A 72089-nucleotide genomic window follows, 5' to 3' on the forward strand; every position below is an offset into this window, starting at 1 on the left:
CCCGAGCGGCCTCCACCGTTGGATCCAGGTCGCGAGAATCGGAGTGTGCATCGGGCCCTTGATTTTGAACCGCCTCGGTCTCGTCGCCTGCGACGCCGCTGCCGTACGCTAACGACAGCAATGCCACGTGGCATTCCGCCACAGGGGAGCATTTAATAAGCCCCTTATCGAGGTGCAGGGCGCGTGCTTCGCCTTAATGACGGAGATTGGTGCAACTTCCGAGGAGATCAGAAGGAGGGTGACGTTGATTGGCGTTTTGGCTACCCCCTTTGATTCCGAGCGGATGGTAGCTGAAGGACGCCGTTCGGCTAAACTGATGGTCCAGTCAGTCGGACTAATCGTCTCCTTCGACTAGACTTGACGGGGAGGCAAGTGATCCGGCGGTAAGAACAGGGGACCCCCTTTTCGAGAAGTCAACGCCACGTGGAGGTCAAAAGGTTAAAAGGATTATCGGAGAAGGGTGGGCCGACCGGCCTACCAGAGAGGGTTGAACCGACCGGACGACCAGAAAAGGGTTGGACCAACCGGCCGACTGGAGTCTAACTGAAAGCAAAGGCACCCCAGCGGGAGTCGGGGTTCCGACGCTCATGTTGAACAAGGTCGTACGGCCGAGCGGGTGGCTCGCTCGGTCGAAGGCATAAAGTAGCAATACTGCTAATAGTCCACGGAGCACACTACTGGGATTCTCCCGAGTGGACCGACCGACTGAACATGATGGAACTGCCGACCGGCCGGATGCTCGGCATGAGGTAAGAAGAGACAAAAGGACAAGGGAACATCTTCTGACAGCGGACATGTTCGACGAGCAGGCCATACGCAGGATCTTATGACAGAGGGCTCCGCTGTCCCATCAGAGACGTGCTCGGACTGTAGCATTATGATGTCAGGTAAGTTTGTCTGACAAGCCCATGCTGAGGTATGGGCTGGGGACACGTACGCGCTTCGGTATGTGTGCGCGAGTCTCTTCGCAGCTCTATATAAAGAGCCTCACCCTTCATTGGAGGTACGCATTCTGACATATTCGGAGCCACGTCTTTGTTGTCCACTTACCTGACTTGAGCATCGGAGGGTCTTCGCCGGGAACCCCTTCCCGGCCTGACTTCTTTGCAGGTTCGCCGGAGGTCCGTACGACCGGTCGGAGATCTACGTCAGCAACTAGGAGAGCGCCACGTGCCCAGCGTCCGTTGATTCAGCTTTTGGACAGGATCAATATGATAGGAAGTTAACATGAGATTCTTTGCTTGTATGTTGTTTAGAGTTTAGGTTCATACTCTTTGAACTTTTGGCCATGATGGGATTAGGATCCTAGGAAAGTTTAAAAGTTGATTTAACATGCTCATGAGTTTCCTTATGATATGATATGAAGTTAACATGATATTCTCATGCTTGTATGTTGTTTAGAACTTAGTTTCATGCTCCTTACTGTTAGGATCCTTTGTACGGCTAGAGAGGGGGGGTGTGAATAGCCGACCCCAAATTCGTTCGATTCTTTCTACAATGTCGAGTTAGTCGCAGCGGAAATACAAGGAAGAAACTAAGGAGAAGAAAAACAAACCGATGTAACGAGGTTCGGAGATGAACTCCTACTCCTCGGCGTGTCCGTAAGGTGGACGAAGCCTACCAATCCGTCGGTGGATGAGTCCCCGGAGAACCGGCTAATATATATACTCCTTCTGGGTGGAGAAACCTCGCCACAATCTTTCTTGCAACAGCAAGAATGGAGTACAGAAAAACAGCAAGAAATACAAACAATATGAATGTAAAACACCTTGCTTGCCTTCAACTGGTTTCCGTTGACGAAGCAGCAACTTCACGGAAGAACAGCAGCAGCTGACCAGCCGGGGAAGCTCACACGAAGCTTCACGAATCAGAGAGCTCAGCAAAGCTCAAGTGCAGCAAGAATCAGAGGCAAGAATCAAGGAGAGGAAGGAGGAGGCTCGCAGCAGCAGCCTTTATAACCGCGAAGAAAGCGAAGAAAACACGAAGAAATCTAGCCGTTGCAACGGCTAGTGCCCGGATCGGTCCGTGGACCGATCAGTTACCACACAGAACATTCTTTGCTCTGGGTCCCCGATCGGTCCATGGACCGATCGGAAGAGGTGGATCGTCCACGCATCGATCCCTTTCCTTCTCGCGTTGCCACCGATCGGCCCACGCATCGATCAGATGGCCTCGACGGCCCGTGGACCGATCACCGCTTTTCGCTCGTTTACCGACGGTCACTGTATCGATCAAGAATCGAACAGAGCTTGTTGAGATCGATCGGTCACCGCACCGATCGAGAAAATATAGACACCGATCGGTCGGTGACCGATCCGAGCTTGGTTTTGCCCAAACCAAGTCCCAAGACTTCCAAACCAATATCCGTCAACCTTGACCTCTTGGTACTTCATCCCTAACATCCGGTCACCCTTGACCTGCTTCCTCGCCAAGTGTCCGTCAATCCTTTGACCTACTTGGACTTTCCAACACCGAAGTCCGATCATCCCCGATCCATCTGGATTTTCCTTGCTCGGCTTCACTCACCAGGACTTTCACCGGCTTCACTCACCAGATTTCCACATTGCCTAACATCCCGCTTAGGACTTTCCCTTGCCCGGCTTCACTCACCGGGACTTTCCACACCGCCTGGCTTCACTCACCAGACTTTCCACACCGCCTAACATCCCAGTTAGGACTTTCTCATTCACCTAGCTTCACTCACTAGGATTTTCACCGCTTCTCACCAGGATTTTCCACACCGCCTAACATCCCGCTTAGGACTTCCCATTCACCTAGCTTCACTCACTAGGATTTTCACCGGCTTCACTCACCAGGGATTTTCCCGAATGCCCGGCTTCACTCACCAGACTTTCACCTTCACCTAGCTTCACTCACTAGGATTTTCACCGGATTTACTCACCAGATTTCCCGGCTTCACTCACTGGGACTTTTCCCGTGCCAAACTCCCTGCTTGACCTTTTCCGTGCCAAGTCTCCATACTTGACTTTTCGCGTGCCAAGCTCCCTCCTTGGACTTTTCCGTGCCAAGTCCCCATACTTGGACTTTCGTGCCAAGCTCCCTGCTTGACTTTTCCGTGCCAAGTCTCCATACTTGACTTTTCCCGAATCAGGTCAACCAGTCAAGACCTGACTATTGCACCAATAATCTCCCAAACATCTATTCTTGTCCCACATCAAGAATAGAACTCTCTCACGAGTGTCAAACATCAACATGCAACACAACTAGGTCAACCTTGGCCTAAGGTTGCACCGACAATCTTCCCAAGTCAAACATCAAAATACAACTCGAGTCAAGTCAACTCGAGTCGGGTCAACCAGGTCAACCTTGACCTAAGGTTGCACCAACAATCTCCCCCTTTTTGATGTTTGACAAAACCATAATCAAGTTAGGTTAACCCGATAACCTAACTTAGGTTTTCCAACCATCTTCCAATGTCCAATGTTCTTTCCTTGAACATTCTCTAGACATTCTCCCCTTAGGTTAACCTGATAACCTAACTTGGGTTCTCTAATAATTCTCCCCCTTTTTGACACACATCAAAAAGTATTCCAATGTTCTTCCTCGAACATTCCTTGACAATCTTCCCCTAGCTTAGGTTAAACCGATAACCTAACTTGGGTTCTCCAATAATTCTCCAATGAACACTCTCCCCTTTTTGACACACATCAAAAAGAATAAGGAGGGTATCAAGGTCAAGAGTTTCTTCCTAATGAAAGTCCCATACCTTTCATTGAAACTCTTATTTTCCCCTTGATACTAAGCTCAACAGTCCACTTAGTGATAATCCCATATCACTAATCCTCAAGGAGTAAAAACTCCCCCTAAAAGTCAACTCCCCTTGACTAATAGTTAAAACTCCCCCTAAAGGCCAACTCCCCTTGACCATTGCACCAACAATGTCTTGGAGAGTTTCAAACCTTTAGAAATCTAAAACCCAACTTTCAGCCGAAATTTCAGACATGCAGTCGAATTTCAGCACATTGGCACGCTTATCAGACTCACCGGATCGGTCACCAGACCGATCCACAGACCTGGATCGGTCCAGTGACCGACCCAGCCCTGGATCGGTCCAGCGACCGATCCAGACACTGATCAGGGATTTCTTTTTTCCTCTCCGAAATTCAGAAACCCCTAATAAATTCCAGAAAATTGAAAATTGTGAAATTTTGAGGATACATTCCTCATATCATACACTACCATGGAAAATAATTTTCTATGAAAATAGTTTCCATTTTAAATCTTGATACAAAGTTCAAAAACTTTGAAATAGTTCAAGTTTTAACTCAACTTTGTATCATAATGTTCAATGATGAATGCTATCACTAGGAAAGCTTCATCAAGGTTTTTCAAATCAATTTTAAAATGCTTTTAAAACCATTTGAATTTAGGACCATAATCTTAGGGCTAAATGTACATGACTTGTACATAAGCTTTCCCTATGATCCTCCATTTCTTGAATTAGGGTCATCTAGGTACAAGAATTATGCACCTTGATCCTAACTCATAATCCTAATATCTCACACACATCTAAAGTATATCAAACCACATTCAAGTCAATTTGATGTGAGATATGGGTTAAGGTCAACTTAGGCTAAGTTCTCATGCATTTTCTAAACATCAATTTGATCTCAATATCAAAATGTGTTTTTCCTTAAATCAATTACATTGATTATAATGCAAGAGATGATGACATGGCATATAATGATATCATAAGTAAAAACATGTGCCAATGTCATGATGTCATGGCATAAAGTTTGAAAACTTAAATAAAGCATGACATATAAACTAGCCTAGCACTATCATGACATTTCAAATGATGATAAAACTAAACATGATGTCATGACATGTCATATGGCAAACAACCATGGTAAGTTAACACAAATAAAATACCTAGATTACCTATCTAAGTATCCTTAATCTCTTAGTTAACTTAAATTCTAATCCTAGATTGCCCATATATCCCTAAGAGAAACCAAAATCCCAATTATGGTATTTCTCTAGGTTTTCTCAAATTGTGCCACTTAAGATTAAAATGATATTTCCACCATTAGGCACATTTAGCTCTTCAAGGAGTAAATGATAATTCCATTTCATTTTCAAAAGTTCTCAAAACCTTGAAAATGCTCCTTGAGTGTCAATTTCCTCAAAGTTGGGTTAACTACCCTTCTTATTGGAGTTGACACTCTCTAACCCATTTATGGGGTAGAGAAGATGCTCCTAGGAACCCAATACCTATTTGAGCTCATTGGGTTCACTAAATATTCACTAGGGATAACTTCCCTAGCAACCCTCCTAATGACCCTCTTAGGCTTTAAAGCCTTGGTCATTTGGTTCTCATCAAGGTCAACTATAGGGGTGACTCCCCTTGTGACCTTGGTAATGGTCTTCCTAGCCCTAGGTTTTGTTCCATAATCAAATGGAACATTGTGGTAAGTGGGCTTGACCACTTGGGACTTAGGTTTGTGACCCAAACCTTTCTTGTCCTTGGACATTGGTTTTTGACTCTTAGAGCCTAGAGATGACTTCTCCAAATTCTTAAGAGTCTTTTCCAAAGTATCAAGTCTTGACTTCAAGACTTGATTATCCTTCTCTAATACCTCAATTTTTGATTTATCACTCTTCCTTGAGGTATTCCTAGGCATATGTCTAGTTGATTTAGGATTCCTACCTAGGTTATCCTTAGCCTTAGATGGGTTGATCCTAGGGTTAGCCTTCCTAGTGTTATCCTTATCTAGGCTCACATGTTTGGCACCTAAGCACATATATTGATTCCTAAGGTTAACATGCTTATCATTATTGACTAATGCAATAAAATTACTAGCATGTATCCTACTAGAATTGCACGAATGAGCCTTAAAAGTTACCTTAGGGTTTGCCTTAGCTCCCCCTATCGATGTGCCCGGTCTCTTGCCCTTGTGAGGTTGCCTCCCCCTCGGACAATGGCTCCTATAGTGTCCCCTTTGCTTGCATTGGAAGCACACGATGTGCTCCTTGCCCTTGCGTTTCGGGACTCCGGCTTCCTTGACCTTTGGCGCCGGTGGAGTCTTTCTTACCCTCTTTGGACACTTACTCTTGTAGTGCCCAAATTCCCTACACTCAAAACACATTATATGCAATTTACTTGAACTTAAAGTGTTTGAGTTACCTAGGATTGAGGATGAATGGATGTTCTCTTCTTCATCCCTCCCGGAGGTAGAAGCTTCTTCTTCGTGCTCCGATCTTGAAGAAGAACTCACTTCCTCTTCTTCCTTGGATGTTGAGTAGCCCTCAACTCCCAACTCGCTCCCTCCATGATGTGAGCTACTTGGCTCACTAGGCTCCTCTTCATGGCTTGAAGTGGAACTCTCCTCATGGTACTTGGCCAAGTTATCCCACAACTCCTTGGCATTGTTGTATTCACCTATCTTACGCAAAATATTAGTAGGTAATGAAAATTCAATTGTTTTAGTTACCTCATTGTTGATCGTTGATTGATGGACTTGTTCCTTTGTCCACTTGTTCTTCTCTAGAGGCTCTCCTTCTTTATCCATTGGAGGAGTAAACCCTTCTTGTACACAAAACCAATTCCACATATTAGTCCTAAGAAAATACATCATCCTTACCTTCCAATATGCGAAGTTGTCGTTGTAGAAGGGTGGAATGGTGATGTCTTCTCCGAATTGATCCATCTCTAGCGCTTGTGCTCCCACGGGTGTGAATCCGATGAAGAGCGACCTCGCTCTGATACCACTTGTTAGGATCCTTTGTACGGCTAGAGAGGGGGGGTGTGAATAGCCGACCCCAAATTCGTTCGATTCTTTCTACAATGTCGAGTTAGTCGCAGCGGAAATACAAGGAAGAAACTAAGGAGAAGAAAAACAAACCGATGTAACGAGGTTCGGAGATGAACTCCTACTCCTCGGCGTGTCCGTAAGGTGGACGAAGCCTACCAATCCGTCGGTGGATGAGTCCCCGGAGAACCGGCTAATATATATACTCCTTCTGGGTGGAGAAACCTCGCCACAATCTTTCTTGCAACAGCAAGAATGGAGTACAGAAAAACAGCAAGAAATACAAACAATATGAATGTAAAACACCTTGCTTGCCTTCAACTGGTTTCCGTTGACGAAGCAGCAACTTCACGGAAGAACAGCAGCAGCTGACCAGCCGGGGAAGCTCACACGAAGCTTCACGAATCAGAGAGCTCAGCAAAGCTCAAGTGCAGCAAGAATCAGAGGCAAGAATCAAGGAGAGGAAGGAGGAGGCTCGCAGCAGCAGCCCTCCTTTTATAACTGCCAAGAAAAGAGCCTAACATATCTGAAGCGGACCAGACAACCACTCCTGATCGGTCCGTGGACCGATCAGTTTCCACACAGAAATTCTTTCTATGTTCCGTCCCCGATCGGTCCATGGACCGATCAGAAGAGGATCGACCTTCCGATCCCTTCCTTTCCTTCTCGCGTTGCTGTCACCGATCGGTCCACGCATCGATCAGATGGCCTCGACGGTCGCGGACCGATCACCGCTTTTTCGTTTTACCGACGGTCACCGATCGACAAGAATCGAACAGAGCTTGTTGGATATCGATCGGTCACCGCACCGATCGAGAAAACATAGACACCGATCGGTCCGGTGACCGATCCAGAGCTTGTTTTTGCCCAAACCAAGTCCCAAGACTTCAAACCAATATCCGGTCAACCTTGACCTCTTGGTACTTCATCCCTAACATCCGGTCACTCCCTTGACTGCTAGAACTCCTCGCCAAGTGTCCGGTCAATCCTTTGACCTACTTGGACTTTCCAACACCGAAGTCCGATCATCCCCGATCCATCGGATTTTCCTTGCCCGCTTCACTCACGGGACTTTCACCGCTTCACTCACGATTTCCACATTGCCTAACATCCCGCTAGGACTTTTCCACTCCTCGGCTTCACTCACCGGGACTTTCCACACCGTGTTCACTCACCAGGACTTTCCACACCGCCTAACATCCCACTTAGGACTTTCTCATTCACCTAGCTTCACTCACTAGGATTTTCACCGGCTTCACTCAATTTTCCACCTGCCTAACATCCCGTTAGCACTTCCCATTCACCTAGCTTCACTCACTAGGATTTTCACCTGGCTTCACTCACCAGGATTTTCCCGAATGCCTGGCTTCACTCACCAGGACTTTCACCTTCACCTAGCTTCACTCACTAGGATTTTCACCTGGATTTACTCACCAGGATTTCCCGACTGCCTGGCTTCACTCACCAGGACTTTTCCCCGTGCCAAACTCCCTGTTTGGACTTTCCCCGTGCCAAGTCTCCATACTTGGACTTTTCGCGTGCCAAGCTCCCTGCTTGGACTTTTCCGTGCCAAGTCCCCATACTTGGACTTTTCCAGTGCCAAGCTCCCTGCTTGGACTTTTCCGTGCCAAGTCTCCATACTTGGACTTTTCCCGAATCAGGTCAACCAGGTCAACCTTGACCTACGGTTGCACCAATAATCTCCCAAACATCTATTCTTGTCCCACATCAAGAATAGAACTCTCTCACGAGTGTCAAACATCAACATGCAACACAACTAGGTCAACCTTGGCCTAAGGTTGCACCGACAATCTTCCCAAGTCAAACATCAAAATACAACTCGAGTCAAGTCAACTCGAGTCGGGTCAACCAGGTCAACCTTGACCTAAGGTTGCACCAACACTTACTATTCGGCCAGAACAAGATTTAAATACCTAGGAAGCTTGGAACCTAAACAAAACATACTCATGATGTTCCTTAGAGTATATGATATGAAATTGATTTAGGGTTCATATGTTTTGTGCCACTTGTAACCTAGGTTCATGCTTACAATGTTTCGGCCACAACTAGATTGAAAGACCTAGGAAGCTTAGAACCTAAATAAATATGCTCATGATGTTCTTTATGATAAATGCTATGAAATTGAGTTAAGGTTCATATGCTTTGATGTTGCTTGTACCTTAGGGCAATATCTTGAATGTTTCGGCCTCCCTATAGAATTTGGTGATTGAGATCCAATTATGAATCATTATGTGCCTCACATGATACGTTATGAATTAAGATATGATTTTTAATGATCTCATGCATGATTACATTTTTTTGCTATGATAGGTGGTGTGTTTATTTATGTATGCTTATGATCCATGCATGATAATGTTTCTTATGATGTGCTATGTACTCAAGTATGCATGCTTTATGATATGACTAGTATTATGGTCATTTATGTATGCTTATGATCCATGCATGATAATCTCTTATGATGTGCTATGTGCTCAAGTATGCATGTTTTATGATATGACAAGCAAAGACCTAAGAGTTGCTTCCCTTTTTTTGTTGGGATTAAGAGCACTCTTTATGATATGACAAGTGAAGGCCTAAGTGTTGCTTCCCCTTGGGGACTAAGAGCACTCTTCATGAAATGACAAGATATGATATGCTATGTTATGACATGTACCATGATATGCTATTTTAATTTGTATGTCTTGTACCAAGGGTGGGCGTCATAAGCGCCCCTAGGCCGACGGACTATGAACGAGTCTAGTAAAAAGGGATGAGCTCCTTAGTACGCCCCTAGGTCGACGGTCGTAGTACAGACCTAGTTCCTTAGTAGGTTCGGGGCTAGCTACCCTGTCCTAGGAATCGTGCGCATTTATGTATGTATGTGGTACAAGTCGGGCCCTCATGATGATATTATGTTCAAGTACTATATGATATGTTTTAAGACATCTTGCACATAACATGACCCATGTTTTAAAAGACATCTTGCATGATATTTCTTCATGATATGATATGCTCCTATGATTTATATGACATGATGCTCTTTTATTTATGATATGATGCCTCATGATATTTCTTTATGATATGATATGCTCTTATGATTCATATGACATGATGCTCTTATGAGTTATGATATGATATAGCATGATGTTCTTTATGAGATGATATGTTATGATGCTATGTTTACACGATATGATGTTAGATGATTATGGTTCCATTGTTATATGCTTATGATATGAAATACATGTTTGTGAGTAGGAAAGGATCTTACTAAGCATGTGTGCTTATAACTTACTTTCCTTGTACCGCAGATAAAGGCAAGGAATGGATGAACTAAGGGAGCCGCAGGAGAGGCAAAGAGATGTGTGTGGTGGTGGCTCGGCTAAGATAAATAAAAGACCTGCTTATGTTTATTTATGTTAATGTTTCGCATGACTTCATGATACTTATTTATGTTTATGATAGAATATGACATCGTGACTTCATTCAAAAAAAAACAAAAAAAAATATAAATGAATTCTTCCGCTGTGTTACTTTAGAAAAAGAAATATTAATATGCATGTATGTTCCCCTTGTAAGTAAAGTAACCCCACCCTACTAGCAGGAGGGGCGGGCGTTACATCTGCTATGGATCGCGGCAGAAAAGAACCCGCTTCTGCTAGGGCTCGCGGCAAGAGGGGACTCGCGGCGACAGGAGGGGGAGAAGTCGGGGGTGAACTTCGCACTGGCAGGAGCGGGAGAGGTCGGGGGTGAACTTCACAGCGGCAGAAGGGGGAGAGGTCGGGGGTGAATGCTGCGGCGGTAGGAGGAGACTCGCGAAGTCATGGCGGCTAGGGTTGCAGCGCGTTTTGTTTCCCCTCCTTAAGCAGCGAGTCACTTGTATTTGCCTTGGATGACGTGGCAGCACCACGACAACTTCACCGCACGCAGCCGCAGCAAACACGCCGCAACATACATCCTCTATATGTGTGTGTATATATATATATATATATAATTGAGTTTTTAAATTTGGACGGCAGATTAAACTTGGAAATAATATTGCTAGTTTAAAAAACCTTTTTAAGCTATAAGCTATTTATCAGTTTAAAATAATATTGCTAGTTTCTTTAATTAACAAACCATAAGCATAAAAAGGTAGTTTAAGCATCAGACAGCCCTAAAATGATGAAGTGAAAGTCCTTCCACAATGCAAAATCAGGAAAAGTCATAAACATGCCGTCGTCTCAAACTCATCTGTTAAAATTGGAGATAAATGTGCTGATTCCAGTAACCAATCAAACAGACACTCTTTTTGACTAAATCTCATCCATATGGAAATAACATATGATGAAAAAGATTATTCATTATCTCCACAAACCATTTCAAGCAATTTGTTAGTTTTGGAGTCCAGTTCAATCTTATCATCTTTAATCCTCTGAAGAAGTTTAGGGTTCTTCAAATTGGCTGCCAAATACGTCTGAAGGAGCTTTTCATATGCATTTAAATCAAGAAGTCCGAGCCTCCTCAAACACTCGCACAACCTCTCTGCCCCTTCAACATCCTTTGCATCTTCAAAGGCTTTCAGGAAAGTGTCCACTTGGTCTTGACTTAACTTCCACTCATTCCGTTTCATCCTTGAAATTGTTGTTTCTAACCACATGAGAGCAGAATCAATGTCATTGTTCTTCAAGTAGTAATCTAAGAACATATCACCAGTCTTGAAATCAGGAACAGCGCCCCTTTCCGAAGCTTTCTCCCAAACCCGCTGCGCTTGTTGAATCATATTGTTTCTCAAATACGAACCTATCATCACATTTGTCACCCACACATCAGAGTTCCCGCTAACAGATTCCCATTCTTCATATAAATCTTGCTGGCCATTGATATCATCAAGTTTGTCTAGGGACCGCAGCATAATGAGATAGCTAACATTGGTAGGTTTTCGAAAGACAGTTTTATAGGACTTCCATATTCTCTTCACCTCCTCTAAATTGTCAATCCTTGAATATAAGCTGATTAAAAAATGATAAGGCTCATGATCTCGACCACGTATAAGCTTTTCAAGCTTCTGAAGCGCACTCGCAGCTTTCGTCATTAGACCAGCTGAACAGTAAATGGAAGCTAAGGTACTGTATGCAGACCATCTCAACTTAATTTTTTTATCCTCCTCTGCTTCTTTTATAACTCGTTCTACTGATTCAATGTCATTCAATGAGGCATAGCAGTTCATCAGGATGGAGCATGTAATCGAATCTGGAACTACGTTATCTGACTTCATCTCTTGGTACTGGGTGAGAGCCTTCTCATGCTGGCCCAACCGCATATAAAGGGACATTAAGTTGAAATGGACCTGAGGATATGAGGTAATGTTCAGCATCTTCATTTCATTGTAAAGAGAAAAAGCTTTATCAGCATTCTTATTTTTCTCTGAGCAATAACTACTCAAAAGGGCTCCATATGTGTGCTTATTTTTGGCTTGTACAGGCAAGTCGGAAAAGTATTTCTCTGCTGCTTCGATACCCCTGACTTTAGCAATGAGGCCAAGCTGCATTGCATGATTGATGTAAGTCATTTTTGTATTTTTGTTGTTTACCATCCACTCCATGAGCTGTCAAAAAATTAAAACATGAATGAAATTAAAAATCCCATGAGGAAATTAAAACAAATGAATTACATGTAATGAGACCAAGAAACAGAAATTGAAATAGACAACACTAATCATGTAATTGATCTTTATCTTTGTGAAAAAATTAGTGCTTTTTGGTCACCAACACATGGCAATTTCATGCCAACCTACAAAAAACATACAAAATTATTTTAACACTCAAGCAAAGGACCAAAATCAAAAGTCACATTTTTTGTCACCAACAAGTGACATTTTCATACCAACTTACCAAACTTTACATTTAATTATACAAAATTACTTCTAAACATTTAGTAACGGGGAAAAACTAAGTAAGGAACAAACAACTAACAGGGCAGATTATCCACCAAGAAGTAATTAGGATGTCAAATTTATTAATCACACAGGTGAAATGTTCTACTGAACAAAGAAGGCTGGATCCCCTCAATAAGAATTTCAAATAAATTATAACTTCTCATGTCATTTTAGAGAGAATGTTTTTATTCTCCTGCACATATCTACTTTCTCTTGTTGTTTATTTAATATTTCAACCGCTCTTCATTGTAATCACTTGAAGATGAATTAGATTATCATAGATTAATATCGACCTCCAGCCCGTAGATCATATGTGACACATCTGTCATTCATCTGCAGGACTTCTATTCAAGGCCGGGTTACTTCCCTCCGAGCTCTCCGGGCCAGCTACATGACTTTATCCCTCCACGGAGGGCTTGTGTTTTGTTGAAACTTTTAGCATTTTGAGCATCAATCGAGTGACCCCTAAACTATGGTATCTACACCGCCTACATCAACACAAGTTTTCTTCCCTTCAATTTTCCAACTATAATATACCAACTCACGCCCTCATAAAGGAAAAAAGATGGGTCATTCTCTGTATAGTTTTCAGAATCAATGTTACATAAGCCAGTAATGGTGTTTAGGAACCCTAAACTTATACTGTACATAGCCTGGAGAAGTAAAAAAATAATCAAAACACACCATCCTTTACTCAGGTAAGAAGATGAGTGCATAAAGCTGAAAGGGAATGGCAAAAAAGGAGCTTTTATTACCTCAAGGGCGTGCGCGTGGCGCTGGTACCTGCGGAGTTCCTTAACGTACCTAGTCAGCTCATCCGCGCACACAGACCTCCCTTCCTTCACCCACTTATCCAGCGTCCTCGTCACACTCCCCTCTGGAGCTCTCCCCAGAGCCGACAGACGGCGGTACAGTACATTCGGATCCTTCTTTTCTTTAGTCCTGACCGCCGTAGCTCCAGCCGCGTCGGCTGTCAAAGATGTCGCAGCGGCCGCCGCACAGAATCTCATCTTGGTCGCCGCGGCCGACCAAAGCAAGTGTAGTCGGACGGAGCGCTTCGCCGTGATCATTTTTTCCAACTGGCGAGCTTCGATGATTGCAGGCGGCGACGCTGCTAGGGTTTTAAACACTGTTGAGAGGGTTTAGGTCTTCGCAGTCAACTCGGATCATATCAGATATCACCTTAGCAAATTTCCCAGACTGCACTTCTATTTTTCTTAATTTACAAATCTTTCCTGAAACTTTTCATTTGTGACATTTACATATAATTTTATTTATTTAGTAAAACATTACTAGAATGCTTATAGGAATAATTCAGATAGCTATCTAGATCCACGTGAGAGGGTTTATTTATTATAATTTTATTTATTTATTTTCACTGGTGAGAGGGTTTATTTGAAATATGGATCCACGTGAGTTCATCATAAAATGATCTATCTAGATCCGCAATCCGTATAATTCAGATAGCTTGGATCTACTTTTAAATAGATTATTTAAATTTTTTAGTAAGATGGATCAATCGCTCCAAAATTTAGAGTGTGAAATTTAAAATAATATTGCTAGTTTAAAAAACCTTTTTAAACTGTAAATTATTTATCAGTTCATCCCTATTACATTCACAAACTATATGATAGAAAACATTATCTTTTACAACTAATTTTTTTCTAAAATATATGCAATTAACTGTATGTAATTGATAAAAAACTATAGGTTTTAAAGTTATTTCAATAACCATATCAGATATGAAGGATTCACAACAACTGATGCCTTCAACAATTCAAATCAAATGATACATAATATGCATATTATGTCAAACCTGGAAATAAGGATTTTCAACCTCAAGACCAGCTGGTTCAGTTGATAAATACATAGGATAATGGCCGTAGTGATTTAGGGTCAAAATTCGATAGAGAATTTCATCATCTTTATGGGCCTCCGTCCATGTACTTGTCAATTTTGATTCATGCTGAACTCTCTCTTAATGGTGTGAGACAGTTGTGAGGGGCACTAATGTGGAGATACCATATTAGAAATAAGGATTGTTGCTCCCGGATGACAACCCTAAAAATATTAGCCGCTTGAATGACTCTCAACGAGCACTTCTTAATTTACATGGTGGCTGATAGAAAACTTTCGTAAATCCAAACTAATCACCTTCATAATTCGTCGGTTCAAAGAGTTAGTTGAATTATCAAAACCAAAAAAATTTGACCCTCCAAAATACAATACAACGGCAAAGTATACATACAGTCTTTTAAACACTCACAATTCAATTCTCAACTACAACACATTATAAAGTATTTTTCTCCGATAAAATAAAAAATCTAGAACGTTGAATTGATGGACCACCCACCACTTGCACTTCCAAATTTACTCTGCTGATCATGAAAATTTTACGTGAAATCAAATCAATGACCTTTAACTTTAAAATTAGCCGATTCAAAATTAAATACTAGGTTAAAAAAATAGAAACAAGGATTTTCTCAAGTCTAATCCAATGCTTTGTCCAATTTTCCTTTAATTAACAAACCATGAGCATAAAAAGAAGCTCAAGTATCAGACAACACTAGTTTTATGAAGTGAGAGTCACCTCAACAATACAAAATCAGGAAAAGTCATGAACTGATCAGCATGCCCTCATCTCAAATTCATCTATTGAAATTGGTGACATGTGCTGATTCCAGTCACCAATCAAACAGACACTCTTTTCGACTAAATCTCATCCAAATGGAAATTACATATGATGAAAAAGATTATTCATTATCTCCACAAACCATTTCAAGCAATTTGTTAGTTTGGGAGTTCAGTTCAATCTCATCATCTTTAATCCTTTGGCGAAGCTTAGGGTTCTTCAAATTGGCTGCCAAATACGTTTGAAGGAGCTTTTCATATGCATTTAAATCAAGATGTCCGAGCCTCCTCAAACACTCGCAAAACCTCTCTGCCCCTTCAACATCCTTTGCGTCTTCAAAGGCTTTCAGAAAAGTGTCCACTTGATCTCGACTTAACTTCCACCTATCCTGTTTCCCACTCGAAGATGAAGCAGCAGTTTCTAACCACACAAGAGCAGAGTTCATATCATTCTTCTGCAAGAAGTGGTCTAAAAACATAAAACATGTTTTGAAATTTGGAATGGCACCCCTTTTTGAAGATTTCTCCCAAAGGGACTGAGCTTGTTGAATCATATCTTTTCTCAAATATGAACCAATCAACGAGTTTGCCAACCTTACATCAAAGAGTGTGCAAACAGATTGCCATTCTTCATACAAATCTTGTTGCCCACTTAAATCATCAAGTTTATCAAGGGCCTGAAGCATGTTGAGATAGCTCAAGTTGGAAGGTTTTGGAAAGATAGTCTTGAGGGACTTCCATATTCTTTTCACCTCTTCTACATTGTTAATCTTTGCATATAAACTTATCAAGTAATGATAAGGCTTATGATCTCGGGCATATATAAGTGTTTCAAGCTTCTTGAGAGCATTCTCAGCTTTTGTGGGTAGACCAGCTGAACAATAAATGGCAGCCAAGGTACTGTATGCAGACCAAAGTAGTGTGACTTTGTCATCCTCTTCCGCTTCTTTAATTACTCTTTCTACTGATTCAATGTCATTCAATGAAGCATAGCAGTTCATCAGGATGGAGCATGTAATCGAATCTGGAAATATGTTATCTGACTTCATCTCTTGGTACTGGGTGAGAACCTTCTCATGCTAGCCCAACCTCATATAAAGGGACATTAAGTTGAAATGGACCTGAGTATTCAAGGCTATGTTCCGGTTCTTCATTTCATTGTAAAGAGAAAAAGATTTATCAACATTCTTATTTTTCTCTGAGCAATAACTACTCAAAAGGGCTCCAAATGTGTGCTCATTTTTCAATGGTTCAGGCAAGTCGGAAAAGTATTTCTCTGCTGCTTCGATACCCCTGACTTTAGCAATGAGGCCTAGGCGCATTGCATGACTGACGTGAGTCATTTTTGTATTTTTGTTGTTTTCCATCCATTCCATAAGCTGTCAAAAAAAATAAAACATGAATGAAATTAAAACAAATGACTTACAAGTAATGAGATGTAGAAATAGAAACTGAAATAGACAACATTAATCATGTATTTGATCTTTATCTTTACGAAAGAATTAGTGTTTTTTAGTGACCAACAAATGGCAATTTCATAACAACTTACAAAAAAAATACAAAATTATTTTAAATACTCAAGCATAGGAAAAAAACCAAATTCACATTTTTGGTCACCTACAAGTGGCAGTTTCATACCAACTTACCAAACTTTACTTTTAATTATACAAAAACACTTCTCAACATTCAGTAACGGGGAAAAACTAAATAAGGAACAAACAACTAACAGGGAAGATTGTCCGTCAAGAAGTAATTAGGATGTCAAATTTATTATCACATGGGTTCCCTATGTCTCATTCATGACTGTTTCATCCTTAAAATGTTCTACTGAACAAGGAAGGCTTCATCCCCTCCCTAAGAATTTCAAATAAATTACAACTTCTCTTGTCATTTTAGAGAGAATGTTTTTATTCTCCTACACATATCTACTTCCATGGTCTTCTCTTTATCTTGTTGTTTATTTAAATTTTCAACTGCTCTTCAATATAATCACTTGAAGATGAATTGGATTATCATACATTAATATCAATCTCCAGCTCGTAGAACATATGTGACACATCTGTCATTCATCTGCAGGACTTCTATTCAAGGCCGTGTTACTTCCCTCGGGGTCAGCTACATGGATTTTATCCCTCCGTGTAGCGCTTGAGTTTTGTTGAAACTTTTAGCATTTTGAACATCACTCAAGTGACTCCTAAACTATGGTATCTACACCGCTTACATCAACAAGTTTTCTTCCCTTCAATTTTCCAACTACAATAAATCAACTCGCACCCTCATAAAGGAAAAAAGATGGGTCAATCTTTGTACAGCCTTTAGTTTTCAGAATCAATGTTACATAAGCCAGTAATGGTGTTTACGAACCCTAAACTCATACTGCACATAACCTGGAGAAGCAAAAAATAATCAAAACACACCATCCTTTACTCAGGTGAGAAGATGCATGCATGAAGCTGAAAGGGAATAGAAAAAAAGGATCTTTTGTTACCTCAAGGGCGTGCGCGTGGCGCTGGTACCTGCGGAGTTCCTTAACGTACCTAATCAGCTCATCCGCGCACACAGACCTCCCTTCATTCACCCACTTGTCCAACGTCCTCGTCACACACCCCTCGGGAGCTCTCCCCAGAGCCGACAGACGGCGGTACAGTACGCTTGGATTCTTCTTTTCTTTAGTCCCGACCGCCATAACTACAGCCGCGTCGGCCGGCGAAGATGTCGCAGCGGCCGCCGCACAGAATCTCATCTTGGTCGCCGCGGCCGACCAAAGAAAGAATAGTCGGACGAAGCGCTTCGCCGTGATCATTTTTCCCACTGGCGAGCTTCGATGATTGTAGGCGACAACGTTGCTAGGGTTTTGTACACCGGTGAGACCGTGAGAGGGTTTTGGTCTTCGCGGTCAGCTCGGATCATTTCGCATTGAGCCAATTTCCCAGATTGCACTTCTATTTGTTCTTAATTTCCAAATCGTTCTTGAAACTTTTCATTGATGACATTTACATATAATTTTATTAACTTAGTAAACCATGAGAAAATTTGCATACAACCCCTAATGACAAACAAATCTTTAAATGCAGTTCCATCCATAAAAATCTTTATTTCTATTCCCTAGTCAAACATATTTATCTAATTACCCATATACTTTTAGGTATAAAAGTCTAAAAATCAATATAATTCCTTTTAAATTCAGTACATTAAATTAGAATCTAGTATATTTTCTATCAAATTGAGTACGATTTTTTTTTCACCGATGAAAAATATACTAGATTTTCTTTAAATGGTACTCGGATAAAAAATATATTAAATTTTCTTTAAATAGTAAATGATGTTAAATTTATAAGGAATTATATTAAGCAGGAAAAAAGTAATATACTCAATTCTAATTTAATATGTTGAATTTAATAGGAATTATACTCATACTCATTTTTAGACTATTTGTACCGAAAAAATATGAAAGTTAATTTTGATAGAAAATATACTCGATTCTAGCATAAAGTACTGAATTTTAGTGTAAAGTGCTGAATTTAACTAGAAATATACTCATTTTAGACTTTTTATATTGAAAAATCTGAAGGGCATTTTAGGTAACAATATTGGTATGAGGGAGTTGAAACAAATAATACTTTACATACAAGGAGTGAAAATAATTTTTTTTATAATTGGGGACTACATGTAAAATTATGATTATGATTAAAGATTTTTCTCTACTTTACCGATAAAACATTAGTAATATATAATTGAGCATGTCCTAGGAAATTTAAAATAATATTGCCGGTTTAAAAAACCATTTTAAGCTATAAACTATTTATCAGTTCATCCCTGTTACATGCATAAACTATATGATAGAAAACATTAACTTTTATAAATACTTATTTTAAAAATATATACATATACAATTGATAGAACTATAACCATATCAGAAATGAAGAATCCACAAATAACTGTTACCTTCCAACAATTCAAATGATACATAATATCCATAGAATATCAAACCCAGAAACAAGGATTTTCTCAAGTCTCGCTCCAATGCTTTGTCCAATTTTTTCTCAATTAACAAATCATAAGCATAAAAAGAAGCTCAAGCATCAGATAACACTAATATTATGAAGTGAAAGTCATCTGCACAATGAAAAATCAGGAAAGTCATAAATGATCAGCATGCCCTCATCTCAAATTCATCTGTTGAAATTGGTGACAAATGTGCTGATTCCAGTAACCAATCAAACAGACACTCTTTTTGACTAAATCTCATCCATATGGAAATATCATATGATGAAAAAGATTATTCATTATCTCCACAAACCATTTCAAGCAATTTGTTAGTTTGGGAGTTCAGTTCAATCTTATCATCTTTAATCCTTTGGCGAAGTTTAGGATTCTTCAAATTAGCTGCCAAATATGTTTGAAGGAGCTTTTCATATGCATTTAAATCAAGATGTCCGAGGCTCCTCAAACAATCACAGAACCTCTCTGCCCCTTCAACATCCTTTGCGTCTTCAAAGGCTTTCAGAAAAGTGTCCACTTGATCTTGACTTAACTTCCACCTATCCTGTTTCCCACTTGAAGATGAAGCTGCTGTTTCTAACCACACAAGAGCAGAATTCATATCATTCTTCTGCAAGAAGTGGTCTAAAAACATAAAACAGGTTTTGAAATCTGGAATGGCACCCCTTTTTGAAGATTTCTCCCAAAGAGACTGAGCTTGTTGAATCATATCTTTTCTCAAATATGAACCAATCAACAAGTTTGCCAACCTTACATCAAAGAGTGTGCAAACAGACTGCCATTCTTCATACAAATCTTGTTGCCCACTTGTATCATCAAATTTATCAAGGGCCCGCAGCATGTTGAGATAGCTCAAGTTGGAAGGTTTTGGAAAGATAGTCTTGAGGGACTTCCATATTCTTTTCACCTCTTCTACATTGTTAATCTTTGCATATAAACTGATTAAGTAATCATAAGGCTTAAGATCTCGGGCATCTATAAGTGTTTCAAGCTTCTTGAGAGCATTCTCAGCTTTTGTGGGTAGACCAGCTGAACAATAAATGGCAGCCAAGGTACTGAATGCAGACCAACGTAGTGTAACTTTTTCATCCTCTTCCGCTTCTTTAATTACTCTTTCTACTGATTCAATGTCATTCAATGAAGCATAGCAGTTCATCAGGATGCAGTATATGACATAATCTGGATCTATGTTATCTGACTTCATCTCTAGGTACTGGGTGAGAACCTTCTCATACTGGCACAGCTTCATATAAAGGGACATCAGGCTGATGTGGACCAGAATACTTGAAGGTATGTTCCGGTTCTTCATTTCATTGTAAAGAGAAATCGCTTTATCTGCATTCCTATTTTTTTCTGTGCAATAACAATTCAAAAGGGATCCATATGTTCGCTCATTTTTGGCTGGTTCAGGCAAATTGGAAAAGTACTTCTCTGCTGCTTCAATACCCCTAACTTTATTGATGAGGTCTAGGCGTATCGCATGGTTGGGGTAAGACATATTGATACCTTTGGTCTTTTCCATCCAGTCCATGATCTATCAAAAACCAAAACATTGATGATACTAAAAGCCTATGATGAAGTTAGAAAGAATGTGCGTTAGTAATGAAACGGAAATTGGAATAGACCACACTATTTGATACCTTTCTTTACAAGTATAGTGCTTTTAGGTCACTAGCCACTGGCAATTTCGTACCAACTTATAACAATACAAATTTACCTTTGCACATTCAACTAAAGAGGAAAAATTAAACATACTGTTTTGGTCACCGACAAATGGCAATTTCACCAACTTACCAAAATTTACTTTCAAGAATACAAAAGTACTTGTAAATATTCAAGTAAAGGGGAAAATTTAAACAAGGGATAAACAAGAAACAGAGTGGCAGATTATCTACCAAGATAGAATGGGCTTATTTGTCAAAAAAAAAAAAAACACTTCAGCTCCCTATGTCTCATTTCAATTAATGTTTCAGCATTAAAATTTTCTACTGCTGATTCAAGACTTTATCAGCTCACTGTAAGAATTGCAGATAAATTATCATTGTTATTTTAGACAAACGAAAATGTTACTTTACCTGCAAACATTGTCTTACTTATGTGTTTTCTCTCTGTCAAAGGTTTTTGCTGTTTCTTTGATTTTTCATACAACTCTTCATCCAAGGGACTGCAAATCGAGAAACGCTAAGGAGGTGTTGGAGTAGCAATGGAGTGATGACCTAACACAACAAGGTTGGGCAACTCAATGGCCCAAGGTCCTTAGAGATCAAAGAAGGCTACATGAGGCAAAGCGTAAAGGCAACAAAGACAATAGCCAATGGAGGCAAACTCCATAGGTGCCTGGGAGGAGGATGATGTGTACGCATCCAAGGGAACCTGATGAGATGGTCGAAAGGCAAAATAAAGCTGCAGTGTTAAGTCTTTGGTGAGCTGTGAGTATCGAGCAACTTATATCCATGGGGACAAAAGGTAAACTCAACATAAGCGAATTTGACCTTAGAGGTGTTCATAGTCAAGGTTACTAGTCGACTAGTATTAGAGATTAATCAATTGGTGGTTAGGAAACTTAATACCCCAAAGAATTTTGGAGTTTGTGGTTTGAATAGTTGATTGGTGGATTAGTTGACTAGGTCCGAGGAGCTAACAAATAGAATGTTTCTATTCATGGTTGAGGTGATTGAAGAGTCGACTGCTAGCAATAACAACTGACGGTAAATGAATATCCGACCGGTCATAGATGTGGAAAGCATAAAAGAGTTGTTAATACACAATCACTGTCAAATCAGAACGGAGCAGTCGACCAATGGTTCAGATCGGTCAACTCTAAGTCAATTCTAGGCGAAAGACTGACTCGAGCAAGGTTTCAAAGTCTATAAAAGGAGGGGGCTTAGGTGGCTTGAAAGTGGACAAAATAGTATTGGTTAAACCTACGAGAAGTGTTGTAATTCCTCTTAAACTTTCTCTTTGTAATTTCTTTATAATCTTTAAGCTCGTAAGAGACTTCTCTACCTCCAGTAATTGACCAAGAGTACAAGCCTAGAGGCTGTTGAACCACGTTAAACAAATGTAAGTAAGTTTGCTCGTGTGTTTGTGTTATTTCTGCTGTGCTAATAGTTTTTTTTGAGCTTGCTATCGAGGGCAAGAGTAGACTAGTTAGGATCATACTTGCAGGTTCCTAATAGAAACCTCTTCACAGTTGTAAATTCACACGATTTATAGGCCAGTGATGAATTATAGGCACCCTAAACTTACAGTGTAGATAATCTGGAGAAGTAACAAAATAATTCAAAGCACGCCATTCTTTACACAGGTAAGAAAATAAATACGTGGAGATGAAAAGGAAGGGCAAAAAAAAAAAAAACAACTTTTGCTACCTCAAGGCCGTGCGCGTAGCGATGGAACTTGCGGAGTTCCTTAACATAGTTCATCAGCTCAACCGCTCTTACAGACTTGCCTTCTCTCAGCCACTTGTTCAGAGTCCTCGTCACACTCCCCTGGGGAGATCCCCGCAGAGACGACAGCAGGCGGAGCAGTGTCCTGGAATCCTTCCTTTCTTTAGTCCCGTCCGCCGTGGCCACGGCAGCGTCTGCCAGTAAAGATGTGGCCGCGACCACCGCACAGAACCTCCTTTTGACCACCGCAGTCGACCCAAGCAGCATCAGTCGGACGGAGCTCTTTGCCGCGATCATCTTTCCGACTTGCGAGTTTCGAATCGATCGAAGGAGACGAAAATAATCGGAGGCGGCGACTCTGCTGGGGTTTTGCTCTGTGTGTCGCACTGGTACGAGGGTTTAGGTATTCAAGGTGGCTCAGGGTTGTATCATGTCAAATTAGGCCCCTTAGGTCAGGTTCAAAACGAGTCTCTGTGTTATTGATTGGAGCATTAATTTTGCCTCCCCAGACTTATCAAATTTAAATTATTTGAAAATTTGGTGTCTATTGGAGATATGGCTCCACGGTAAAATATATTAAGATAACTATGAGATCGAGGGAGTTGAATAGTTCATTTCACTTGTTCGAGTTTTATTTGCAACGGAAAATTCAAAGTAAAATTTTCACTGATTAACGCTTAGATTTTACTCGGTTAATATTTAATATAGTAACATATTAAATTAGATTATTTATTAAAATATTTAAATAAATAAATTTTTATTACATTATCTAGGTTGAACCAAACAATATTTAGTGATGTTTTATTTTTCATAATCTTAGTTAAATGATTATTTATAATCATACAACCAAGGTTATATATGATAACTTGAATCAAACGCATCCTTAAATTTTACTTAGTACATCTACTATAATCATCACATGGGCCAACAACTCATAGCAGACGAGCTTGTCTCCCAAAATTTTACCCACGAGTTCATTGAATCTTCTACTTTAATTTTAAGTTTAGGAGAACAATTTATTTTTTCTCAACACACATGCTAATCCAAGTCCACCACAGGTCACGGGCGCAGAAGGGTCAACCCACCTAAACCTGTCTTTAAATGAATTGATAACATTTCAACCCAACTTGCTTAAATTATTTGGTGGGGTGGGCCAACTCAACAAACACCTAAATTGATGGCTCTAGTATACATCTCCTACTAATTTATGAGTTCACTCCTCGCACACAATATCCACTATAAACACCTTCTTCTTGGAAACTTTCCGAAGACAAAGAAACCTCGAATAAACTTAAGCACGCGAATAAAACAAGAAGAGCAAACTTAAATACAAAATAAATCGAGAATGACTACAATAATGAAATTCTGCTTAGTTTCCTTGTTTCTTGGAAATGTCTTTTGATTGATGCAGCAACATTTCACTTTAAACTTCTCAATAACTAGCTGTTTCAAATGTCCACGAAAATCCTTTTCTATGGTTCTTTCGACGCCTCCTAACCAATTGGTATTACCTCCAATCGATTGTCACGTTAAATTCGACCGTTCAAACTTACAGAACGACTCTTCTTTATTTGACCAATCATTAGTGATTCTATACTAATCAATTCTAAAGTTTTTTGTTCTCACGAAAACACCTCTAATCGATTACCCTAATCGATTAATGAGGCCTGAATCAATTTCCTTAATTGATTCCATTGCCTTTTGTTCTCCGACGAAAAACTAGCCAATCGATTGTCTTAATCTATTGGTACCTCTAAATTAATTAGGCTCATCGATTAAGAAGTCTATTGTGCTTCGTGAAAAAACCAACTAATCAATTTCCCTAATCAATTAGGGATGCTGAAATCGATTGACCTAATCGATTCTGACTCTTTTTATTTTCGTGAATTGAGCTCCCAATCGATTGGTGATGACCACTAATCGATTAACGTTGTTTAATTGATTATGTCAGTCGATTGGAGCACCAAAACCTAAAGGTTGGGGTCTAGGGTTTATCAATCGACTTGGGAAGCTCGTCAATTGATTACAAACCCTAATTTTAGTATTTCCAAAGCTGAATCCACATCTTGGCTAATATCTGGTTGACCTCAACCTACTAGGACTTTTTACCAAATGTCCAGTTAACTTTTGACTCACTTGAATTTCTCATCAAGTATTTGGTCTTCTTAACTTACTTGAACTTTTCCTTCACCAAGTATTCGATCCTCCTTGATCTACTTGGATTTTCCCTTACTAACCTTCCCGTTAGTCTTTCTACCTAACCTCCAATTAGGATTAGTCATTCGGTATACTTTTCACCTTACATAACTTCTAGTTAGGACATCTCTTGTCTAAGCTCAAGTTAGGACTAATCACTCGGTAAACTTCTCACTCTTGCCTAACCTCTATTAAGACTAGTCACTCGATAGATTTCTCACCTGCCTAACCTTCAGTTAGGACTTCCCGTTGTCTAACCTCTAGTTAGGACTTTCCCTTATCTAATATAATCTCAATTAGTATTTTTCATTATCTTACCTCCAGTTAGGACTTTATATTATCTAACCTCTAGTTAAAACTTTTATATTGCCTAACCTCCAGTTTAGATTTTCCCTTGGCTAACCTCGGTTTGGACTTTTCTTTGTCTAACCTTCAGGTAGAACTTTCCCAGTGAAGTATCTGGTTCTCTCTTGATCTACTTGACTTCTCTTACACACATTGTCAAACATCAAAACTTGAACTCAGACTAACCCGAGCTTAGTCAAACTAGTCAACCTTGACCTGAGGATGATCACACCAACAAAATATAGGCAAGTAAATCATGGGGGTATTTTTGCCCTAACACATTGGCCTTTTGCATGGGGGATATCAAATATCCAATGAGGTATTTTGTATTTGCTAGGAATTGCTCCTAAAACTTATAGGACTAAACAACCATACAGATACTAACAGCGTTAACTTTTTTATTTACCCCTAAATATTTTATGTTGCTGTAAATCAACCCATAAAATTTGCTAAGTTGCAATTATAAGAGATTATTTGGCGCACAAAATGGAAACCAAATCTTTAAGGTTCTTTTATTTGGAGATGGAGGGAAAAAAATGCCTCCCACTCCCAATCACTTGGTGTTTGGCTATAAGTTGACTTTATAATTTATCTTCTTTCACATAATTTAGAGATGAACTGTAAGATGTGCTTACAATGACAGATCCAGATAAAATTTAATGGGGTGCTCAAAAAATGAACTAAAAAATATTTCTTACTATCAAATAAATATATCAAAAATAAAAATATTGAATCGATAACCATAATGATAGAAATAAAAATATGTGCATATTAATAAAATAATAATTTCTTAAATTCTTGACAGTTAAAGTACTAATACTAGGTCTGGACATACAAATAAGAGGAGACAACCGTATCCTATGTAACATTCATAGGGTCCCTAGCAATTTTATGAATTTTACCATGATTAAAATAGGCCTTATGTGAATTTTTCCAAAATCAAAGAAAAATAGAACCAAAAAGAGGTATGACCAAGGTTTGAACCTTAGACCTTGTGTTAGATGCATGTATATGATAACCAGTAGCCCCAGCAGGGGTGTGCTGTTAGGAAAAGAAGGAGAATTGTAGTTAAGGTGAAGACCTTTCATTTAGAAGGAGACTTAGAAGAAAAGTTGGAGTTGCCTTCTTCCTCCCTAATGGAAGAAAAAAAAATGAATTTGCCTTCTTCCTTCATTCAACATAAATAAGAAAAAGGGAAAGAGAACTTCATTTTTCTTCTCTTTTCTTCCTTCCTTCTTCTCTCCACCGAAAAACCAAAGCCTCACCCTCACCATTGCCGAAACCAAGCCAAAGAAATTCTTTTAGGAAAAAGTTTCAAGAAGCAAAGGGCATTCTCTTAGTAAATTAAGCGAGAGGATGTAAGTATTCCTTCACCTGCAGTACAATAGTTCTCGTACGCTTTATGTTTAAAAGTTATTTGAAAAACCTAGGGATTTCCTTGCAAGTTTCGGCCAAGATAAGGAGTTGTGGTCACTTATGGTTGTCAATTTTACAATTTATGCTTCATGTTGTAACAAAAAGTCTAGAACCTCACTCTTGAGGTTTCGGCCAAGATGGAATACAAGGCTTAGAGTAAAATTTTAAGACCTAATCATGCTTGTTTATGCTCCTTCATGATGTATGATCTATTATATGTTGTTAGTTAAGTTTTCATGCTACATGTTGTATAAACAAAACCTAGAACCTTATCTTAGGTTTCGGCCAAGGATGAACATAAGGCTTAGAGCAAGGTTTTGAAATCTAATCATGCTTGTTTATGCTCCTTCATGATGTATGATCTATTATATGTTGTTAGTTAAGTTTTCATGCTATATGTTGTATAAACAAAACCTAGAACCTTACCTTAGGTTTCGGCCAAGGATGAACATAAGGCTTAGAGCAAGGTTTTGAAATCTAATTATGCTTGTTTATGCTCTTTCATGATGTATGATCCATTATATGTTGTTAGTTAAGTTTTCATGCTACATGTTGTATAAACAAAACCTAGAACCTTACCTTAGGTTTCGGCCAAAGATGAACATAAGGCTTAGAGCAAGGTTTTGAAATCTAATCATGCTTGTTTATGCTCCTTCATGATGTATGATCTATTATATGTTGTTAGTTAAGTTTTCATGCTACATGTTGTATAAACAAAACCTAGAACCTTACCTTAGGTTTCGGCCAAGGATGAACATAAGGCTTAGAGTAAGGTTTTGAAATCTAATCATGCTTGTTTATGCTCCTTCATGATGTATGACCTATTATATGTTGTTAGTTAAGTTTTCATGCTACATGTTGTATAAACAAAACCTAGAACCTTACCTTAGGTTTCGGCCAAGGATGAACATAAGGCTTAGAGCAAGGTTTTGAAATCTAATCATGCTTGTTTATGCTCCTTCATGATGTATGATCTATTATATGCTGTTAGTTAAGTTTTCATGCTACATGTTGTATAAACAAAACCTAGAACCTTACCTTAGGTTTCGGCCAAGGATGAACATAAGGCTTAGAGCAAGGTTTTGAAATCTAATCATGCTTGTTTATGTTCCTTCATGATGTATGATCTATTATATGTTGTTAGTTAAGTTTTCATGCTACATGTTGTATAAACAAAACTTAGAACCTTACCTTAGGTTTCGGCCAAGGATGAACATAAGGCTTAGAGCAAGGTTTTGAAATATAATCATGCTTGTTTATGTTCCATCATGATGTATGATCCCTTGTCTATGGTTAATTTAAGTTTTCATGCTTTTTGTGGTAGTCAAAGTTTAAGATCCTTACCTTTAGGGTTCGGCCAAGATTAAATGGAAGGTTTAGGGAAAAGTTTTGAACATAACAATGCATGTTTATGTTTTCTCATGATGTATGATTTTGATATATGATTAGTTTAAGTTTTCCATGCTTCATGTGGGGTTAAAAATAAATAAAAAGAAAACCTAGAATCCTACCTCTAGGTTTCGGCTAGGTTAAGATTTAGGGTTATAGGAAGATCAAAACCCCAATCATATATGCTAATGATTTCTTATGATGTGATATGGATTTTATGCCATCATGCTATTTGTTATGTGCACTTACGTCATCATGTATGTTTTCTCTAAGAAATGCTATGTGTTATGTGCACTTTATGCTACTATGTTATATAAGGCTTATGTATGATAAAAAGCCTAAGAGATGCTTCCCTTAAGTTGGGACTAAGAGCACTCTTCATGATATGACAAAAATATGATATGCCATGATAGGACAATAACATGATATGCTATGATATGATATGATATAAATCATGATATTTTATTTTACTTTGTATGGCTTGTACCAGGGATGAGCTCCTAAGTTGCCTCTAGGTCGATGGTCTATGAAACAGGCCTAGTAAAAGGGATGGACTCCTAAATTGCCCCTAGGTCGATGGTCTATGAAACGGGCCTAGCTTCTAGTAGGTTCAAGATTTGCTACCTTGGATCTACTTAGGATGCACACATTTATGTATATATGTGGTACAAAGCCGGACCCTCATGATGAGATTATGTTTAAGTATTTATATGATATATATGTTTTCAAAGGACATCTTGCATATACTCATTCATGATGCATGTTTTCAAATGACATCTTGTATATGCTTATTCATGCTAAATGTTTTCCTTTATGTTTTAGTAAGATGTTCCTTTTTGAAAAATAAGTTTAGGATGCCTAGATGATCATGTTATTACTTTGTGTATGAACTCTCACATGCTATGTTATGATTTACTTACATGAGTATGACTCTACCTTATGCTAGTATGCAAGTTTATATCTAGATGTTGGTTAAATGAACATGTTACCACTTTATGTTTAGATGCATGATTCATGTTTTATGAGTAGGAAAGAATCTTACTAAGCCTATGTGCTTATAGTTTAATTTCCCTTGTACTGCAGACAAAGGAAAAGAATGATTGAATTAAAAGGGAGCAGCAGGAAGGGCAAGAATGTGTGTGACAGTGGCATGGTGGAATAAATCTGCTTAATGTTTCTATGTTTCAAAACTTTACGTATGATGGATGATATTTATTGATGTCTACTCACTATGAACTTATGTTTTGATGATCTCTGATAGTATGCTTATGTCAAGTAAAATGCTATGCATTATGTAGCAAGTAGTAGAGGTTAGATCAAGTTATGAATGTTAACATGATATGTTGGATATATGATCCTATGATAATGAACATGTTTCTATGACAACATGATTGTATGCTTAAGTTAGTTTAATTTGTTTCAAAAAAAAAAAACATTATTTACTTCCGCTGCCATGTATGTATGTTTTCAAGTTACCCCCGTCCTTTCGCCCCCCTTCCCGAGGGGCGGGGAAGGGCGGGGCATTACATCCTACGAGTGTTCATCTATTGAAAATGTTGTAAAATTTGTTCATATTCAATTGTGGCAAAAATATCCTTCTCAATATATACTACCATACTGTCATTCATCCACTCATCCCCATCCTATTACACAAATCAGTCTTGATAATTTTTATCGCAGAAAAAATCCTTTCAACATAAGAGTTGTAACTGGTAAAACCAATGCTAACTCAATCAAACGATACGCCGATGAAAAAATTGTATTCTTGCTAGTTTCAACTTTTTTTTAAACAAGACTTCCTAAATCTTCAATCATAGAAAATTCACCTGGTACATTTTGAATGTAAATCTCAAGATGACCCTTAAGTATTACACGATCAGTAAAGTAAAAATCTTCTGAATAAAGTTTAGTAAGGCGGAGTAGTTTACCAATGTAAAATTGAGAAAAAGAGTCTTTTGGATCTAAGCAAGCAATACAAATAAGTACCTCTGTACTTGATTCTGAAAAACGATTATTCATCTCTTGAACCATCTTATCAAGAACTTAATATTGTAACAATAAAAAAGTGAATAAAAAATACTATTAGAAAATTAAAATTAATAACATATTTAAAAATATTACCTCAAAAAAAGTTTCAACATGATAGTGATGAAAATTAGTAATCATTTGCCCATTATGTCTGCTACGACCACAAGTTCTCATATTTTCTTCTATATTCAATACTAGGATCGTATGATTACTAGAAAATTTATTGATGACATCTAAAAAATTCTCCCATCCTTCCTCTCTCAAATTTTGTAATCGAACTTTCATTGTTTTAATCAAATTGACAATTAGTAAAATGTTTTGATCCTTTTGTTATAAGGTAAGCGACAATTCATTTGTGATTCATAATAAAGATTTCATCATATGCATCACAAACACAAATTCATAACTTTTTATTTTATCAATCAAATTTGTGGTGATATCACTATTACAATCATACACATTTTCAAGTACTTGTAAAATAGAAATCCACGTAGATATCAAAAGGACAATAGTCATAAGAGAGGCTGTCGTGACATAAGCTTAGTCTTAAGTCGGATTGATCAGGATTCATGTTGATTGAGTCCTTGTCCTACTGTATTTCCTATAGATGACGCTAATATAATCTAGTTGAGATCGAGGAATGGGTTGACTCCTTGAAATATTCACAACCAAGCTCTTTTTGTAGGTTGGATATGTGTCAAATTAACTCTTATCGGATCAACTCTTGTTGGTCAGCAATTGTCGAATCTTATGGTTATCGAGTCGATAGTTGTTGAGCCAAGTCATGCGAGGACTCTGGTGAAGGTCTGTGGCAATAGTATTGAAAGGATTGAAAAAGGGTAAAGGCCAAGACGAATCTCAATGAAATATCTCCTATGTTCAAGTCAGACTCTGAACAAAAATTACCTAAGTGAAAAATAATAATGCTAAATATCATAGTGTGCATTTCAATGTTGCCACCGTTACCGTATATAGGAAGTAAAGAGGTGACAAAAATTTCCTATGGACTTACATTTTTTTTCTTCATCAAAGGGTACAACTTTTTATAATTGGCAGTATTGTAACCACTCTGTCGCATACAAGCCCAGTCTTATATTTGAACGGTTGGACTTAACCTGGACGTGATTCAGGCTAACTAAAGTCGAGCTCGATCATGAGTCAACTGACTTGACCTGAGTTCAGCCATGAGTGGATTTACTCGACCTGAGTGCATTAACCAAATCATGGTCCTTGGTGACTGAGTGGAACATGAAAGAGTTGGTTTGACTGAACTTGGGTTCATCGTAAGCAAGGATGACTTCACTTAAGCTCTGTCTTAAGTGAGACGAGAATCTTATTATTATACTGAGTTAAAGTAATTTTAATTAACATTAATGTAAATATGACATTTTAAATACAAGATTTTTTAATGGTAATGAAAATAAAAGCCATTCTTAAACCTTTTCATGAGAATTAAAGATCGGAATCTAATTTGTTCATTATTACATTCCAAAAGAATGGAAACTCATAAACTAATACAGCGACGAAGTAATTCGTTCAGATCGATACTCCACATTAATTTAATTCACTGTCATTTTAATCGAAGCGTTTATATCAATCGGATTCTTCACCCAACAAGGCATTTAAAGCTCGTCACAACAATCAATTGCTACATTAACATGGTTCCCTTATTAATCGGCACACACTTATGTTTCCTATTAATCTCAATTTAGCTACATTAATTAGTTGCTAAAGTTAGTTACGTTAATTATTATTATTATTTTTTAAATGCTTAAAGAGGTGGATGGTCAATTACTTTATTCAAATATTTTATCTTAAATTTTAGATACCATATCTATTCCTTAAATTTAGATTTGATGAATAATAATTTTTAAATTTAAAAAATGAAACTAAAAATAAAAATAATATTTATTTTAAATATCTCTCATTTCACTTATTCTTTTTAATCTCTCTTCTTCTCTCATTCCATAAATATAATAATAAAAAATAGAAGAAAGAGAATAAAATATTTTATTAAAGATAATGAAAATTTATGCATATTAATATAATGTGTAGTGAAAAGTAATGATATAAATTTAATAAAATGAATTATTTAGATATAGTGATAGAAGAAATTAATATGCACTTACTAAAGTTTCTATTTATAGGAATATTTTAATATTTATTTTATTAAAAAATTACTATTTATTTATTATAAAAATAATCGACGGACAATTTATGAATCTATCGACTCTATTTTTAAATTTATTTTACAGAAAAATAATTTCCCTTTTTTTAGTCACATCGTCACATTCTCTGCTCTCACCGCTCGACGCGAGCCATGGATTCAATATTTTTTTTATTCATATATTATTATTATTATGTATTTATTTTTTCTTTTTCTCTTCGTTCTTAGAAGGAAATTTTTTTTCATTTGAATTTTTTTTCTTTTTCTTTTAAAATTGGTAAACAGAGTCTAAATCATGAATAAATGATCAAATAAATTATATTCTATTATTTAAAAATCCTTAATTTCTTTTTATATTAAATAGATGGTTTTTTTTCTCAATTCACCTATTCAATAAATTGAAAGCACAGTTTATACGGTTTTAAAATTCAACCGTTTGTTTGGGTAACTGTAGGAAAGTTTTAGAAATATTTAAATTATATATCTTAGTTTTAAAATTATTAAATTATATACTTATTTTTTTTAAATATCTGGTTGCAATCGGATTGCTATAATTGAAACAATCGAATGATTATTTTTTTAACCAATTAATTTTTAAAAAATCATTACTCTTGAAATATATTGACTTAAATTAATATTTAAGGGTATATATAATCATAAGAATTTGATGAAGATATGATTTTACATTATACTAATTTTTCAAAGTTCATCATTTGATTTTGACCCAACTCTTTAGGTTTATTAATCAAAATCGATTGATGAACTAGAGAGTTCAAAATTACGTAAAATCATATCGTTTGAGTTTGTGTAGTTTTTATAATTATATTCATTTGCTTAAACATAAATTTGACCCAATATAATTAAAGTAATGATTTTTTAAAAATAAATTATATTTTTTTGGACATATTTTATATTAAAAAAATTTACTGCGCTCAATATAGTGATCAAAATAATATTGGATAATATTTATATAATCAAGAGAACTAGACTAATACATAGGACCAAATTTTATTAAGTCAATTTAATTTTGACTAAAATTGACTAATGAACTTAGATAGTTCAAAATGATATATAATCCGATCTTATATTTTTATCTTTTAATTATATCAATACTTTCAAATATTAATTTCATTTATTATATTTAAAATAATAAATTTTTAAATAGAAATAAATTATTTTTATTTTTTATTAAAAAGAATCGATTTAATTATCATAATTATGGTAAAAAACGAATACGCTCGTCCCCAGTGCCCCCCGTCAACCCGTCCCAAGGTCAACACGGAGAAGGTAAGTCAGGTTAGCAGCCGATTGAGAATAATAACTAATAAGGGTAAAAATAAAATTAAATACCACATTTAATAATTTTAAAAATAACGTACCTGATTAAGATATTTAAATTTTTTTTCTGATAAAAAGTTGAAAAATCAAACATCCGAATATTTGTTCCCAATTATTATTTTTAATTATTAAAATACTAAAAACATTTTGATATTAATAAATCATTAAATGATATTTCGAAAAGAGTTGTAAAGTTTTGGGTATTTTCAAACCTGTCCTTGATAAAATGCCCAAAACTTTATCTTGTAACGCAAGAATTCAAAATTGTCGTGCCAACTTGTTCCACTATTATATTTACCTGGACGACAACGCATTTCGTTTTTCAATCTCCCGTGCAACACGGGCCGTGTGCTTACCTTCTTGTCGATCACATCGACGTCGCAACGCCACGCCACGCCACCGCCGGCCAACCCCGTCTCCTCTTTCTAGAATAAGGTACGGCGGCCGCAAAAGTAAGCCCACTTCTGGCGATTTATTGATTCCTAAGATATTGATTCTTCATTCATTATTGCCGCAAGAACGAAGCGAAGGCCAAAGCATATGGGAACAGCTTCGGTTGCTTCCAATCTCATCTGTTTGCCGTAGAGAGAACTTTGCTGGGCTGGAAATTCTCAGCAATTTCGCACTTTTTTTTTTGGAGAAGGCGCGTTGTTGTAGTAGGTGGTATGGCAAGCGGCGGGAGGGTCATCTACAAGCGCGCCGCGCCGGGCGGGAGGCACCTCCACCGATCCAAGATCTCCGATGATGAGGACGATGAGGAGTATGTCTTGGAGGAGGAAGATGATGAGGAGGAGAGCTCTGATGAAGCCCTCGACGCGTCCGATGCTTCTAAGGAAGAGTTCGAGTTTGGGGGGTCCGCCAGCGGTTCCGATGATGTTAATCGGCCGGCGGCTAAGCTCGATGAGGACGATGAGATCTCGTTGGGGCGGAGGCCCAAACGTCTGAAGTGCTTTTCTAGAGCCAAAAAGAGGGCGGTGAAGAAACCTAGGTTTTCATATTATGACGACGATGACTATAAGGCCGAGGAGGAAGAAGAAGAAGAAGAAGAAGAAGAAGAAGAAGAAGAAGAAGAGGAAATTCCATCTCTTAGGAGGAAGAGAAAGAACATAAATTCACGTGCAGTTAGATCTCGCTACCAGAAGACCAAAAGATCAGATTATGATGAAGTGGAGATGGAGGGAGAAGAAGAGTATGGAAAAAAGGAAATTTTATCTCTCAGGAACAGGGGAAGGAACGGAAATGCATCTCGAGTTAGATCTTACCACCGAAGGAGTAAAGGTTCAGAGTATAAGGAAGAGGAGATAGAGGAAGAAGAAGAAACTGATGAAAAAGAAGTTTTATCGCTTAGAAAGAGAGGGAGGAACAGAAATGCACCAGCAGCTCAACCTCACAACCAACAGGCCAAAGGTTCAGATTATGAGGAAGAGGAGATGGAGGAGGAAGATGAAAAGGATGAGGATTTCTCACCTGATGAGCAGGATCTTGTTGATGAGGAAGTCTCAATGCCTTCTGGATTGAAAAAGCAAGGACAAATGAAGAAGGGTGGTATGATGCAGGAGCAATGGATTTCAAGGCAAAAGAAAAGGGGAAACAGATGCCAGAAGAGATCTGAGCACGATGATGGTTTTATTGTGAAAGATCGTGTTGCTGCCAGTAGAAAGACCAAGACAACCAAGAAAGCAAGGAGGAAGATGAGCTCAACATCAAAGGACACCAAGAAGAAATTGTTGGAGGAGTCAGATACGCCTGATTTTGATTTTGTAAGTTCTGATGATGATTTTGTAGAGGAGGCCATTATGTTGGATGAACCAAGGAACAAAAGCAGGAGTATCCAGAAGACTAAAAGTTCTGTGATAAGAAGGCAAAAAGTGTCACTTGAGGAATCAGAATCTTGTTCAGATGGTGATTATAACATTTCTGAGCATGTGTTGAGGGATCTGGGGAGTAGTGGGATTGTGAATCTGCTACAGACAGATAGGATAGTTGCTCGAATAAAAAGCGTTGAGAAAGGTAAGGAGAAAGAAAATGAGGAATCAGGGAAGCCATTGTGTGGTATTTGCTTGACAGAGGAACATAGAACAACAGTTAGAGGAGTGTTGAATTCTTGCACTCATTTTTTTTGTTTTCCATGTATAATGGAGTGGTCAAAGGTAGAGTCACGATGTCCTGTTTGCAAGAGGAGGTTTGGAACCATTACCAAGTCCTCTAGATCAGATCCAGGGTTCGGGTTAAGGAAAGCAGTTATCAAAGTTGAAAAGCGTGATCAGGTAGGTATTCAATTCATTTTGCAATAGCTTTAAGGAAAAGTTTATCTGACAACAATTGTTTTGGTTAACTGCATTGTAACCACATATTGGTCATCTTCTTGATGCAATCATATGTTAGGTTGAATTGATTGAGTCAAAAATAGTTTTGAAAAGAATCAGTCTCAAATATCTTGGTATAACTCAATGTTTTTAAGGATTGTTTATAGTGATTAAGTTCTTAGGAACTATTTGAATTATATATTTTTTTATCTGTATATAATAAGGATCCACAAAAGGAAGTTACAAATTGATTTGATTGAGTACAGTTGATTGTGAGAAAATTTTAGGTGTTCTTAATATCTACCGACACTAACTGATTATTTTATTTCTCTGGTGCACTACAGTCATGTATGACTACAATATAACAAATGCACATTATTTTGTATATTTCTATTTTTCTTTGTTGCTAGACTGAATCTCATTATTCTGCATGTATGTTATTGCTATCTCTCTCTCTTATTTACATTAAACTTTTACCAATTTCTAATTAAATATTTCATATGTTGTTATTGTTTGTTGGCGAAGGTTTATCAACCTTCTGAGGAAGAAATAAGGCGAATGCTGGATCCATACGAAAATGTGGTATGCATAGAATGCCATCAAGGTGGAGATGATACTCTCATGTTGCTGTGTGATATCTGTGATTCGCCTGCTCACACATATTGTGTTGGTCTTGGGAGGGAAGTGCCAGAAGGCAATTGGTACTGTGAGTGTTGTAAATCTGCAGTTGATGATTCATCATACTTGCAAAATCAAGATTTTGGGGATGATCAAGCAGCTGGCAATATTGACATGTTAGGCAGTCTCATTGAAACAGAGGTTTCAACCCCTTGTGGTAATACAAATTTTCATAGATCAAGTCAACCTTATTTCCATGAAATTGATCTGAATGTTTCGCCAAGATCAGTGGAAAATAGCAGTTATATATCTCAGCCCCATGGTGTTGGACCATCAACTGTTTTGGGTCGACGTGCACTACAGCAACGTATATGCATCATGTTGTCCAATGATAGATTGAGGCAAAGTTTTCAGGAGACTCGAGCATCACAGGGCAATGTAGGAACTGATTTTATGATATCAGAAATTGGACGAAGGATGGAAAACTCACACAGCTCGCAAAGGTTGAGTTCTTGGAACAGAGTGTCAGTTTCTGAACAGTGCTATCAGAACGATAAGCCTTCTTTATAATCTGAAGCTAGTTTAGCTCAGTGCACTACAGAAGGCTTAAGTTTAATATTTGAATGATGCCATGCGGGAGTATACTCCCTTACAAAGTGTCATTTAAAAGAATTATTCAGGGATTCTGCACTTGGTATGCCTAACTTTCTATTTTTTATCTATAAATTGTTTACAAGGAATGAGGACATTAGGACTCTTTTTCATTGAAAATTTCCTACATTTTTTGTGGTATTTGTAGGTGAAAAAAGCTATGATCACCTACTACTATATTTGGTCAAACTGATGATGAATTAATCTATGAGAAAATGACTGGCTCTTCAAAAAGAGAGGGTCATTATTGTAATCTAAGAGACTTTACATTCAGTAGTAGTAGTAAAAATTCAAAACAAAAGATATACTAGTAACTGTTTGAAATTACATGAATTTATATCAATATTTAGAAGGACCTATGTGTTGAGTTGTACGGGCCCAACTATATGCCTTGGTTGGCCCATAGGATCATAATATGATTGCTTGCTACTTGCATCCTCAAGTCCCAACCAACCCAAATGCAAAGCTTGTCATGCTCTAATTCACTTGTTGGTTAAGTCGAGCATGTGCCACAGGATACTAAGATGAGCTATGTAGTAGCTGAGCCTGTTGGACTCTTTGGTTAGGAGAAGAAATGGTATTATCATTCAATAGTTTGCTTTAAGGAGCTGCATTTATTTTGTTGACATCATATATCCTTTTTCCTCCTTTTCTTCATTGTCATCATCATCGCCTAACCTTAATTTTAGAATAATAAACTGACTTCTGTATTCTTTCTCCATGAAACAAGTGGATTGCAAAGAAACTTCATTTTGCTGTATTCTTTGCTTCTACTTGTGTGAACTTTAGGATAATCCATAACGAATGAAAGCCCTGATGACAGATTGTGTTCTCTCATTTAGTTCTCATCATCCTTGTTTCTTTAACTCACATAAGCATGTCATGTTTGGCTAGGAAAAATGTTTTGTTTGGATTAGAGGATAAATAATCACCTTTTCTACCGAGGTATGCCATCTAGCCAAATGGAGCTAGGAACAATTATTCAAATATTTTTTAAATGAAAACTTATTTACCTCAAATTGAGTTGAAGTTCAAGTGGGCTTAAAACTTCACACTCAAGCTTGTTGATTGAAAGGCTTGTTAAGTTTGAGTCAGGCATGGGATTTGAACCCACTTATAATATTTAATCTCAAAAGTAGTCCTTGAATGGGCCTTAGCTTCTTTACGGATTTTATTGAACATGTATACTAAACAAATAAAAATGTGGATTTAGGAATCCATTTATAGGATTGCATGATTTGATAGAGGTATGAACGGAATAGTAAAGTTGTTGCCGTTTGATATATTTGAGTTGTGAAAACAGCCTCTTGTAATGCGGGGTAAGACCGCATCTAATAGACCCAATGTGGTCCGACGCTTTTCCGTAGTCCTGCATTGGTGGGAAACTTCGTGCACTAGGCTTCCCTTTATGTATGAACACTATACATTCATAGCAAATTTGTTTAAAAGATATATTTTAAATAGTTGCTTAAACTTAATTATGCAATTTGTGTATTTATGACCTTTTATTTATATTACCTATAGAAGATGCATGCATCAGAGTTACCTCTATCAACTAGAATCATGGTCTTGGGACATCAATTTTGATAAGCTTGGAACTGAAGGAACCATATATCCTCCTTGATTGGTACACTAAAGGTAGAAAGCTTATTCCCAAGAAGGCCATATGTCTATAATTACAACTCATCCTTCAGTTCAAATCCAAAACACTTGCAGGAGATATGACCAGAAACTAATCAATGGATTTCTGAAGAACCAATAAGAAATCATATGGAAGGAATGCAAATATGCAAACCAATCTAGAAATCTGCAGATCAATGGAAGTAGAAGCACTCCAGCCATAGATAATGAAAGACGGGAGGTAGAAGCACTCCAGCCATGAATAACAATAGAACTATAGTTGCAAAGAAGAATAAAATATTTGTTGACTGGATTTGGCACAGAACTTAGTTTGGATTAAGGTTCAGCTAGAGGGAAACAAAATTTTAGTGGAAACCGATTTGACAATAGATCAATTACAGAGGTTTAAAGAGAAGAAGATGCATTTGTTGAGATTCCAAAACCTTGCTGCTTCATATGAAGGTTCCCCTGCAATTCTGGGTGACATTATTCTTATTGCATATTGCCTTATAAGTATTATATGCCTTCTTCAAACCTTCATGGTGAAGTTCCCTTCGCCATTCTCTTTCCTTGTTATTCCCTTTACTTCTGTCCTGTGTATCTGGTTTGCTGTTTTGTTCAATTCTTGCCTTCTGGTAGAGAAATTATTTCTTAGATTTATCATGTTCATCTTTGTTAGTCATTATCACACACAGAGTATGAATGCTATTCTCCTCGTTGCAATATGCCTTTATTTTGCAGATACAATCTTCTTTTAGTACACCATTAATTTCAACCACATTGTGTACATCCAAGTCTAATGAAGTCCCAAGTTTATTTGGGAATTTTATTTTTGTTCCTACGGCAATTCTTTCTATTCCCACTACATCTCGATAGTCTTCTCCTCTAGAAATTTCAGCAGCAACACCACAGCAACAATTAGGACTTTGTCCAAAAGGCCTGAGTTGAGTTTGTTCCTAATGTCATATTGATGCTAAAATAGAGGAAAGGGTGTGGGTGTGTTTGGGGGGGGGGGGGGGGGGGGTGGATAAGCTTGATATTAGTTAATTTCTTGAGTCTTCATTCTAGGACAATTGGAAAGTAGCCTTGAGAATTCTACTACATCTCAAGGATCCTTCGAGAATGTCTCAAATATTATAGCCACGACTGCATACAAATTGTGGGATATATAGATGCAGATTGGTTACTTTTTTAAAAATTCAAATCAAGATATTGTGTTTTTGAATGCAACTTGATATCTTTGAAGGTCAAGAAGCTAACTATTGTATTGAGGTTCTGTGTAGAGGTAGAACACTGAGCAATTATTTTTCTTATATGGGAGCTTATCTAACTCAAGCAATTATTGACAAAGTTAAATGCTGTTTTTAGTGCTAACAAAGTTGTATGTTGACAAAGTTAATGTTTCTAGTACCAATGAAGATGGATTGTGATAATTAAGTTGGCATGTACATTGCTTTCTAATTTGACTTTGATGAGAGGACGAAACACATTTAGAGATTGATTATTATTTCAACAACAATAACAACCAAGCCTTATTTCACTAAGTGGGGTCGGCTATATAAATCCTTTTACGCCATTGAGTTCTATCTCCTAATATATCATCATCTATAGTTAAATAAATTTATCTTGTTTTATTGTTGCTAACTAAGTTTTTTTTGATCTTCCTCTTCCTCGTTTGATATGTGTGTTTGTTATAGTTTCGCATTGTCTAACTGAAGCATTTATTTATCATCTAAGTACATGTTCGTATCATCTTAAACGTGTCTCTTGGAGTTTTTCCTCAATAGATGCAGCTCTGACTTTTTCTCCAATGCTCTCATTTCTTATTCTGTCCATCTAGTGCTGTAAACAAGTTGAGCTTAAAATGAACCAAGCTTTTGAAATGCTTGCTCAAGCTTGACTTGGTTTATTTTTTATGAGCTTGAGCTTGTTTAAAGTTTGACTTGAGCTTGGTTTGTTTAGGTGCTATCGAACTCTCAATTCAAATGTAGATCTGTCACATTAACGCCCCACTAGTGCCGGCCCCACGGATATGGAGGGAGGTACATGTAGGTACACAGGCGTCAGACGCATGGTGGGGTAAACCCCAGGTTGTCAGTTCTTGAGAATCAACTTCTGACCATTACGCCAAAGATGTCATGCGCCCACCGTCTGTGCTACGCCCTGGGGGCATTGAGCTCTCAATTCAAGCTTGGTTCGTTTAGATGTTATCGAGCTCTCAATTCAAGTTTGTTTGATTGTTTGAAACTTTTAGTTGTTTGATTAGTTATTGAGCTTGATAATTAAATTTATTTATTTTATTTTATTATTTATTTAGCATATTAAAAAGAGTTTTATTAATGAATATGATTCGTGAACATTGTTCACAAACGTTGTTCACGAACGTTAAGAGCTGAACACATATGTGTTCAAGCTTATTTGTTTAATTAATCTTGTGTATATTGAACGAACATAAACAAGTTCTTACCAAGCCGAACACCAAGCTTGTTCACGAACACTTGGTTCATTTACAGTCCCATATCCATTCTCGTATGTCCACACATCCACCTTAACATCCTCATATCTACAACTCTCATCTTCTGCTCATGTGCTTGACTCATAGCCCAACATTCAGCTCCATATAACATATTAGGTTTAACTGCGGTTTTGTAAAACTTTCTTTTAAATTTTAGAAGTATCTTACGATTACATAAAACACTCGACGTTTTCCTCCATTTCAACCGTTATACTTGTATTATATGCAAGACATCTCTCTCAATTTCTCTATCGTTTTGCAAAAATGATCCTAAATATTTAAAGCTCTCGGTTTCGGACAACTCATCATCTTCTATCTTAACAATTGTCTCATTACGTCTAATATTGATAAATTTAAATTCCATATATTTTGTCTCTACTCTACTAAGTCTAAATTTTTTTCCTTTTAATGTTTCCCGCCAATATTCTACTTTAGCATTTACTCCTTCATGTGTTTCATCTACCAAAACAATATCATCTTTAAACAACATGCACCACATTGTGCCTTGAATGCGTTTAGTGAGTTTGTTCATAATTAGTGTAAAAAGATAGAGACTTAGTGTTGAGCTTTGATGCAACCCTATTTTTATTGGAAATACTTCAGTTACTCCATTAAAGTCTTTACTCTAGTCGTTGCATCCTCGTACATATTCTTAATTAGTTCAATATATGTTGTGCTAATACATCTTTTTTTTTTAGAATTTTCCATATAATTTCTCTTAGGACTTTATTATAAGTTTTTTCTAAGTCAATGAATACTATGTATAGATCTTGTTTTTTCTCTCGATATTTTTTAATTAATTATCAGACGATGTAAAGTTTCTATTGTCGACTTTCCAGGTATGAATCCTAATTGATTTTCGGTTACTGTGACCTCTTCCTTAATCTTTTCTCTATTACTTTTTTTTTCAAAGTTTCATGACATGACTCATTAGTTTAATACCTCTATAGTTTGCACAATTTTATACATTTTCCTTATTCTTATAGAAGGGAACTAGAGTACATATCCTCCATTGATCAGACATGTTTTTCGTTTTCAATATCATATTAAATAATTTTGTAAGTCATTCAATATTTTATTTTCCTAGATACTTCCATATCTCTATCGGAATATCATATGCTTCAACGATTTTTCCATTGTACATTCCATTTAAAGCTTTTTCTACTTCTGAAGTTTGAATTCTACGATAAAAATTTAAATTTTTATACTCATTTGACCTACTTAAATTACCTAAATTGGTCACCTAAGTCTTCATTAAAATGTTGATGAAAATATCAATTCCATCGTTCTTTTATTTCTTCATCATTTACTAGTACCTTATTACATTCATCTTTAATACATTTTATTTGGATAAGATTTCTAGTTTTCCTTTCTCTCACTTTAGCTATTCTATAAATGCCTCTTTCCCCATCTTTTGTATTCAATTTTTTATATAATCGTTCAAAGTTTCATTATTTACTTTATTCACTACTTTCTTAGCCTCTTTTTTTTGCTATTGTATATTTTTTAAAATTTTTCTCATTCTTACAAATATATAATTTTTTATAAGCGGTTTGTTTTTCCTTCACTTTCTCTTATACTTTCTCATTTCACCACCAAGATTTTTTATTTAGTGGTGCATGTCCTTTTGACTACACTCTTCGTTACTATTTTCAACTTTAATACCATCTTATTCAATGTTATATTAGAGTTATTATATATTTCACCTAATACTTGTACTCATACCTTCTCTTTACATATATTTTACTTCCCATCCCATAACTTCCACCACTTAATTTTAGGAGTCGTATATATTTTTTTATTGATATTATGCTTGAGGCGTCTATTCAACACTATTAATCTATATTGGATAGTTAAGCTTTCTCCAGGGACGACCTTACAATCTTTACAAATCTTTCTATCATTCTTCCTAATCATAAGAAAGTCAATTTGCGATTTATTATTCCCACTTTTGAATGTGACTAAGTGTTCTTCTCTTTTCTTAAAAAAAATATATTAACTAATATAAAATCACATGCTATTACAAAATCTAATATAATTTTCTCTTCTTTATTTCTCGTTCCAAACCCATAACCTCTATGCACCCTCTCATATTCTTCATTTTTCATTTCATCATGTCCATTTATATCACCTTTTATTAAAATCATTTCATTTGGTAGAATGTTTTGTAATACTTTATCTAAGGCGCCCCAAAACCACCAAATGTTTTGTAATACTTTATCTAAGTCATCCCAAAATCTTGATTTGGTAGCGTCATCTAATCCTACTACACTAATTCATTTATGTTTATAGTTTCTTTTGCTACTATTATCTTAAAGGCTATAATTCAATCTCTTTTTTCCCACTACTCCAACTTTTCTCATAATCATTGTATCTATTACCTCCATTGATTTACTAGTGAGGGTTCATATGTTCAATGTTCCAAATCTTAGACTATTAGTTTTTTTTATTATATTTGTTCTTATCCAACGTATGGTATGAGAACTCTTGCTTATTCAATACTACACCCAAGTTCTCATGGAGATATAGTGGTCCTTGCCGATACGTTATAGTTGGACTCTGCAACATTAACTCTTGTATATTTAGCAATACACCCGAGTTCTGGATATGTGACGGTCTTTGCTGAGATTTTACAGTCGGACCCCACAATGCATTCCTTTCGGAGAATAACCTAGCAGTAGTACAATAATTTAATAAATTCATTCATTGAACATTTTTCATAGTTTTGACGCTGGCTGACAACTTAACGTAATCCTCCTCTTTTATTTAGGCTTGAGATTAGCCATGACTGATTTGTAATGGGCAGAGTTGATTATTGTTTCAGTTGGAAAAAAATGTACCTCTTTTGCTAGTTCCGATAATAAGTTAGTAATAGTCCCTACGAGAGTGCCCAATTGGCTAGATGGTAATTGATTTGCTATAATAAGGCAGAGATCAATTCTTGGCGGGCGCATGCCCTTAGAGAAAAAATTCATAGCTACTTAGCGGTCGGCTATAAGCTGACCTCGTAATTTACCTCCCTTAGGATGAGACATTTGGGCTGAGCGTAATCATCTTTTGCTACAATAATAAACTAGTAATAGTCATTTTATCCACCTAATTAGGTTATATATATATACCATCACTGCAGAACATCAACATTGGTGACTGAACTTAAGTATCTTAGTATTCAATTTTTTTTTTAATTAATGAAGCACAAAAAATGTTTTGAGTTCACTTATATTCTAGACTAAGTATCTGTCATGTAAATTCTGTTTCATTGATTGGATTGAGGAAATGTCATGCTATTTATTTTCACAACTCTAATTGTTATATTTGGATTAGCTATCTAAGAGTTGATATATAATTCTCCCTTAATGGGTCACTTCAAGCTTCTTTACTTTCAATACAAAGGACCAATTGAATTACTTTACTAGGGTGTTGTTCTAACTGTTTCTGTTTAAAATTTATCCTTATCCTGGGATAACTTGGGATTCATTTCTATTGTCATTCTCTTCAAACCAATTATATTAGATTGTCCATGATGTATTTGGACTAGTCATGCTGAATAGGCTGATCAAGCTGTTAGGACCAGGCGAGAGGCCTGGGAAGATCTGTCTGGCTGAGTGTGCCAGACGGTTGGTTGAATCGGACAGGCTGGTACTAGGACCGGTCTGGCAGGCGGGTTGGTATGGCTAGGCAGGGCTACTTCTTATAGCTATATTTTATTATTATGAAGACTGAAAATTTTCATAAAGCATCTACTATGTTCCATGAACCGGACTGAAATATAGGTATTGCTATTCTATCCCTTACCAATTTTGCTCCCTAAAAATAGTTATTTCATGCAATCAAACAGATTGTTTGTCCTTTTTTGTTGTTATTGTTTTATTTCTTGAAAAACATGATATATCTCAATCTGTATTATTTCTCGAAGCTTAAGTGTCATTGCATGCAGCTACTGTTTTATGTCATTTTCACTTTGTTGGGTCAAATAAAAATCTCTGGTATGGATAGTTCTGCAGTTTCCTATCTACTATGATTTGCCTGACAGCTTCTTTTCATATTCTTTGGCTCAAGGTTTTCCAGTAATAACTAGCTCAAACCAATCTGGCAGATCACCTTTTAGGGAATTCGTTCTGATTTTCTGCGTGGTTTGTGAAGATCAAGAGACTGAAGAGGATTTGAATGTAATGTGTGGTGGAAGCATCATAGAGAAGAGTTTCTTCTCCTGTTCATTCTCCCACCCGTTAAGATAATTTGGATCAAGAACAAAGGTTTCCATCTGAAGGTTGTTACATAGTAAATTTTTGCTGCAATTGCTGTTTGTCACTGCCTGGATCATCTCCTGCCACTGTTCGAATCATACGATTTCTGCTTGTGCCATCGACAAAATCAGCCCGGTTTCACAGTTTTATTCTGATAGAATGAAGATTGCCTGCAAGGTTGAAACAGGTTTGTGACTGCTTTTATCCTGCCCAGTCCAATTGATAAAATATTTTGTTTATTTGGAATGATGCTGCGCATTTGATATCCAGCGTCGACAAAGATCCAATGTTCAATTTTTCCCCCCTCTTTCAATTAACTCGGGAGGATCGTTGACATTCATTGCTTTTGCGGATGACAAATATGATTTCCTTGGGTGTACATGATGGTGGCATCACGTCTAGTTGTTCCTGGACTTCGATTCAAGATTGCATTCTGAAAGATTTTGTGAAAATTTTGAAATTTCGACCCGCCGTAGCTTCACTTCTCATTATTGATCTTAAATATTTACAATGTGATGAACAAACGTTTCAATTGTCTGGTTTTTTCCCTCGTTTACTTTCAAAAACAAAAAAGCATCAGCGGGTAAACGAGCCGAGCCAAATGGGGCTGTAAACGAGTCAAATTGAGCTGAGTTTAGATGTAAGGAAGGAACTAAACATCAAAATAGAATGAACAAAGGAAAAAAAACAAAGAATACATTAGTTCTCCTCCTTGATATCAAATTGAAAAAAAAGAGAATTAATTTATTCTCCTTATTGATATCAAATTGTAAATTGTAAAATATATATGTATTTTTTTTAAGAATATATATATATATATAAAGAATACATTTAATTCACTAAGCGACGTTTCCTGCGCGATCGTGAGAAAATCCGAAGTGAACGATTTGATACGGTTAAAATTTAATTTTTTTAATCTTTCTCATCTGCATACAGTAACTTTTCTCTCTTTTATCTTAAATTAAAATAAAATTATCTCTTTTCTTTCCTATTATTGTATGTAACAATCATTATGATATTGACGCTATAATATTATAGTAGTTATAGCTACTACAAAGGTGTAGTAGTTATTATAACTGTACAATAGTCGTTACAACGATACAGTAGTTGCTATAATGATGTAGTAGCTGTTATAATGATATAACAGCTACTACAATAGTGAAGTAGCTACTATGTTGTAGCTGTTATATGTTGTAGCAGCTACATTACCTTTAAAAATTAGTATCATAGTGATTGTTAAGTGTAATCATAGGAGAGAAAAGTGAGAATTTTATTTTAATTTAAGAAGAAAAAAAATTATTTATTTTAATTTAAGAAGAAAAAAAATTATTTATTTTAATTTAAGAGAAAAGAGAAGAAAAGTTGTTACATATAGATAAGGAATTAAAAAAATTAAATTTTAACTGTATCAAATCATTCATATCAAATTTCATTCATCATTAGATTGGAGAAGACGTCGGATAATATATCATTTCTATTCATTTATATAATAGCAAAAGATGAATATGCTTGTATTTATATAGTTATACGTGAAGAAGTTCAAGGTAACGATTTAATTTCCCTTTTATAAATAAAATCTGTCAAATTTTTTTTTAATCAATAAAAATATCAACATTATTTTTAATTTAATCGATAAGAATATGTGACATATTTAGTAATTAATTTAATCTATTTTCATGTTTTTTTTCTTCAAAGATAACACTTTGGCGAATATAGCCATATTACCGTTCAACGCTGCTTTCTAAAAACGCAATTGTCAACTCCCTCTCTCTCTAAATTAGTCTACACCGTCCTTCTAAATTTAGCAAATTTAAAACCAGGCCCCGCCAAATCCTTCTCTCCACCTCTTCATCCTCCTCCCGCCTCCATCTCTTCTCTCCTCCTCTTCCCCGCTCACCGGAGATGAGCGTCTTCGGCCGGAACCATTACCGGGAAGACCTCCGCTCCTCCTCCGACTACGATAGTGGATACCGCACTGGCTTCCGCACCTACGGCGCCGACGCCGGCGACGGTCGGCAGCCGGAGATCGTGAAGGGCAACGTCTTGAGCGCCAGTCAGACCAGACACCCGTACTCCGAGACTTCCCATCCATCGCCGCGTGGACCGTCTCCGGACCCTCCTTTCCCGCCGCCCCGGCGCCGAGGCCGGTCGTCGGGGGCGGCCCCCTCGGTGTGGTGCTTCAGCGACCCGGAGATGAGGCGAAGGAAGCGGGTGGCGAGCTACAAGGCGTACGCGGTCGAGGGGAAACTGAAGGCGTCGCTGCGGAAGGGGTTCCGGTGGATCAAGACGAAATGCTCGGAGCTGGTCCACGGCCGGTGAAGACTCTGGCGGCGGAGGAAGAGGAACGTTGGCGTTAAAGTTAAGGCAATAAAAGACTATCGATAAAAAAAACTTGCATAGAATTATAAACGCCGTGGCAATAAATAAATAAATAAATAAATAAATGTCAGCATTATGACAATATTATTTTTAGCTATTACGTTTGCGTTTAGAAAAATAAATTTCTTTTTCTTTTTCAAAATTGTGCTTTAGGTGTTATGGAAAATCTGGGCTCGCATCAGATGCGACATGCCACGATTGCACTAATGCCAAGGGATCGACGGGTCGTCTTTGAATAATCGATATGAAGAATGAGATACATTAAAAAATTAAAAGGGAGACTAAAGTCACACACTGTTGTCTATCACATCCTGAAAGAGAGGTTTTCCTTAACGGCTTTTGATAAACAGAGCGGTCAAAATTTTTTATTTACGAAAAAAAATATCTTAATTTTAAAACTATAAAAAAATATAAAAAATAATATTATTCACTTCCTATTACTCCCGTTAACCTCCTAAATCTCACATTATTTTTCAATACATAAACACCGGACTTAATTAATATTATATCATATCAAGAGTAGGTTTGATATGGAAAAATATCAAACTCACGATGAGCATGATATATTCCTATATCAGGTCCATCGGGAAAATGATATGAGATCATAATTGATCTTTTTTAATCTGGGAGAGATGGGATACATTGGAAAATGATGAAAAAGAGGGGATTTAGAAAGTTAACGGGAGGGGTAAAAAAAGAATAATACTATTTTTGGTACTTATATTTTTGATAATTTTAAAATTAAAGTACTTTTAAGGCAAATAAAGAAACGTAATCGTTCCATTTGATCAAGTCGTTTCCTTAAATCTACCTAAGTTGGGTTGAGGGAGCAACTCCGGTAGGCCATTTAAATGGTTTGGCTGATAAGACATAAATCGGGTCTTTCAAAACTTATGGGAGGTTGGATAATTCTCTAAGAATTGGGAAGCCGGTCGAGCAGTGAAATAGTAGTTTTTAACCTCCGCCATTTTTGGATAGAAAAAAGAATGGAATATTACTGTACTCAAGCAAAAGGTATTAGGATTGAACTCAGGGCCGGATTGGGGGACATTAGTGGTTGCCCTCTTTTATCAACGGTGAAATATCTAGTATTATGGATTTTATTGATGGAGATAGAGGATATCGTTCCTTATTCCGTATAAAAATCGTCCCTCCATGCTTGAATTCTTGGATCTGTCATTGATTGAACTGTTGAAGAGACAGATGAAAATATTGAAAAATCTCACAGAAGCAATTGATCATGAAAGAAGGTCACATAGCCGAGTGATGGGAGGTGAGGTCGTTGATCTAGAAGAGGAATGCAGACTCGATGGCGGCGAGGGATTTTATAGGACAGTTGTAAGGTGTCCCTATTGTCCTTCATATGAATGGATGGCGGAGGAAGATCATCAGTGACCATTGCTGAACTAATAAAGATGACAAGTTAAAGAAGAAAGAGTTACAGGCGGAACAAATTCACCAAAGGCTCAAGTAAGCAGTGGAATCTGTTGGAAGATTATTGGTATAATCATTCTTTGGGTTAAGGTTGACTAATTTGACCAAACTTGAATGTATTCGACTTTGAGTTTTGATAGTTAGACAATATATTGTGAACAATATGTTTGGACAATATATTGTTGGACAATATGTGAGAAAGGTCAAGTAGGTTAGGAAAGACTGGTACTTGATTGGTAAAGTCCTAATTGGAGATTAGACAAGGTAAATCCTAACTCGAGGGTTAGGTAAAGGGAAAGTCTAAATGGGTTAAGGAGGATCGTACGTTGGCAAAGAAGGTCAAGTAGGCCAAAGGAGGACTGATACTTGATTGGTAAAGTGCTAACTCGAGGGTTAGGTAAAGGAAAGTTCAAGTGGGTCAAGAAGACTGCTTGTTGGCAAGGAAAGCCCAAGTGGGTCAAGGAGGACCTCACGTTGGCAAGGAAAGTCCTGGCTGGAGTTAGACAAGTAAAGTCCAAGTGGATTAAGAAGGATTGTATAAGTACGTCACAACCAAGTCAGGTTAGGTCATGTGTGTATTTGATGCCTTGTGTCTAAGTGTGCAGGAACTTAGGAGCACAGGAAGATGAGCGAAAGACTCAGCTAGCGAGAAGGACGAAATGGGAGAGAGTCGACGGGCTCAGTATGTCCGAGGGACGAGGTGCTACGGAAGAGTACGCTGACGGACGAGAAAGGATCACGCGGTGTTTCCGAGGAACGAGAAGCCGGAGTGGAATCTTACTCGAGGAGAAGGCCGGAAGATGGGTCCGGGTGAGCCCAATTTCGGATGGATGAGATCATCCAGGCGATCGGCATAACGGAAGAGCCAACGGGGAGTTGCAGAGCTGTTGGAGGTGCCCTTAGTGTGGTTGGAGGTGCCTCCGCGCCTTTCTATGGGAAGGCGCCTTCAACCACCCATGGAAGGTGCCTTCAACCCTTTAAAGACGCCTTAAACTGGGCAAAAATAACCGTTAGCGAAGATAAAATCTTATCATCATTTGCCTCACTGGAGGCGCCTTCCAGCCTCGGATAAAATTTTTCAGAGGTTATAAAAAGACCCTTGGACCTAGGAAATATAGAACAACACTTGTAATTAATTCTCTTTCTGTTTAGCTTTGTAATTGAGCACTTTAACTGCCGTAACTGGCTTCTCTGCCTGAATGAGACTTTTAGTGAACTTTACTTGTATTAGATTAACAATCATCTAGGATGTAACCAAATAAACAATTTGTCTCTTTTTTTTCTTTAATTAAGTTTCTTTTTATGCAAGTGCTTCTTAATTTAGCTTGAAAAGATGAGAAAGGTTTTATTTTTATTTCAGGTTATTCACCCCCATCTCTAGCCGGCTACTAAGGGACCAACAAGTGGTATCAGAGCAAGGATGCTTGAGAAGGACTAACCACAGACTAAAGCAAAATCAATGGTCGGACCAAGCCTCATCCCACCAAAGTTTGAGTGGGAGTTCGCACACTGGAAACACCGAATGAAAGTATTCCTAAAAATCGATTTTGAAATTCTTTTAATAATTAAGTACGATTTTGTAGTTTCAAAATATCAACAAGGCATAGAGAAAGAAGAGTACCTCTAGATGAAAAAAGAGTAAAGCAATTTCGTAGCCAATAGCAGAGCGGAATATCACCTTTTAAGTGTATTACCGCCTCAAGAAGTAAATCACATCAGAAGTTACACATCGGCAAAAGACTTTTGAGAGAAGTTCCTGGAACTCCACGAAAGAACATCTGAAGTGAAACTCGCACAACGGGACATTCTTCGGAACAAACTGACGAACATTCATCTAGAAAAAGGTGAGAAGGTAATCGAACTGCACGCGAAGATCAAGGAGTTGATCATCAGATTGGGCAACCTCGGTGAAATGGTAACCAATTGGAATTCGGTATGCTACGCACTAAACACCTTTTCCAAAACCCCTGAATGAACTTTGATCATAGACGCCTACTACATTTCGAAGAACCTGGAGGTAAGTACCCTAGAGGTATTGTTTTCAACTTTAGAATTACATGAGACTCGATGTGTAGGTATAACAGTAGAGTCAAGCCAGAATCTGGCACTAAGAGCCACCAAGAAGGACGAACCCAAGTCAGATTCAGATCTGGAAGGAGACATAGAAGCGTACATGGTAAGAAAGTTTACATTTTTCTTAAGTCTAATAAATTTAAAGAATTACAGAACAGAAAACATCAAAGAAATAGAAGGAAGGTTAAATGCTACCAGTGTCAAAAAGAAGGACACATAAAGGAGGACTGCCCGGAGCTCAAAAAGGAAAAAGGCAAAAGCCCCAAGCAAAATAAGCACAAGAATCTCAAGGCCACTTGGGATGAAAGCTCGTCATCTGAGTCAGAAATAAAAGCATATGCCGGGCTAGCGTTGATGGCTAGTCACAAAGAACAAAGCTCCCCAGAAGCCAATATCGATGAAGGGGGAGCGACATCAGACGAATGCAGCGAAGCAGGAGTAGAATCAAGCTTCAGATCTGACATGGTAAGTGAGGTATGCCTCTTACCTCCTAATCAACTTTACTTTGGTATTAAATTTATGACTAAATTAATGTGTAAATTAAAAACCAAAAAGGAAAATTTGAAAAAAAAAGAAAACTTAGAAATAAAAAGAATCTTAGCAAAATCGTGCTTAATAGAGGAGCTTGATAAATTGAAAATGCTAATTTAAAGGAACAAATAGAAAAATTTTAAAATTCTGCATGCTCATATTCTAGATATTATCAAGGACTAAAATGATATTTTAGATACCATAAGGGTCTAATTAGAAAATTATCACCAAAATATGTTCCTAAAAGATACTTGATCAATCCAGTAGGAAGAAACCTATATTGGATTCCCAAATCCTGCTTAGAATAAATTAATTTTTTTTTGAAAGTTACAATTTGTAGAAATAAAATTAAATGTTTAATTTCTTTAAAAGGCTTTATCTTTAAGTGGTTATTGTTTCAATATCCAAGAAGGTCTAGTGCATTGCCATAACCTGGAAGTCAATTATTGAAATGAATGTTTAATTGATTAATTGTTAAATAGTTAGCTGTTATAATTTTTTTTTAAATTTTCCCAATCTAAAAATATTTATTATTTACTCAAAAAGGGTAGTTTTTAAAATTTATGTTTTTTGGAATTTATTTTTTGCTTAAGTTAACTCGTTTATGCAAAATTTTATATGTGCTTTATATATATCTGTTCAACCCCTATTAAAATTTTCAAAATCTTTCAATACTTAAAAATATTTTCAAATTATTTTTTTTTCAAAATTTGTTTATACCTTATTAAAGTCCAGATTTTGTCTAAATTTAAACTTTTATGATTTTCTGGATAATCGTTATTATAGTATTTTAAAGTACCCTATTTATTTTAATGTGATTAAAGGGGGAGAAGTAAGACCAAGTCTAGGGGAGGGTAAATTAATTTTTTATTGCACATTTTGTACTTGCAAAAATTATTATCTTACTATTATTTATATTTAATTTACCCCAACTTAACTTGAGTTGCTCACATCAAAAAGGGAGAGATTGTAAGTACCCCATGATAGTTTTGATATGATCAACCAAGTTAGGTTAGGTCCTGTGTCTATTTGATGCTTTGTGTCTAGGTGTGCAAAAATTTAGGAGCATAGGAAGTCAAGCGAAAGACGCAACTAACGAGATGGACGACACGGGAGAGAGTCGATGAACTCGGCTCATTCGAGGGACAAGGTGCTATAGAAGAGTACACTAGCAGACGAGAAGGGAGCACGCGACATTTCCGAGGGACGAGAAGCTGGAGTGAAAGCTTGCTCGAGGAGAAGGTCGGAAGATGGGTCAGAGTGAGCCCAATTCTGGATGGACGAAATCACCCATGTAATCGGCATAGCGGAAGAGCCAACAGGGAACTGCAGAGCTACTGGAGGCGCCTCCGCGCCTTTTTGTGGGAAGACGCAACCCTTTGAAGGCACCTTAGACTGAGCAAAATTAACCGTTAGCGAAGATAAAACCTTATCTTCACTTGGCTCGCTAGAGGCGCCCTCCACTTTGTTAAAGATGCCTTTCAGCTTTGGATAAGATTTTCCAGAGGCTATAAAAAGACTCCTAGACTTAGGAAATATAGAACAACACTTGTAATCAATTCTCTTTTTGTTTAGCTTTATAATTGAGTGCTTCAACTGCTGTAAGAGGCTTTTCTACCTAAAGGAGATTTTTAGTGAGCTTTACTTGCCTTTAATTAACAACCACCTAAGTTGTAAGCAAATAAATGATCTTCCTCTTTCTTTCTTTAATTAAGTTTCTTTTATGCAAGTGTTTCTTAATTTAGTTTGAAAAGATGAGAAATATTTTATTTTTATTTCAGGCTATCCACCCTCCCTCTAGTTGGCCGCCAAGGGACCAACAGATTGTACATTGACAAGGAAAACTCTAACTACGGTTAGACAAAGGAAAGTCCAAGTGGGTCAAGGAGGAATGCACGTTGGCAAGAAAAGTCCAAGTGGGTCAGGGAGGACAACATGTTGGCATAGAAAGTCCAAGTGGGTCAAGAAGGACCGCATGTTGGCAAAGAAAGTCCAAGTGGGTCAAAGATGATCACACGTTGGAAAGGAAAGTCCTAACTACATTTAGGCAAAGGAAAGTTCAAGTGGGTCAAAGAGGACCGCACGTTAGCAATGAAAGTCCTAACTGTAGTTAGGTAAAGGAAAGTCTAAGTGAGTCAAGGAGGATCACACATTGGAAAGGAAAGTCCTGACTGAGGTTAGACAAGTAAAGTCTAAGTAGATTAAGGAGGATCACACATTGACAAAGGAAAGCTCTTGCGATTAGGTTAAGGGAAGTCCAAGTTGGTCAAAAAGGACCGCACATTGGTAAGATAAAGTCCTAACTGTGGTTAAGCAAGAGAAAAATCTAAGTGGCCCAAAGAGGACCGCACTTGGTGATTGGAAGTCCAACGAGAAATTGGAAAAGTCCAATGAGTCAAAAGGTTGGCCAGACACTTAGTAGAGAAGTCCCAACATGTTATGGTTGACCGAAGGTTGGACAAGGGAACTCTAGACTCGGGTTAAGTGAATTAGGGATGAGCAATCGATTGTGCTAAATACAATCGATCAGTAGATCGATTGGGAGCTTGTCTTTGCAAAATAAAAAGGTATTGGATCGATTGGGTAATCGATCAAGACCTGTGCCAATCGATCAAGTGATCGATTGGGCGCATTTCTTTGCAACAAATAGGAGCTCTTGATCAATCAACTGATCGATCAAGAGGAGTTTTTTTGTGAAGCACAATAGCTTCCTTGTGAGAGTGTGATCAATTGGGTAATCGATTGGGAGAAATCGCGAGCGAATATAAGACTTTGTAATCGATTGAGTAATTGATTAAGAAGACCCGTAATCGATTGACTAATCCATTAAGTGATGAAGAAACGAGTTGTTGTGAGATTTTGACGGTTGGATACACTTGGATATGACGTGACAATCGATTGGGGGTAAAACCAATCAATTGGGAGTCCTAATTCGTGGGATATAAAAGCGATGACGAAGATTCAAATGCAACACTTCTTCTGTGGTTCTTTCCACCAGTTCTTGAAGGTTCTTGGAGCAAAGTGTTGCTGCATTTCCAATCATCAAAAGGCGATCCAAAACAACAAGAGATCAAGAGAAAAAGTTTTTTTTATTCTTATATCTATTTCCTTGTTCTTGTGTATTTCTTGTTGTATCTTGTATTCGCTTGTGTATTTACTTGTATGAGGCTTCTTCGCCTACTAGAAGGAGGATTTAATAGAGTACTGTGAGTGAGAAAAGTAAACCCTTGGATTATCATCTCAAGGAGGTGGATACCAAGTAAAATCAAGGGTGTTAGAGTTTGATTTGAGTTTCTGCTACAATAAATCATCAACGAAGCGATTAGAGCTAATCACCCTCTCTAGCTCGCCAAAGTGTCCTAACAAGTGGTATCAGAATGAGGTCCCTCTTCATTGGACTAATCACCGAGAGAGAAACGAGCTAGAGGAAGAAGAAGACATTGAAGCCCTAATTTCAAAGTTAAGAAATTATCATCAAAAGAGTTGAAGTTTAAAAGTAGAGTTTCAGAGATGGATTCGGATACGATATCCGAGCACCTCCACCCTATATAATTGGAAGCTTTGATCTTTAAAAATCAAAGGTTGAAAATTTCTTCATGATGGAGATAGAGCAATGATTTGTTCTAATGGAAGAGTTTCAAGCTCCAACGGATAATAAAGGAAAGCTCCTCAAGAAAAGAAAGTGGATTGAGAAGCAACTAAGAAAATCCGAGGCCAATGATAAGGTAATCAAAATTTTGGTTAATTTATTGCCTAATAATGTCCTGTGCAATATAGGGGATTTGATATAATTTGGTTGAATGTTGTGTGCTTCATGATTATAGTAAATTTCATTAAATGTTGTGGAAATTTCATTAGTAAAGTTCTACAACACCAAACTTTTATTAATTGATATGATGTTTTACCTTTTATTTTATTGTTTATGATATGCTCAATTTTGTTGTTTATATGCATATGATTAGTATTTATTCTTTACAGTAGTATAGGAAAAATAAGAGAAATGAAAAATGAAAACAAGGGTGTAAAAATATATAATTGATATTTTTATGTACTATTGTCCGAAGAAGGAAGCTTATGTACTGTTTATAAATCTAATGTATTTTGTATTTTTACAAAAAATGTTTGCAGGAACAATCAATAATCAATATTACAACAAATCTTAATATGATGAAATCATAAGTGAATGTAGTGAATTCGTCTGCTCGTATATAGGTGTCTAAAATGGTTGTGTACTTGGGATAAATATTTTATTTTTTATTATGGATTTTTGTATATATATATATATATATATATATATACACTTGTGGATACACTTTTGGTTTTGTGGATATATTTTTTTTGTTATACTTGTATATTTGTGGATATATACTTGTGGATTGATGGATAAACTTATGGATTAGTTGGCATTATCATTTTTTAATGGATAATTTATTAATCTAATTAATACATTTTAAGTTATATATATATATATATATATATATATATATATATATATATATATATATATATATATATAATTGTGTTACAATGAAATATAGTTATTTACTTCAATACTAAAACTAGATGGTGAAGTAATAAAAAATAAAATACTTTGTCACATTAAAATTATGTTGAAGTTAAAGAAAACATTTACTTCATCACAGTTTAATAATTGTGAAGTTGTTTCTTATCAATTATTTCAGTATAATACAAAATAATGAAGTCTTTTAAATCAATTACTTTGTTAATAATTGTAAACTGTGAAATAACATAATACCAAATACTTCGGCAAATACAAATTATGGTGAAATTATATAATATATTTACTTTGGAAAATACAAATTATGGTGAAATTATATAATATATTTACTTCGACAATCAATGTAAATTGTGAAGTTACATATCATCTATTACTTCGACACATTACAAAACCAATAAAATAGAAGATGTTTTTTTTACTTCAGTAATCAATGTAAACTGTAAAGTTACATATCATTGATTACTTCGACACTTTACAAAACCAACGAAGTAAAAGACATTTTTTTTACCTTAGCATTGGTCCAACTCTGAATTAGTTTTGCCTCCTTGAACCAGTCAAAGACTTTGTTTTTTTTTTTTTTCTGAATACGACTTTGGTGATAAGACAAAGTAAAATAGTACCATTTTACTTCACTTGCATCTACTTTAGTAATTATTTATCTATGACATTGATGAATATACAAAGTAAATCAAGGAAATTCTACTAGTGAGTGTTCGGTCCTCCATGACCTACTTGGACTTTCCATCTCATGTCAACTCTATGTTAGACTTTTGATTACCAAGTGTTCGGTTCTCCATGATCCACTTAGACTTTTCTTTTGCTAATTTCCAATTGGACTTTCGATCACTAAGTGTCTAGTCAACCTTAACCCATTTGAACTTTTCTCTTGCTAACTTTCTGTTGGACTTTCGATCACCAAGTGTTAGGTCAACCTTGATCCACTTGTATTTTTCTCTTGTCAACTTTTTGTTGGACTTTTGATTACCAAGTGCTTGGTCAACTTTGACCCACTTGAACTTTACTCCTATCAACTTCCCGTCGAACTTCCTACTTCTTGTCAAGTATTTAGTTAACCTTAACCTATTTGACTTTTTACTAACATATTGATTAACCATCGAAGCCCAAACTTGAGTTAATTCGAGCTTGGTCAATTTTGACCTGAGGTCAATTGTATCAATAATCTCTCCCTTTTTGATGTTTGACAATATTTTTAAGTTAGGCTAACTCGTTAGCCCAACTTCCTTCTCCATCCTTCTTATGCCAAAGCATGAATAAAGGTTTTCTAGGTCTGGGGTTCGAATCTCGACAAAGCCGAGGTAAATACCTCCCTTATGTGCTAGTCACTATTCCAAAGGCTAGTAGCCGCCCGTGATTTACCTCCTCCGTGTTGGCCCTGGAATGAGTTGGCGGGGGCGCTGGGGGCGAGCGTATTCACCTTTTGCCACCATGAATAAGGGTTTTCTAACTTAAACTCTATATTTTCCCCCTTTGGCGTATATCAAAAATCCTTTCTCAAGATTATTTTTTCTAAAATTTTGAACATCACAATGGAGGGGTCCTTACCTTTCATTGTCTCCAATGCTTAACCTTGAGCATACACCCATCTTCCTTCTTCTCAATTCTTCAAATCTCCCCCTTTCATATCCATTCAGGCCTTTAAGGTGAACCCCCACCCCCCCTCCTCTCCTCCTCAAAGCATGCTTCAACTTTAATCATTACACCAACAATGATTAGTGTTCCTAAACCTTTAGAATTTCTAAAAAATTAAGTCTCAATGTTAAAAATTCAACCTCGAATCTAAACCTCCTTTTCAAATTCTCATTCTTCTCCTTAACCATCTCATTCTCATTTTCATCAAGAAAATCACCTTTGAATGCTTATCCAAGTATAACAGAAGTTTAAGGATAGTTAAGATATCTAAGAGTGAGCTTAGATGACTTAAATAACCTATTTTAGCTAAAAATATAGCTGATTGATAATTGATACCAATCGATTGGTAGCTTAAAATCTGAAATTTCTAATTTTTCAGATTAAATTTCAGAAATACATAAGTAATTCTATGATTTTTGAAAAATCATGAAATTTCATATAGACTGATGCATATATAACATCATGACATCATGAGAAGATGAAATATTTGTGTATATCATGATGTCATGACATATGATAGAGCAAATAAGCATAGTAATTGTAGCACAACGTAAATACCTAGATTTTTCATCTAAGTGTCATCATTGAATCATGTGCCAAATATTTGATTTGACATAAGTGACCTATCTCCCTTGAATGTGCCAAAAATCTTAACTTGGTACACTTTTAAATTCTATCATATTTGTGCCAATTTGATTAATCTCAATACCTCAAATGTTTTATTGACACACTTTGAACTCATCAAGGATAAAAATCAACTTCTCATTTTCAAGATGTCACAATACCTTAAAAATGCTCTAAAATGCCAACTTACCATGGTTAGGTTAACTACCTTTCTATTAGGGCAGACATACCCTATAACCATCTAGTGTGAAGAGATCATACTCTCAGGAACCTAATACCTATTTGAGCTCCTTGGGTGTACTATGTACTCACTAGAGATAAGCTCCCTAAATACCTTTTTAATGACTCTCTTAGACTTCTTAGAAGCCTTAGTCATGCTAGTCTTCTTAAGGTCAATATTAGGGATAACCTCTCTTGTAACCTTAACTTGACTCCCAGATCTAGAGTTAATTCCATAGTTATATGGAACTCTTTGGTACGATGATATATTCTCTTTGACTTTATGTTTATATCCCAAACCTTCTTCGCCCTTGAATGATTCTTGTCTATCTAAACCTATATTTTTCTTCTTAGACCCTTCAACTTCATTTAACATTTTTTTAAGGGTCTTTTCTAATTTATCAAGTCTTGACCTCAAAACTTATTTTTCAATCCTTAAATTCTCAAACTTTGATTTTTCATTATTACCTTGGATATTTCTTTTTCTGGGTATGTGTCTAATTTTCTTATGATTTTTGCTTAGATTATTTTCTACCTTTCTATCATTAGGTAGAGTCGTTGTTGCATAATATAATCTATAATTGCCCATAGAAAGATCATGCTTCCTATTTTCATGATAACAAGCTCTAAGTTGAAAAAGAATCTATTTATCATGATGTGAAGGAATAATATTATTAAATGATACCTTCGATACTCTCCTTCAGTTTACGCTTCCTTCCTTGCTTTTATTTTGATGCTTCTCCCTTGGACATTGATTCTAGTAATATCCTCTTAGGTTGCATGTAAAGCATCTAATGCGTTCCTTGCCTTTACGTATCAAGGGTTCTATCTACTTTAGTTTTTCCCTCGCCTTGGGCGTTAATTTAATCTTTTCATTCGTCAATTTAGGATACTTGCTCTTGTAATATCCTTTTTCCCTACGCTCGAAGCAAATTATATTATCTTTATCTTTATGAATTGAGCTTGTTATTACCTTCGCTCATAGTGGTGGCACATTCTTCTTTCTCATTAGCTCCAAAAGTTGAGGATTTTTGTTATTTTAGTATCAACGAGCTCTCCCCCTCAATCATTGAGATAGATGTTTCTTTGTTTTCCATTTTCGATGTTGAGCACCTCTCAACCTTGGAGTCATTGTGCTCTAGTGTCAATGAATCTCTCTCCTTATGCTCATTTTCACTTGATGCCGATGATGGATTTTCATGAAGCTTGGCTAACTTACTCCATAACTCCTTGGCACCTTGGTTTGTACCTATCTTGTACAAAATATTATTAGGCAATCAATTGACCAACATTTTGATTACCTTATTGTGAGCCTCAAATCTCTTGACTTGCTCCTCAGTCGATTTCTTTTTCTTAAGGAGTTTTCCTTTGTTATTCATTGGGTCTTCAAATTCCTCCTAGAAAACCATTATTCTATGTCAATCATAAGGAAAATTTCCACCTTGTCTTCCATAGAGCAAAGGCAGAGGTACTCGGAGTCGTATCCAAATCCATCTCGAGGATCTATTTGAAGTCGAGCTCTGATGATTGATCCTTTGACTTGTTGATATTATAGGGCTCGCAATATCAGCTATTTCTTCTTCGTCTAGCTCTTTGCTTATTCTGACCATTAGTTTAGTGAAGAGTGACCTCACTCTAATACCGCCTGTTAGGACCCATTTGAATTAGAAGGGGAGGAGTTGGGTGAATAACTCCGTTCACTTCCCGTCTTGATCTTGTGCTCATCGTTTGAATGCACAATGAAAACCTCGATTCATACTTGACTCAACATGCACAACTCTGAGATTTTATTTGGTATCCGTCTCTTAGTTGACTAATCTAAGGCTTAATTCTAGTGAACTCCCTCCACTATGAACTTCTTCTTTTCGGATACCTTCCGGAGGTAGAGAAGTCTCTTACAACAAGTTCTTACAAGAACAAATACAAGCAATACAAAACACAAATGGAAATGAAAGAAAAACAATTTACAATTGAGAACTTTTCTTTGGATGCTTGCTTGTTGCTTTTGAAATGCCTTTTGATAGTTGAAAATGAAGCAACACTTCACCTATAATCTCTCAAGAATGGGCATCTTCAAATATTCATGAAATCCACTTTTATAGTGTTGAATTTGGATTGATTTTTGCCAACCAATCGATTGTCATCGAATTTGACTATTTAAGCTTACAGAACGACTATTTTTTTCCTTACCAATGATTGGTGTAACTCACCAATTGATTGGTGAGAGGTTGATTCTAGTCGATCAAACCAATAAATTTGGAAGCATTTTGTTCGCTGCTACAGTACCACTAATCGATTGATGAAACTCACCAATCGATTGACATTGTAGCAAAAACATAATAGGTTCCAATCAAAATATGATTACTATAGCAACCCTAATTACTATAGCAAATCCTAAATTTCAAGGGTTAGGATTTGAAGCAATGCTTGGTACTGTAGTAACCCTAGTTAGTGTAGCGAGACATTAAAACACCTCAAAACCTCAATTTCAAGGTTTAGAATCCATCGATCCATTGATACACCCTATCAATCGAGTAATACTCCTGTTTTAACCTTATCAAATTGAATTCTCATCTTGCTTGGTATCTGGTTGGCCCCAATCCCCCAGAACTTTCTTTGCTCAACATTCAGTCAATCTTGATATGCCCAAACTTTTCGTTGCTTAGCATCCGGGCAATCTTAACCTGTCGAGACTTCCGTTATCACCAAGTTTATGGTCCTCCATGATCCACTTGAACTTTCTGTATTGTGTCGACTCCATGTTGGACTTCTGATTACCAAGTATCTGGTCCTTAACGACTCACTTGGTCTTTTCTTTTGCCAACTTCCTGTTAGACTTTCAATCACCAAGTGTCGTTCGGTCAACCATAAATTGGACTTTTCTTTTACCAACTTTCTACTGAAATTTTGATCACCAAGTTTATGGTCAACCTTGATCTACTTAGACTTTTTTTTGTCAACTTTCCATTGAACTTCCGATCACCAACTGCTCCGTTAACCTTACCCCACTTGGACTTTTCTCTTGTCAATTTTTCGTTAGACTTTCCACTTTTAGTAAAATATTCAGTCAATCTTAACCTACTTAACTTCTTATTATTAATAATATATTGATTATGTTGGAGTGTATACTAAAAGCCTAGCTTTTGTATAAACATTTATAAGAATCACATTGGTCAAGTGTCTACATTTATATATACCAAATGTAGATGTTCAATTAATTTATATTGTAGATAACATAGTGTGTGGTGTCACACACAGAAGATTGTGTTATCGGTTCTTTATAAATTATAAACAGTAGCTCACGACTAAGATGGAAAGGAACAAACCATTGGAATAGTCGTAGTGTAATTAGACATTAGTTTATCTTGACTAATAAATTATACTAGCACACTTTAAGTGAAACGTCCGAGCGGAAGACCGTCGAGCTCCGACGTTAAATATCGAGAGACGAGCCAGCGTCTATAAACGTCCGAGCGGAAGACCGTCGAGCTCCGACGTTAAATATCGAGAGATGAGCCGGCGTCTATAAACGTCCGAGCGAAAGACCGTCGAGCTCCGACGTTAAATATCGAGAGACGAGCCGGCGTCTATAAACGTCCGAGCGGAAGACCGTCGAGCTCCGACGTTAAATATCGAGAGACGAGCCGGCGTCTATAAATGTCCGAGCGGAAGACCGTCGAGCTCCGAGGTTAAATATCGAGAGACGAGCCGGCGTCTATAAACGTCCGAGCGGAAGACCGTCGAGCTCCGACGTTAAAATTCGACGGGCGACCGGAGCCTATGAGGCCGCCGGATGGATGGTTTTCTGTGTAGCCCTCGGTAGAACTCGACGTAACAGGGTTGGGCCGAGCGGCTACTTTACCACATGTACTTGGGCACAAAAAGCTCAAGACCAAGGCGAAAAACAAAAATTGGACGCGGGAAGAATGGACAAATAACAAGAGACAGTTCATCCACGCCGATCGGCGGATTGACAAAATTTATAAAGTTTGCCCCGAACGACGCGCATAAAGAAAATTACAAAATAGCCTCACAGACAGATTCTTAGTCATCAAAATTAAAAAGATGGTCAAGGATGGAGCCCATCATGGTCGCCAGGTCTTCGGCAGGGACGGACAGATCGGCAGGAGCATGGCCTTTGTTCTTCATGTATTCCACCGCCACTTTGATTGCCTCCTCAAAAGTCAAGGAGAGCTTGTCGGTAAACTTCTCGCTAAACTCGTCCGAGCGGACGAAGGTATCGGTCGTCACTCGATCAGATCGGCAGTCCAGTCAGTCGGACTTCGCCTCCTTCGACTAGACTTGAGGGGAGGGCAAGTGATCCCCGGTGGTCAAGGAAGAGGACCCCATTGCGAGGGGTCAACGCCACGTGGAGATCAAAGGGCCGGGGGGCCCACCGGAGAGGGGTGAGCCGACCGGCTCACCGGACTTGGGAGAAAAGGATAGACCGATTGGCCGACCGATGAGCATCCAACAGTAAAAGGTGCCCTGACAGGGGTTGGGGTTCCGACGCTCAGTTGAAACAATAGCTAAGAGCCGAGCGGAAGGCCTAAGAGAAGGTGACATACTGCTAATAGTCCTTATGTAGCACCCGCTCGGAAGTCTCCCCAGCATATCAATGCAAACGACAGGCGGGACGTGATGGGCGTGCTGCCCGACCGGCGCAGGGGATGAGGGCCGTCCGGACGACGCTCTTCGTCCAGCCAGCCGGACGGACGTCCCGGCCTGTGGTGTATAGAGAAGGACGAACATTTCCTGACAGCTGTCACGTCCTATGGCTAGGCCATACTCCGAGTCTGACAACGAGATGTTCTGTTGTCCCATCGAAGACGTGATTGACCGTAGCAGTATGGCGTCAGGTAAGCTTTCTGACAGACACATACCGAGGTATGGGCTGCGGACACGTACGCGCCTCGGTGGACGTGTGGGAACTCTTTCACTGCTCTATATAAAGAGCCGCATACTTCACCGGAGGTACGCGTGGAACTCCTTTTGAGCTACTTTTTCCACCACTTGCTTACCTTTTTTTTTTTTTTTGACTTGAGCGTCGGAAGGTCGCCGCCGGGAACCCCTTCCCGGCTCGACTTCTGTGCAGGTTCGCCGGAGCTTCGTGCTACCAGTCGAAGATCCACGTCAATAGTCGGAGAGTGCCCCGTGCCCAGCGTCCGTTGGTTCAGCATTCAGACATGATCAATTTGGCGCCGTCTGTGGGAACACTCCTGCATCCGAACGGAAATAATGGACGAGACTGGACGACAACACACAGTGATGCTTTCGACGGAGGAACTCGACGCTCTGATCGAGATAATGGCCGCCAAGCTTGTGGAGCAAAAACAGAAAGCCACAGCCGAGCGGCCGGAGCAGCAAGCAACGTCAGCGTCTGGTGGTCGAGCGGAAGCACCGCCGGCCACCGTTGCATTTCATCGAGCCCTATTCCGTACCCTTGAAGCCGCAGCAGCTCATAGAGATCGGGGATCTTCTTCGGACGAAATGCCTAGACGAGACGACAGAAAAGGGAAAGCCCCCCGAGCGGACGCATCGCCCGAGCGGATCAATCGCCAATTTTCAGAGGCTATTCTACGAGACCCTTTGCCCAAGCATTACGTACCTCCGACGATCGGCGAATACAACGGGACCACCGATCCGGATGATCATTTGGGCAAGTTTGATAACACGACCACCCTGCATCAGTACACAGATGGGGTGAAGTGCCGGGTTTTCCTCACCACTCTCTCAGGATCGGCTCAACGGTGGTTTCGGAGGCTGCCGGACGGATCCATCACAAGCTTCAAGGACTTCCGAACGGCCTTCCTCCATCATTTTACAAGCAGTCGGCGCTATCAAAAAACCAGCATTAGTCTGTTCGCCATCAAACAAGAAGCCCGTGAATCGCTCCGAGCTTACATCCAGCGGTTCAACAAAGTGGCCATGGATATTCCAACGGCCACCTCGGAGACCATGATGAATGCCTTCACACAAGGCCTGGTCCTCCATCATTTTGCAAGCAGTCGGTGCTATCAAAAAACCAGCATTAGTCTGTTCGCCATCAAACAAGAAGCCCGTGAATCGCTCCGAGCTTACATCCAGCGGTTCAACAAAGTGGCCATGGATATTCCAACGGCCACCTCGGAGACCATGATGAATGCCTTCACACAAGGCCTGGTGGATGGGGATTTCTTCCGATCGCTCATCCGAAAGCCGCCCCGAGATTATGATCAAGTGATCCGGTGGTCAAGGTAGAGGACCCCATTGCGAGGGGTCAATGCCACGTGGAGATCAAAGGGCCGGGGGGGCCCACCGGAGAGGGGTGAGCCGACCGGCTCACCGGACTTGGGAGAAAAGGATAGACCGATTGGCCGACCGATGAGCATCCAACAGTAAAAGGTGCCCTGACAGGGGTCGGGGTTCCGACGCTCAGTTGAAACAATAGCTAAGAGCCGAGCGGAAGGCCTAAGAGAAGGTGACATACTGCTAACAGTCCTTACGTAGCACCCGCTCGGAAGTCTCCCCAGCATATCAATGCAAACGACAGGCGGGACGTGATGGGCGTGTCGCCCGGCCGGCGCAGGGAATGACGACGACGCTGTTCACCGGACGGACGTCCCTACTGTGGTGTATAGAGAAGGACGAACATTTCGACAATCGCACGCCCTATGGTTAGGCCATACTTCGAGTCCGACAACGAGATGTTCGTTGTCCCATCAAGATGTGATTGGACTGTAGCAGTATGGCGTCAGGTAAGCTTTCTGACAGACACATACCGAGGTATGGGCTGCGGACACGTACGCGCCTTGGTGGACATGTGGGAACTCTTTCACCGCTCTATATAAAGAGCCGCATACTTCGCCGGAGGTACGCGTGGAACTCCTTTTGAGCTACTTTTTCCACCACTTGCTTACCTGACTTGAGCGTCGGAGGGTCGCCGCCGGGAACCCCTTCCCGGCCCGACTTCTGTGCAGGTTCGCCGGAGCTTCGTGCTACCAGTCGAAGATCCACGTCAATAGTCGAAGAGTGCCCCGTGCCCAGCGTCCGTTGGTTCAGCATTTGGACAGGATCAAAGTGTATTGAGCAGGACCATTTAAGGTAAGTTCTTTTTATACCGATTTAATAAAAGAACTAGATCTTAGTTATTATGGAAGTGTGTGCTCTTAATTCTAATATAATAACAAGCACATATATTTAATATTTATTTCTTTAACTTATCAAAGGGTGAGATTTAGTTCGATAAATCAAAATGCCCGATAAGTTGGGAAATGATGTTACTTATAGTGTGACTTGTTGATTATAGAAGGAAACTGTGTCCTAGTAATATAGGTTGATAATGTCCCCAAGAGGAGCTCATAAAGATTGTCGTGTTAAACCCTGCAGGTGGACTTAGTCCGACATGACGATACGGTTGAGTGGTACTACTCTTGGACTAAGATATTAATTAAATGAGTTGTCAGTAACTCACTTAATTAGTGGATATTCGACATCTTAAACACAGGGAGACTAACACACTCATAATAAGGAGCCCAAAAATATAATTTGGGATTGGTGTGGTAGTTCAATAATAATTCTTTAGTGGTATGAATTATTATCGATGAAGTTAAGTTGTATGTTTGGGGCGAACACGGGAAGTTTAATTTTATGGGGGGACCAAAACTAATTCCTCCTCTCGGTCCCTATCGTAACCTCTTTTATATAGAGATTTATACTCACCACATACCCACCTTCTTACCCATCCTAATGGGGCCGGCCAAGCTAGCTTGGAACCCAAGCTAGGGTCGGCCAAGACCAAGTGGATGAGCAAGTTGGTGGCCGCCAAAGCTTGGGTCCCAAGCTTGGGTGGCCGACCACTAGAAAAGTAAAAGGAATTTTATTAAAATTATTTCTTATGTGGATATCATGGTTTTAAAAGAGAGTTTAAAATTTAAATCTTTCCTTTATAGCTTTCTACAAAAGATTAAGAAAAGATTTGAAATCTTTCTTATTTGTAGATTGAAAGGAGATTTTAATCTTGAGAAAACTTTCCTTTTTAACCATGTTCATGATTTAAAGAAAGTTTAAAATTAAATATTCTCTTTTATTAGTTTCTACAAAAGATTAAGAAAAGATTTGATATCTTTCCTTATTTGTAGATTGAAAAGAGATTTTAATTTTTAGAGATAACTTTCCTTTTTAGAAATTATCCACATGATTAAAAGAAAGATTTTAATTTATAAAATTTCCTTTTTACTAACCAAGGGATTAAAATTATTGAATTTTTTTATAAATTTCTGGAAACAAATCAGGAAGTTTTAATTCTTGTTTTAATTAAAATTTTCCTTGTTTTGGGGAGAAAGTGGCCGGCCAAGAAATTTGGAAAAAGAAAATTGATTTTAATTAATTATTTTTTTTTTTTTTCATGGCAAAAGAATTAAGGAAGTTTTTATTAAAATTTTCTTATTTGCAAGACCAAGGATTATAAAAGAGGGGGTAGATGTGCCTTAATGGCTAACGACTCTATTCTTTTCTTCCTCTCTTTTCTTCCTTGGTGTGGCCCTAGGGTCTCCTCTTCTCCTTCTTTTCTCTTCCTCCTTTGTGGTCGGCAACATCAACTTAAGGGAAATCCATGGTGGCCGGTTCTAGCTAGGAGAAGAAGGAGAGAAAGAAAGCTTCGTTTCTAGCATCCCTTGGAGCTTGGTGGTGGTTGTTGGTGCAACCTTAGGTCAAGGTTGACCTGGTTGACCTGACTCGAGTTGACCTGACTCGAGTTGTATTTTGATGTTTGACTTAGGAAGATTGTTGGTGCAACCTTAGGTCAAGGTTGACCTAGTTGAGTTGTATTTTGATGTTTGACACTCGTGGAAGAGTTGTATTCTTGATATGGGACAAGAATAGATGTTTGGGAGATTATTGGTGCAACCGTAGGTCAAGGTTGACCTGGTTGACCTGATTCGGGAAAAAGTCCAAGTATGGAGACTTGGCAACGGAAAAGTCCAAGCAGGGAGCTTGGCACTGGAAAAGTCCAAGTATGGAGACTTGGCACTGGAAAAGTCCAAGCAGGGAGCTTGGCACGCGAAAAGTCCAAGTATGGAGACTTGGCACTGGAAAAGTCCAAGCAGGGAGCTTGGCACGCGAAAAGTCCAAGTATGGAGACTTGGCACTGGAAAAGTCCAAGTATGGAGACTTGGCACTGGAAAAGTCCAAGTATGGAGACTTGGCACGGAAAAGTCCTAACTGGATGTTAGGCGGTTGGAAAGTCCCGTGAGCACGAGGGAAAGTCCTAACTGGATGTTAGGCGTGGAAAGTCCCGTGAGTGAAGTCAGGCAAGGAGAAAGTCCTAACTGGATGTTAGGCTTGGAAAGTCCCGTGAGTGAAGCCAGCAATAAGAAAGTCCTAGCTGGGATGTTAGGCAGTGTGAAAACCTAGTGAGTGAAGCTAGGTGAAAGTCCCGTGAGTGAAACCGCAGGAAAATCCAGATGGATCAAGGGTGATCGGACATCCGGTGATGGGAAGTCCAAGTAGGTCATAGGAGTGACCGGATACTTGGTACGGAGAGAAAAGTCTAAGTGGGTCAAAGGATTGACCGGACACTTAGCGGGAGTCCTAGCAGGTCAAGGAGTGACCGATGCTAGGCGCAATGTACCAACAGTCAAGATTGACCGGATGTTGGTTTGGACTTGGTTTGGGCGAAAACCATGAGTCGGATCGATCCGTGATCGATCCAAGGATACCGAATATTCTGATCGGTCGGTGATCGATCGCGAATACATCGAGCATATCAGGTTAACTGATCGGTCCGTGACCGATCGGAGTCGATCGGGCCGAACAGAGCGAGGCGCAGAGGGGCTGATCGGTCCGGGACCGATCAGGACAAGGATCGATCGGTGGACCGATCAGGAGGTTCTGATCGGTCCATGGACCGATCGGGGAGAAGAAAAGGAGGAGGGAATGGATCGGCCGTGGACCGATCCATGGAGCCCGATCGTCCCGCATCGATTCAGTACTAGCTGCTGCACGCAACGGCCAGATTTCTTCTGTGTTTCTTCGCTTTCTAAAAGGAGGGCTGCTGCTGCGAGCCTCCTTCTCTTCTTCCTTCTTCCTGCTCTTGAGCTGTGCTCTTGAGCTTTGTTGAGTTCCGAAGCTTCGTGTGAGCTTCTTCGACTGGGTTCCTGCTGTTGTAGGCGTCTCGTGAAGTTGCTGCTTCAACCAGTCGACGAGAAGGCAAGCGTGTTTGTTTTTACATTCATATTGTCTTGTGCTTCTTTGTATTTTGTGTACTTCTATCGCAAGAGTTATTGTGGCGAGGTTTCTCCACCCACAAGGAGTATATATTAGCCGGTTCTCCGGGGACTCATCCACCGACGGATTGATAGGCTTCGTCCACCTTACGGACACGCCGAGGAGTAGGAGTTTCATCTCCGAACCTCGTTACATCGCTGCGTCTAAGGTTTGATTTCTCCATTTACGTTTCTGTTGTTATTTTTCCGCTGCGCTAACCTGATTTGTAGAAAGAAACGAGCGATTTGGGGCGGCTATTCACACCCCCCCTCTCTAGCCGAGTACGTAGGATCCTAACAGTGGTGGCCGGACCTTTACTTCTCATGGAGAATTAATGGTGGCCGAATCTAGCTTGGAGAAGAAGGAGCTTGGTGGTTCTCGTCTCGGAAGATCGTTGCCCACACAACGTCCGAGATAAGAAGAGGAATACGATAGAAGATCAAGATGTCATTAAAGTTTACAAAGGAAGGTATAATTAGTAATTAATTTCCGCATCATACTAGTTGTATTTCTTTTGTATGAATTCCAAACACAAGAGGCATTAGATCTAGTTTTTCGAATTAGTTTTTCGAGTTTGTATTTTCTTCTTTTTCGAATTTGTGATTCGATTGTTCTTTTTGGTTAACCTAGAGTTATTTAAGGAAATTAAATATTAGCTTTCCTTAAAAGGCTTTGTCTAGGCGGTGGTGGTTGCTCCCATATCCAAGAAGGCCATGTGCCTCGCCATGCAGTCCTGGAAGCCAATTTTAGAAATTAATATTTAATGAAATTAATAACATAGGTGGATTTGAATCAATAGTGTTAAGTTTCGCTTGCGATTCAAATCTAAACCATTAAGAACAGATAAGTTAAATTTGGAATCAATGATGTTAAGTTTCGTCTGTGATTCCTAATTGAACTTCTAAAGAACACAATAGGTTATTTAAGGAAAGATTCGACACTTGTATAAAAAATTTTGTACAGTGAAACTAGTATATTTTCCTAGGACTAGCCAACAGATTAAACATGGACACTCAAATTCTAATCAATCCGAACTTTATCAACCTCATTAATCTGTACACGCACAAATTCATTGCTTACATTCTTCTGCTGACCTACAGCTAGAGGGACATATATACACACCATAGGCTGCTACAAAGACCTACGATATTATTACTGCCATCCCTCGAACTCTCGCACTTATTTTAACTTAATTTGGCGGCCTGCTCATGCAAATTTGATTGCCTGACACTTAACAAAGTGGAGCATTTTCATGTAGAGAAAAGTGGAAATTAAAGGTTTCATGTGCATGCTTATTTTGAGAAGGGGGTGGAAACTCGAGCATTGCTATATACAAAGAAGAACAGTGATATTAAAGGTGTCATGTGCATGCTGTTTCGAGCAGGGGGAAACTGGAGCTTTTTTATGTACAAAGAAAAACAGTGAATATTAAAGGTTTCATGTGTGATACGGTGCATAATGGTAGAGTTCGATAAGATCAAATAATCAGAAGTCAAGGGGTGTAACAGTTAGAAGTTAAGGGGATGTGACCGTCAGAAGTCAAGGGGACGTGGTAGTCAGAAGTTAGGGGGACGTGACAGTCAGTAGTTAGGGAAAAAAGAAGTAGGGCCGCCTGACGTCATCATCCGCAGGATTCCCTGTCGGGTGATCACAGATTAGGATTCTAGATCTGAGACATGATGTGCAATCAAGGTAATGCTTGACCTGCTCCGAGATCGGGTTTTCTTAGTTCGGTCTACATATCTAGGTCTGGTGCCCTCAGTAGGTCACGGTCGGCTCTTTAGTAAATCAAACGGGAAGATGAGTTTCTCGCCACAGCTCGTCCTTCTCGTCAAGACTCGAGTCAGGTGTTATACTCGAAAGATCATTCCGAGCTGTCCCTAGTCAGACCCAGGTGGGACAGAAAGCACTAGGCAACAACGAGGTCAGAGAATTGTAACCGTCTGTCACAGAATAACTACTATATGTCAGAGATTATTCCAATGGTCTACGGTTATTTGTGAATGGAATATTCTTCCAGTCCATAGGAGGGTGTCATGCGTCCTCCATCACCCTACAGGTCCTGACACCCGACATTCTCTGACAGCGATCAGGCTCCAGAGGTACGCATTGTCATATAAAAAGGGAGGTCCTCTTCCTTGAGCAGGTACACGCACATTCGCACTTGTCTTCTACAGTTCTTTTTCCTTCATACACTGTTCTTCTGATGAAAAGTACCTAACTTGAGTATCGGAGGGCCTGCGTCGGGGACCTTTTCCATGGTTTCTGATCTCTAACATTCTGTGTGCTTGTCTGAGTGTGCCCAGAGTCTAAGTACTATCGATTTCATCACCACCATCTTTCAGTTTCACATGAGGGTCCGTTTTCCTGGGCACCTACGCTAAGTGTGTCTAAGTCGCTTCTCCGTCAACACCGATGACATCTCAACTGACCTTCGTTTGACTCAGATTCCAGACATGATCAATAAAAGAAAAAGAGCATGAAAGTCTATCCTTTTTTGACGATCTCAATTAGCTCCGACGATAAACTAAGACAAAGTAACAACCACTCTTATTGAAAATAAAGAAAAAAACGAGAGCTATTATTGAAGGAGGAGAAGAAAAAACCTAACTAAGCTATGGTTGAGAAGAAAAAAATTATGGAGAAGAACAAAGGTGGAGCCACATTTTGCCCTACTCAGGCTTTAGTACTCCATAGGTCAACAACAGTACAACACTGAAGAGTAGGAGCAGCTCGGATTTAGAAGGAAGAACGTGTGAGAGAGAGAGAAGGTAGTCTAATGGAACTTTTTTTTTTTATTATCAGCCCATCCAAGATTAACTCGAGAGTTATAAAATTTTTGACTCCGTCATTGGAGAAACACAAGAAGA

The 72089-nt window shown here is 38.2% G+C and overlaps 4 protein-coding genes and 1 pseudogene across 9 annotated transcripts; 2 read left to right on the forward strand and 3 right to left on the reverse strand.

Moving 5' to 3' along the window:
• Nucleotides 1–10972: 10972 nt before the first annotated feature.
• LOC121991697 (pentatricopeptide repeat-containing protein At1g60770-like) lies at nt 10973–13854 on the reverse strand. Its single transcript, XM_042545704.1, has 2 exons — nt 13443–13854; nt 10973–12357 (listed from the first exon to the last, which is right to left on the reverse strand). The coding sequence occupies exons 1-2, from the start codon at nt 13755–13757 to the stop codon at nt 11107–11109; spliced, it is 1566 nt and encodes a 521-aa protein (XP_042401638.1). The 5' UTR covers nt 13758–13854; the 3' UTR covers nt 10973–11106.
• A 1343-nt stretch (nt 13855–15197) lies between these two features.
• Nucleotides 15198–18247, reverse strand: LOC121991696 (annotated as a pseudogene).
• A 986-nt stretch (nt 18248–19233) lies between these two features.
• On the reverse strand, nt 19234–23152 carry LOC121991698 (pentatricopeptide repeat-containing protein At1g60770-like). The gene is made up of 2 exons (XM_042545705.1): nt 22692–23152; nt 19234–20854 (listed from the first exon to the last, which is right to left on the reverse strand). Exons 1-2 carry the CDS (start codon nt 23004–23006, stop codon nt 19598–19600), a joined length of 1572 nt encoding a protein of 523 aa, XP_042401639.1. The 5' UTR covers nt 23007–23152; the 3' UTR covers nt 19234–19597.
• Nucleotides 23153–33886: 10734 nt separating this feature from the next.
• Nucleotides 33887–46013, forward strand: LOC121991699 (stress response protein nst1-like). Of its 6 annotated transcripts, XR_006114706.1 has the most exons (5): nt 33887–34023; nt 34107–35855; nt 36420–37206; nt 45358–45732; nt 45816–46013. XR_006114706.1 is itself a non-coding variant. In XM_042545706.1 (3 exons), the coding sequence occupies exons 2-3, from the start codon at nt 34254–34256 to the stop codon at nt 37080–37082; spliced, it is 2265 nt and encodes a 754-aa protein (XP_042401640.1). In that variant the 5' UTR covers nt 33887–34023; nt 34107–34253; the 3' UTR covers nt 37083–37208. The 6 variants fall into 6 exon arrangements, 1 of the variants encoding a protein (XP_042401640.1); XR_006114705.1 differs by having other exon boundaries at nt 45358–46013; XR_006114708.1 differs by having other exon boundaries at nt 45395–46013.
• A 1409-nt stretch (nt 46014–47422) lies between these two features.
• On the forward strand, nt 47423–47864 carry LOC121989893. The gene has a single exon (XM_042544194.1). It carries the CDS (start codon nt 47448–47450, stop codon nt 47862–47864), a length of 417 nt encoding a protein of 138 aa, XP_042400128.1. The 5' UTR covers nt 47423–47447.
• Nucleotides 47865–72089: the final 24225 nt, after the last annotated feature.

This window comes from Zingiber officinale, chromosome 6B (genome assembly GCF_018446385.1).
Source record: "Zingiber officinale cultivar Zhangliang chromosome 6B, Zo_v1.1, whole genome shotgun sequence".
NCBI classification, from domain to species: Eukaryota; Viridiplantae; Streptophyta; class Magnoliopsida; order Zingiberales; family Zingiberaceae; genus Zingiber; species Zingiber officinale.

Bases quoted from the DNA above. Each gene is read 5' to 3' on its own strand.
- LOC121991697 (XM_042545704.1), bottom strand. From the start codon at position 13,757: ATGATCACGGCGAAGCGCTCCGTCCGACTACACTTGCTTTGGTCGGCC. The intron at 12,358-13,442 runs GTAATAAAAGCT...ATTTTTTGACAG, and splicing joins GCCACGCGCACGCCCTTGAG to CTCATGGAGTGGATGGTAAA.
- LOC121991698 (XM_042545705.1), bottom strand. From the start codon at position 23,006: ATGATCGCGGCAAAGAGCTCCGTCCGACTGATGCTGCTTGGGTCGACT. The intron at 20,855-22,691 runs GTAGCAAAAGTT...GGTTTTTGATAG, and splicing joins GCTACGCGCACGGCCTTGAG to ATCATGGACTGGATGGAAAA.
- LOC121989893 (XM_042544194.1), top strand. From the start codon at position 47,448: ATGAGCGTCTTCGGCCGGAACCATTACCGGGAAGACCTCCGCTCCTCC.
- LOC121991699 (XM_042545706.1), top strand. From the start codon at position 34,254: ATGGCAAGCGGCGGGAGGGTCATCTACAAGCGCGCCGCGCCGGGCGGG. The intron at 35,856-36,419 runs GTAGGTATTCAA...TTGTTGGCGAAG, and splicing joins AAGTTGAAAAGCGTGATCAG to GTTTATCAACCTTCTGAGGA.